General features: G+C 44.7%; 5 protein-coding genes across 11 annotated transcripts in view; 1 reads left to right on the top strand and 4 right to left on the bottom strand.

Annotated features, from left to right (window-relative positions):
• The window catches only part of LOC147992828 (F-box protein At5g49610-like), an 18,889-nt gene extending 3,689 nt beyond the window's left edge, over positions 1-15,200 (bottom strand). Inside the window, exons 1-3 of one of the 4 annotated variants that reach the window (XM_087541501.1) lie at positions 15,063-15,200; positions 14,203-14,901; positions 10,618-10,649 (exon numbers count right to left, since the gene is read on the bottom strand). In XM_087541501.1, the coding sequence (XP_087397627.1) occupies positions 10,618-10,649; positions 14,203-14,901; positions 15,063-15,200 (869 nt within the window). Of the gene's footprint in view, positions 1-4,712; positions 4,739-5,685; positions 5,707-9,923; positions 9,927-10,617; positions 10,650-14,198; positions 14,917-15,062 lie in introns of all 4 variants that reach the window. The other 3 variants (XM_087541497.1, XM_087541488.1, XM_087541494.1) reach the window with 3 other exon arrangements.
• A 7,412-nt stretch (positions 15,201-22,612) lies between these two features.
• LOC147992829 (F-box protein At5g49610-like) lies at positions 22,613-24,540 on the bottom strand. Its single transcript, XM_087531824.1, has 2 exons — positions 24,157-24,540; positions 22,613-24,028 (listed from the first exon to the last, which is right to left on the bottom strand). The coding sequence occupies exons 1-2, from the start codon at positions 24,292-24,294 to the stop codon at positions 22,937-22,939; spliced, it is 1,230 nt and encodes a 409-aa protein (XP_087387950.1). The 5' UTR covers positions 24,295-24,540; the 3' UTR covers positions 22,613-22,936.
• A 1,868-nt stretch (positions 24,541-26,408) lies between these two features.
• LOC125530674 (F-box protein At5g49610) lies at positions 26,409-28,212 on the bottom strand. The gene is made up of 2 exons (XM_048695070.2): positions 27,990-28,212; positions 26,409-27,871 (listed from the first exon to the last, which is right to left on the bottom strand). Exons 1-2 carry the CDS (start codon positions 28,101-28,103, stop codon positions 26,750-26,752), a joined length of 1,236 nt encoding a protein of 411 aa, XP_048551027.1. The 5' UTR covers positions 28,104-28,212; the 3' UTR covers positions 26,409-26,749.
• A 2,982-nt stretch (positions 28,213-31,194) lies between these two features.
• On the top strand, positions 31,195-33,834 carry LOC125530673 (short-chain dehydrogenase/reductase 1). Of its 4 annotated transcripts, none has more exons than XM_048695069.2 (6): positions 31,195-31,422; positions 32,187-32,267; positions 32,371-32,614; positions 32,727-32,792; positions 32,954-33,148; positions 33,251-33,834. In XM_048695069.2, exons 2-6 carry the CDS (start codon positions 32,233-32,235, stop codon positions 33,647-33,649), a joined length of 939 nt encoding a protein of 312 aa, XP_048551026.1. In that variant the 5' UTR covers positions 31,195-31,422; positions 32,187-32,232; the 3' UTR covers positions 33,650-33,834. The 4 variants fall into 4 exon arrangements, with proteins under 4 accessions (XP_048551026.1, XP_048551025.1, XP_048551024.1 ...); XM_048695068.2 differs by having other exon boundaries at positions 32,216-32,267; XM_048695067.2 differs by having other exon boundaries at positions 31,196-31,422; positions 32,152-32,267.
• A 518-nt stretch (positions 33,835-34,352) lies between these two features.
• On the bottom strand, positions 34,353-38,008 carry LOC125530675 (protease Do-like 1, chloroplastic). Its single transcript, XM_048695071.2, has 8 exons — positions 37,599-38,008; positions 37,357-37,479; positions 36,517-36,688; positions 35,750-35,787; positions 35,443-35,641; positions 35,189-35,341; positions 34,662-34,796; positions 34,353-34,580 (listed from the first exon to the last, which is right to left on the bottom strand). Exons 1-8 carry the CDS (start codon positions 37,991-37,993, stop codon positions 34,503-34,505), a joined length of 1,293 nt encoding a protein of 430 aa, XP_048551028.2. The 5' UTR covers positions 37,994-38,008; the 3' UTR covers positions 34,353-34,502.
• Between the last annotated feature and the right edge of the window lie 33,028 nt (positions 38,009-71,036).

Raw genomic sequence — 71,036 nt, forward strand, 5'->3', positions numbered from 1 at the left:
GAGAACCTCACCTGGCCTCACTGTGCAACCCACCTAGTCGGCCCAGCTGGCGGCCCAGCCAACTGGCCAGCCCACCGAGGGCAGGGGCGTCTTCTTCCTCCTGCCAGAAGGCAGAGGAGAAGACAGCCACGGCGCCGCGGCGTGCCACGCCGGCAGCTGCCTGCCTGGCTGCCCCCTCGTCGCCCTGGACTCCCTCTGCGACGCCACGCTACCCCCTTGGACCCCCTTGACGCTCTCGCTCTCTCCCTCGCTCTCTGCTCCCTCTCCCGAGCACACCCGAGTGGAGCTCGTCGTCGCTGACGCAATTTGCCGCGACCACCGCCGTCCCGACGATGCCCCGAGCTGTTCCCGAGCTCCTGCACCTCGTCGCCAACCTCCTCACCGACTCACGCCACCAGGAGAGCCCCGAAGCGACGGCCTCAACGTCATCTCCAACCACGGCCGACCGAGATCGCCGCCGTCAATTCGCCGTCGCAGAAGCTTCCCCGAGCCCGCTGAGTTTCTCTCCCGACCCCTTGTGAGCTCCTGCACCTTCCCTATGCTCGCCCCCTCTCCGTTTCTCTCCGCTAGCTCGATTCCGCTGGAGCCGAGAGCTCATCGCCGCCGTCCATGGTGCCGCCGTCGTTTTAGCCACCATAGCTCGTGCCTGATCGCGTCAACGCGTTCGGTGCCTTCCCAGGAGCACGCAGCTCCCACCAGCTCCTCCTCCCGAGCACCCTAACATCGAGCCCGCACCAACCCCGAACTCCGGCCGCTGCCTTTGAGCTCGTGGCCGTCGACTCCGGCCACCCCAGGCCCGGCTACTGCCACCAGGCGACGCGCTGCAACGCCAGCTACCCGTAGAGCCCAACCGCGGCCTGTACACGAAACCCGAGCAACTCCGGCGAGTTGCCGCCACGGTTTTGGTCGCCGGCGACTTAACTCCGGCCGTGCCGACGTGGCACCATCATTAGTGGCTAATGACGCCACTAAACTAACCCCTAGCTCACTGACGAATGGACCCCACACCTAATTAACCCCGGGTTTAGTTTCCTGTTTAGATTAGTGCTAACCCTATGGACCCCACATGTCAGCTTTGACTTTGGTCAAGTCAACGTTGGCCGGTCCCACTTGTCATCCACCCAAACCAGCCTGAGACACTGACGTGTGGGTCCCAGTCGTCAGGTTTGACCTGGGCTGACGCCTTTGACCTGCTGATGTCACGGTGATGTAATGTTGACGCAATAATTCATTTTCTGGAATTAGTTAATTCTAAATAATTCAGAAAATTCCAGAAAATTGCCTAAACTTCTAAAAATCATAGAAATTCAACCGTAACTCCAAATAAAATAAATTATATATGTAAAATTATCAGAAAAATTCAAGGAATCCATCTGTACCCTTTTCATGCATGTTTGAACAATGTTTGTCCTCTGTTTTGGACAAAACAAATACAGGGCACTTAAATAAACATATATGGAGTTGGAATTTGAATCTTGTATTCAAACCAACTTCATTTAAATCATAACTAGATGCATTAGCTCAAATCACAGCATATTGCCATGTCATGATCATGCATCATATTGTCGCATATGCATTGATTGTGTTCTTCTCTTTTGCCGGTGTTTGTCCCCCTTCAGTAGACGACGTTCCGACGATGTGTTCGATGACACCGATGAAAAGCTATTACTATGTTCAGAAGTGCCAGGCAAGCACAACCCCCTTGTTCATTCTGATACAAGCCCACTCTCTCGCTCCTGCTCTCTTTTACTGCATTAGGACAACAACGATCATCTGTTACTTGTTGCGGTAGTTGAACCCCTTATCCTCTGCATGACCTGTCATTGCCACAGTAAATAGATGAAACCCACTAGCATGAGTAGGAGTTGTTTGAGCCCTGATGTGCCTACTCATTCATGCTTGTTTGTCATGCCTGCTACTGCTTAGAGTTGGGTCAGGTCTGATTCATCGGGGATGAATCAGAGGTGTGTAAACATGTCCTACTGTGTGTGAGCTAAGTGTGTGAACACGTTTTGGTAAAGGTAGCGGTGAGAGGCCATGTAGGAGTACATGGTGGGTTGTCTCATTGAAACCATCCTCAGGAACTGAGTTCTGTGTCTGTGATCCATGAACAGCTACTACCACTCATTGGGATCCTTAATTGACCCTCTCGGCTTCTTAATCACCCTAGTACTCTGTCCAGGAGTTGCAACTAGTTTCTGGTGTTTGTAGGTTATGTGTTGGCGGCCGTGCGTAGCGCTGACCCTAGGGGTGGGCTATGATGCGGTAGATACACCGTGGCCGGGCATGCCGGGCGCCCGTTTGGTGTCTCGGAACCCTGTACACATCGTTCAGGGCCGTATGTGGAAACCTCGGCCGGACTCCCTGCGGATGGAACCTGGATAGGCGATAAACCTGGACTAGAGACTTGAGTGTTTAGGTAGGCCGTGGCCGACACCCTCGTTGGGCTTCCGCTTGAAGGTTGCCGAGTACATGTCATGTAAATGGCGGTAAGTGGTGAGAGCGTGTGTGAAGAAGTACACCCCTGCAGGGTTAACATCATCTATTCGAATAGTCGTGTCCGCGGTAATGGACTTCAGGGTTGCCTATAACAGTTCATAGACAAGTGAAAATAGATACTGCAAAACTCGCAAGATAAGTGTGAGTGCTATGGATGGCCTTCTCGTAGGGAGACGGGAGCGGATCCATAGTGGTGTATTGAATGGTGAATATGTGGACTCGTGTGCGCCACCTCAAAAGAGTTGCTTGCAGTCATAGTTCAGGTTAGCCACTGAGTCAAAGCTGGCTTGCTGCAGTTAAACTCCACCACCCCCTTTATTGATACCGATGCATATGTAGATAGTTCTGATGTAAGTCTTGCTGGGTACATTTGTACTCACGTTTGCCTATTTTATGTTTTGCAGAGAGACGTCAGTCTCGCTAGTTGTTCCGTGTGGACTTCGACATTAGCTTGATACCTCAGCTACGATCTTGTGCCCTCGACAGGATCTGGTAGATAGTCAAGCTTCTCAGCCTTTTTCATTTGTAGATGTCTGTACTCAGACATGTTAAGCTTCCGCTTGTGTTTTGACTTGTATGCTCTGAATGTTGGGCCATGAGACCCATGTTTGTAATATCTTGCTCCTCGGAGCCTGATGAGTAAATACTTGAGTCGTAGAGTCTTGTTGTGATGCCATGTTGTATTTACATATATCGATCATATTGTGTGTATGATTGAAATGCTTGGTATGTGTGGGATCCGACAATCTAGTTGTTTATCCTTGGCAGCCTCTCTTATGGGGAAATGTAGTCTAGTGCTTCCATGAGCCATAGTAGTCCGCTACAGCCCGGTTCGCTGGAGTCCTGCTAGCCCAGCACTACTGCTCAGGACACTTGACTGGCCGGCATGTGTTTCACTTCGTTCCTGTGTCTGTCCCTTTGGGGAAATGTCACGCGGTGACATCCGGAGTCCTGCCTAGCCTGCTACAGCCCGGGTTACCGGAGTCCTGTTAGCCCAGTGCTACAGCCCGGATTCACACGCTGCTGACCGACCTGCTCGATGTGATTCATGTATGTCTGTTCCCATAGGTTGGTGCCGCTTTGGGTTCACGACTAGCCATGTCGGCCCAGGTTCCCTGTCATATGGATGCTAGCGACACTATCATATACGTGAGCCAAAAGGCGCAAACGGTCCCGGCCATGGTAAGGTGACACCCGTGGGAATACCGTGTGTGAGGCCGTAAAGTGATATGAGGTGTTACCGGCTAGATCAATGTGACTTGGAATCGGGGTCCTGACAGCGTTGGTATCAGAGTCTGACTGCCTGTAGGATTACCAAGCCAAACTGGTCGAAGTCGAGTCTAGAAATGCTTTAGTTATGTAAGGGAATTGATTGTGGAAGGGAACGTAAGGTTCTTTTTACTCCTTTACCCTATGCCCTTCTGATCTGAGTCAACCTCTTCTTTTCTACGGGGATTAAGAATTAGGCCTTCTCATCTATCTATCAGGATGACGTGCTACTAATCCATAGACTTATAGAATTGATAGTTTCAAGCTTCAGTTCCGTTCCTACTACTTCCGTATGTTGACAGTTGATCTCAGAACCTTGATATTGTGTTGTTGAGTGGTTATGCCACCATTTTGCAGGATGTTTCAAATCATTTTGAGCATTTACAGCCGTTATGCTGTCCGAGTCATCCCAGGTTTCTAACTAGTCTGATGCATTTGCAAATTCCTTCTTCCGTTACCGACGTTCCTTTGGGCCAGTTTATCCACACTAATCGGTGAGTTGAGGTACTCTGTTACCTCGACATATATGTTGGAGCTATTATTATGACCCTAGGTGTTGTAGGGAGTCACCTAGTAATCTAGCCATGTTTTGTGTTCCCGGTGTCATAATTCTGGCCACCATTCTCGAAAGCATCCCGTGATGCCATGTAGTGGTAGGTATTCTATTCATGGGTTCTTGAACCTGAGATTCCTCCTACTTATCTCATGTTGATAGTGTTGCTAGTTCCTTTAGGATATTAGTAACCTTTGCGATAGTCCTCGAGGTCCGTGGTATTTCCTCCTTCCAAATACTATGAACCACTTATGGCAGAAGTTTGTTGGATCAAAAGATCACAACCAGAGTGCTCTTGATGTGTTCTCCATTATGCATTGTGAATCTGCCAGTCCTACCTTTCTGCATGGGTTATCCGGAAGAAATAACATGCTAATCCATGCATCCATACCTCAGAAAAATTATATGTTCCTTTGAGTTGTTCCTCTTTAGTTGTATTCTGAACCTCGTCCATCAATTGTTGGTCAAGAGTAGTTGTGCATTGGTGTTATCGATGCCTATTATTCATGTGATCCGTCAAGTCATTCCATTCCGGAATGACTAGGAGAAACAAACTCCAGTACCTCATCCATATCCAGGATTGGGTCAAAGCAGTTGTATTCCGCAGATCAAAGTGACAATCCAGCTTTTGATTCTGTTCAACCCTTAAGTATTGCCCACTTTATGTCAGGAATATCATAGGAATTGCACAACCTCCTATGAACTCTTGATACAGTGATACTTCTTGCCATCATTATTCATTCCTCGGTTCCGTGTTGTTGTAACCGGGATGCCGATAAGTGAATTGTGATGTGTGAAATCAATACTCCAAGCAACTCGTTGCTTTGTAGTAATGGACAATATTCTTATTCCTAGCGTGTTGGTTTTTGAGCTACCATTCTAAGATTGACCGTGCTACCTAGTCCATATCTCCGGGTGCACTCATCGACCAATGAGTTAGGATTGTGACAATCCCTCGCTCCTTGATCATATCGTCTTGCCCTGAAAAGCAAGATTGTTCTCGAGCTTAATAACATATCAGTGGTTCGTGATTTTCCGAATATTTTCTCGGAAGTATTACTAGGTTGTTCCCTGATCGCTATGTTGAGTTCGTGATCATGCTGGTTTTTCTCTAAACCATCCATTCTCCAAGAATCTGTGTTGGATACCCTCGAGCTAGATGGTTAAGCTAAACAACAACTTGGAGAGTTGGAAGATAAAAGGCTTTGCCGAATTTGGTTCTTTCTGAAGGGATATCTTTGTGTTGTGGGTGTGTTGAAGAAAGATGATATCTTCACCAATTGGTCCTCGTGGTCAGTTGTTGGATCTGTTGTCTTGTCAAAACTTTGACTTGAGTATGGGCTATTGTCGAGTCAAATCAGAACCAACGATGTTCGTAGTGTTGTCTTACTCGTGGTTGATCCCTCGAGAATACACCATTACATCTTTTGGTCTGACCAATGCTATCACCGTGTTCACATGATGGTGGAAGTCCAGTGATATGGAAATTCCGATGAGTTGTTATTGAGCCCATCAGCAACATTTTGTCTCCTCCATGATTCGTGTTGAACATCCAGCAGTGTTGGAAATTTTGTAAGCATTATCTTCGTGATCCGTTCATGAAGCCTATGCTTGGATGAAAGGAGTGACTTCCTTTGATTCACGTCCATTAGATGTAAGTTGTCGCCGTGAATTCAAGAAAGCTTGTTTTTGTTTCCTCTAGAATCATCCCAAATCAGTCATGCATACGTGCGAAGTATTCTATGGTTTGGTAGATTGATTACCTCCACTCCATATGTATTCCTAGCACACCAAGCCACTAATTGATTTTTTCAAGGAGAAGAAGTTCCTTCCTAAGAGCAAGACTTATGTAAGGACTTCGATATCCTTGATGATGGTTCCCCACCGAACTCGGTAGTGTTTTACTATAAGACTACTACGTGGTCATGCTTGTCTTGGACAACGGGTTCACAGGTTTGTAGCAGAACCAGCTCATGTTTTGGAGCTTACTATCGTAGTTCATTCCCCGAGAATCTCGCAACGTCGTCTCGTCGATTTGTGTTGCAAACCTTCATTTTCCTTTCTACACTCGATGAGTCTGGAATATCCTGTCACCAACCAGATCTGAATCTCAGGCAGATATGATGGTTGGAGCATTTCCCAAGAACTATAATATTGGTCCCTCGATAACCGGTAAAGTGGATGGCATGGGCAACACATCCAGCCGGAAGGCCTATTATTGTAGTATCTCGATTGAAGAAAGTTGGCCACCTCCCCATGAGGATTTCGTAGGATTTACCTCCGTAGTAATCCTTACGGATTCTTGTGCTCCCGAAGTCCGACCTTTACTTGATGTCCTAGATACCAAACCGTATCAATAAATGGGTTATCCTAGCACATCAAGGAGAACATTTGAAGCGGAGTGCTAAATGTCTATCGGTCGATCATCCAGATTTTGTTTCCTTGGCCTCGCTAAGGTGAAATCTGAGAAAGTGTTATCTTCCTTTGCATCTGCATTATCCATCAACATTCATCATGGTGGTATGTTGTGTTGCCAGGATCCTTGACATGGATATTGGTAAAACCTTGATGAATATGGAGATGCTCAAGTTCTTGAGAGCACGCGCAAGCACTAGGTTTTATCGTTGGCGTTAACTGGGATTTGCTTCATGTTTCCTCGGTTATGTTATAACCTTTTCAAATTTCAAACAGTGGACTCACTCTAGACTGTTGAGCTCTCCCAGTTACTAGAATCATTCCTAGCATTTGCATTTTGTTCCCAGCTTGCACCGCCATTGTGTCATCCTACTACGGACTACCCTTCTCAGTAATTACTGATCAGGATCAACTTCAAAGTGGTCCTACCACGGGTTCCATCCATCTCCGATGATAAGCAAAAATCATCCATTGCATTGTCTTCAACAAGGTAGTCCACATCATCCATCCTAGTCCAAGTATGCCATCTCTTCAAGCTACCTCAAACGATCAATTGTAAATTACCTTAAGCTGGTATGAAGAGTTTCAATGATCTCTGAATCAAAAGTAATTATTTTTGCCACTTAAGGGAATATTTCTGTGAGTCACTTTCCTTAAGATGTCTCGTTATGGTATCATGGCAATTTCCCTCGCTACTTTGAAACCCTCGTCAAATTGTTTCTTCTATCGCTCCTGAAGTTTTGCCTCTCATCTCCATAGATGTTCCTATGTCTCACTCCATGAGTTGATCCTGAGTTGTTCGATCTTCGAGAAGATCGATCCTTCTAGAGTTTTCCCTTTCCTCTCGTTGTCATGTTGGTTGGAGTTCTCAGAGCAAGACATCGAGACAATGATGGTGATCGAATCAACAACCTTATGAGATGCAACCTGGATCGTCAAGATTATGTTAGCTTGTGTTTTCCCCTTCATCTTACCTCACGTCTTGAATCTCGGGCCGAGATTCTTGTTTAGTGGGGATGAGTTGTCACATCCCTAGTTCTATTAATGCCTAGTGCTAGCATCTGGTGTTGCATCATGTTTAAATTTCAGTTAAACCTGAAATGGGGATTGCCTAAACCCTAGCACCAAATGAATTCAACTAGGTTCAATAAAAAAATATTTTCAATGATCCCAATTGCCCTTTAGAAAAGTTCATGATTTTTGTTAAAGGTGAAAACCTCTGCCAAAAGTCATGCACATATTTCTAGGCCATTCTGGATTTTTGAACTAAATCATATAGTATTTGAATTTGGGCATTTAAATACTATAAAATAATTAAAATGTTCAAATAATCCTAAATTGAAATGTTCCATGTTGGATATATTCCAAACAGTGGCCATGAGCAGTTTGGAGATTTTTGAGTGTGCCTAAGTATTTTTAATAAAGCCCAGAACAAAATAACAAAATAGAAAAGAGAAATAAAATAGAAATGGAGAGAGAGAACCTCACCTGGCCTCACTGTGCAACCCACCTAGTCGGCCCAGCTGGCGGCCCAGCCAACTGGCCAGCCCACCGAGGGCAGGGGCGTCTTCTTCCTCCTGCCAGAAGGCAGAGGAGAAGACAGCCACGGCGCCGCGGCGTGCCATGCCGGCAGCTGCCTGCCTGGCTGCCCCCTCGTCGCCCTGGACTCCCTCTGCGACGCCACGCTACCCCCCTGGACCCCCTTGACGCTCTCGCTCTCTCCCTCGCTCTCTGCTCCCTCTCCCGAGCACACCCGAGTGGAGCTCGTCGTCGCCGACGCAATTTGCCGCGACCACCGCCGTCCCGACGATGCCCCGAGCTGTTCCCGAGCTCCTGCACCTCGTCGCCAACCTCCTCACCGACTCACGCCACCAGGAGAGCCCCGAAGCGACGGCCTCAACGTCATCTCCAACCACGGCCGACCGAGATCGCCGCCGTCAATTCGCCGTCGCAGAAGCTTCCCCGAGCCCGCTGAGTTTCTCTCCCGACCCCTTGTGAGCTCCTGCACCTTCCCTATGCTCGCCCCCTCTCCGTTTCTCTCCGCTAGCTCGATTCCGCTGGAGCCGAGAGCTCATCGCCGCCGTCCATGGTGCCGCCGTCGTTGTAGCCACCATAGCTCGTGCCTGATCGCGTCAACGCGTTCGGTGCCTTCCCAGGAGCACGCAGCTCCCACCAGCTCCTCCTCCCGAGCACCCTAACACCGAGCCCGCACCAACCCCGAACTCCGGCCGCCGCCTTTGAGCTCGTGGCCGTCGACTCCGGCCACCCCAGGCCCGGCTACTGCCACCAGGCGACGCGCTGCAACGCCAGCTACCCGTAGAGCCCAACCGCGGCTCAAACCGCGGCCTGTACACGAAACCCGAGCAACTCCGGCGAGTTGCCGCCATGGTTTTGGTCGCCGGTGACTTAACTCCGGCCGTGCCGACGTGGCACCATCATTAGTGGCTAATGACGCCACTAAACTAACCCCTAGCTCACTGACGAATGGACCCCACACCTAATTAACCCCGGGTTTAGTTTCCTGTTTAGATTAGTGCTAACCCTATGGACCCCACGTGTCAGCTTTGACTTTGGTCAAGTCAACGTTGGCCGGTCCCACTTGTCATCCACCCAAACCAGCCTGAGACACTGACGTGTGGGTCCCAGTCGTTAGGTCTGACCTGGGCTGACGCCTTTGACCTGCTGATGTCACGGTGACGTAATGTTGACGCAATAATTCATTTTCTGGAATTAGTTAATTCTAAATAATTCAGAAAATTCCAGAAAATTGCCTAAACTTCTAAAAATCATAGAAATTCAACCGTAACTCCAAATAAAATAAATTATATATGTAAAATTATCAGAAAAATTCAAGGAATCCATCTGTACCCTTTTCATGCATGTTTGAACAATGTTTGTCCTCTGTTTTGGACAAAACAAATACAGGGCACTTAAATAAACATATATGGAGTTGGAATTTGAATCTTGTATTCAAACCAACTTCATTTAAATCATAACTAGATGCATTAGCTCAAATCACAGCATATTGCCATGTCATGATCATGCATCATATTGTCGCATATGCATTGATTGTGTTCTTCTCTTTTGCCGGTGTTTGTCCCCCTTCAGTAGACGACGTTCCGACGATGTGTTCGATGACACCGATGAAAAGCTATTACTATGTTCAGAAGTGCCAGGCAAGCACAACCCCCTTGTTCATTCTGATACAAGCCCACTCTCTCGCTCCTGCTCTCTTTTACTGCATTAGGACAACAACGATCATCTGTTACTTGTTGCGGTAGTTGAACCCCTTATCCTCTGCATGACCTGTCATTGCCACAGTAAATAGATGAAACCCACTAGCATGAGTAGGAGTTGTTTGAGCCCTGATGTGCCTACTCATTCATGCTTGTTTGTCATGCCTGCTACTGCTTAGAGTTGGGTCAGGTCTGATTCATCGGGGATGAATCGGAGGTGTGTAAACATGTCCTACTGTGTGAGCTAAGTGTGTGAACACGTTTTGGTAAAGGTAGCGGTGAGAGGCCATGTAGGAGTACATGGTGGGTTGTCTCATTGAAACTGTCCTCAGGAACTGAGATCTGTGTCTGTGATCCATGAACAGCTACTACCACTCATTGGGATCCTTGATCGACCCTCTCGGCTTCTTAATCACCCTAGTACTCTGTCCAGGAGTTGCAACTAGTTTCTGGTGTTTGCAGGTTATGTGTTGGCGGCCGTGCGTAGCGCTGACCCTAGGGGTGGGCTATGATGCAGTAGATACACCGTGGCCGGGCATGCCGGGCGCCCGTTTGGTGTCTCGGAACCCTGTACACATCGTTCGGGGCCGTATGTGGAAACCTCGGCCGGACTCCCTGTGGATGGAACCTGGATAGGCGATAAACCTGGACTGGAGACTTGAGTGTTTAGGTAGGCCGTGGCCGACACCCTCGTTGGGCTTCCGCTTGAAGGTTGCCGAGTACATGTCGTGTAAACGGCGGTAAGTGGTGAGAGCGTGTGTGAAGAAGTACACCCCTGCAGGGTTAACATCATCTATTCGAATAGCCGTGTCCGCGGTAATGGACTTCTGGGTTGCCTATAACAGTTCATAGACAAGTGAAAATGGATACTGTAAAACTCGCAAGATAAGTGTGAGTGCTATGGATGGCCTTCTCGTAGGGAGAGGGAGCGGATCCATAGTGGTGTATTGAATGGTGAATATGTGGACTCGTGTGCGCCACCTCAAAAGAGTTGCTTGCAGTCGTAGTTCAGGTTAGCCACTGAGTCAAAGCTGGCTTGCTGCAGTTAAACTCCACCACCCCTCTTTATTGATACCGATGCATATGTAGATAGTTCTGATGTAAGTCTTGCTGGGTAGATTTGTACTCACGTTTGCCTATTTTATGTTTTGCAGACAGACGTCAGTCTCGCTAGTAGTTCCGTGTGGACTTCGACGTTAGCCTTATACCTCAGCTTCGATCTTGTGCCCTCGGCAGGATCTGGTAGATAGTCAGGCTTCTCAGCCTTTTTCATTTGTAGATGTCTGTACTAAGACATGTTAAGCTTCCGCTTGTGTTTTGACTTGTATGCTCTGAATGTTGGGCCATGAGACCCATGTTTGTAATATCTCGCTCCTCGGAGCCTGATGAGTAAATACTTGAGTCGTAGAGTCTTGTTGTGATGCCATGTTGTATTTACACATATCGAGCATATTGTGTGTATGATTGAAATGCTTGGTATGTGTGGGATCCGACAATCTAGTTGTTTATCCTTGGCAGCCTCTCTTATGGGGAAATGTAGTCTAGTGCTTCCATGAGCCATAGTAGTCCGCTACAGCCCGGTTCGCCGGAGTCCTGCTAGCCCAGCACTACTGCTCAGGACACTTGACTAGCCGGCATGTGTTTCACTTCGTTCCTGTGTCTGTCCCTTTGGGGAAATGTCACGCGGTGACATCCGGAGTCCTGCCTAGCCTGCTACAGCCCGGGTTACCGGAGTCCTGTTAGCCCAGTGCTACAGCCCGGATTCACACGCTGCTGACCGACATGCTCGATGTGATTCATGTATGTCTGTTCCCATAGGTTGGTGCCGCTTTGGGTTCACGACTAGCCATGTCGGCCCAGGTTCCCTGTCATATGGATGCTAGCGACACTATCATATACGTGTGCCAAAAGGCGCAAACGGTCCCGGCCATGGTAAGGCGACACCCATGGGAATACCGTGCGTGAGGCCGCAAAGTGATATGAGGTGTTACCGGCTAGATCAATGTGACTTGGAATCGGGGTCCTGACACCCCAGGTGGGCTGGTGCGCCCCCCCCCCCCCCCACACGGGCCCAAGGCGCCTCCAAGAGGGAAAGGGGGCAAACCCTAGGGCAGATGGGCCCTAAGGCCCACCCCAGGTGCGCCTCCCCCTCTCCCCCTTGTGGCCGCCACCCAGATGGGATCTGGGGGCTGCCGCCACCCCTAGGGAGGGAACCCTAGGTGGGGGCGCAGCCCCTCCCCTTCCCCTATATATACTTGAGGTTTGGGCTTCCCAACACACATGAGTTTCTGACCTCTCCCTGGCGCAGCCCTACCTCTCTTTTTCCTCATATCTCGCGGTGCTTGGCGATGCCCTGCTGGAGTACCACGCTCCTCCACCACCACCACGCCGTTGTGCTGCTGCTGGATGGAGTCTTCCTCAACCTCTCCCTCTCTCCTTGCTGGATCAAGGCATGGGAGACGTCATCGGGCTGTACGTGTGTTGAACGCGGAGGTGCCGTCCGTTCGGCACTAGGATCTCCGGTGATTTCGATCACGACGAGTACGACTCCATCAACCCCGTTCTCTTGAACGCTTCCGCTTAGCGATCTACAAGGGTATGTAGATGCACTCTCCTTCCCCTCGTTGCTGGTTTCTCCATAGATAGATCTTGGTGACACGTAGGAAAATTTTGAATTTCTTCTACGTTCCCCAACAGTTTGGGGGTTAAAGACTTACACAGACAAAACATCAGTCTCCTCACCAAATGGTGGTGGAAGCTGGAAACCCAATAAGGCCTTTGGCAGGAGATTATCCGTGCTAAATACTTCAGAAATGACACGGTTCCCTCGGTGAAGAGTAAATTTGGGGATTCCCCCGTTTGGAAAGCTATTATGAAAGTAAAGGAAATTTATTTGGCAGGTAGAGAGGTGATTTTAAACTCTGGGAATATAGCCAGAGTCTGGAATGACCCCATTAGGGGTGCTGCTCCCTTGCGTGTTAAATTTCCGATCTTGTTCAGTATCTGTAATTATCAGGAGATTACTTTTGCTGAATTCAAAAAGTTTGAGGGGGGTGATCTTTTTAGAAGGAACTTGCATCCACCTCTTGTGGATCAGTGGAATGATCTAGTTAAGGTGGTGAACTCTTGGCAATTGTCCGATGAGACGGACTATATTAGCTGGAGATTGGGAAAAAAGAAAGGTAAATTCTCGACCAAATCGGTCTATACCTATTTGGAAAGAACCCTGGCGGGGTGTGATTTCAGATGGATATGGAAAGCAAAAATCCCTCTTAAGATTCAAATCTTTCTCTGGCAATTGTTCCAAGATGCGGTTTTGACTCGAGAAGTCATGAAAAAGAGAAAATGGGCAGGAAATCCCAAATGCTCGTTCTGCAATGAGGTGGAAACCTCACAGCATCTTTTCTTTACTTGTCCTGTTGCTCGGGTGGTTTGGAGGACGGTTGGGTGTGTGTTTGGCACATCGTTGTGTCCGAACAATCTTTGGCAGTTTTTCTCATGGTGTTACATTTTCCTTCCCGATGGGGCCAAGTTTTATACGTTTGGTTTGGCAGCTATTTGCTGGCAGTTTGGATCAGTCGCAATCAGGCTACCTTTGAACATAAAACTCTTAAAAGTCCTTTTAATGTGGTTTATGCTGCTTGTGGCTTTTTGACATACTGGGCAGGTTTGATGGCTGGTGAGGATCGAGAGTCCATGGAGCGCGGAGCCAAGATGCTGAGATCGAATGCCTCGACGATGATGAGGATTTGTGCACCTCCATCGACGACGAACTGATTCTACTCCACCAAGGCAAAAAAGCTTCGAGACTGTGTTTACCCGTTTGGTGGATCGCACTCCTGCGCGAGTGTCTTTTGCTCTCCTGTGTTTTGCCTACGAGCAGGGCGTTGTAATACTGTTATGATTCCTGTTGGAGTTTGCCTTGATCTGGTTAGGTCTAGTGGTTTGCGTGATGCTAGGTGTCACTGGGTTTTCGCCCCGCGATGGGCTGCTCGATGACGAGTGCTCATAGTGGGTTTCCCAGTGATGCTTCGATCTTGCCTTACCCCTTTCTTGCTTCCTTATGCTGTAGTCGTTTATGCTGGGTCTGTGTTCATTGAACTTTAAACTTTGTATTTCCGTTATGCAATTAATGGAAAGGGGTTATGGCCCGGGTCAAAAAAAATACAAGCGTCCTTGAGACTACCCAACATCACAGATTCGTCCTTGAGAGTGCCCAACATCACAGATGTTTGGCATTTGAATCTCCCTCCAAACTTTCCCCTCCACGTCGACTGTGGCTATTCTCTTATCAAGGGTAGGCAGATGGATAGTGCCATTCAGGAAGACCTGTGTGTATATACCATGATTCACGAGAGGATCTTTTGTCCACTTACTTTGCACATGAGTCCACCCTCCAGTTTCTGTCGAGTAGATTGACACTTTTCCGGAATCGTTCATACCAACCATCTGGCTCTCGGGGGCAAACACCACAAAGCGGGATGGAATAGCAGGGTCGAAACCTAGGAAAGGGATGGGATCGGGACCTGGAAATCCGACGGGAGGCAGCACAGTCCACTCTTGGGTAGAAGGATTGCAGACAACATAATAGGATTCGTCTCGCAGATTATCCGAGCAGCTGCAGAGGAGAAGGCCGCCGCAGACGTGTTGGACAGAAATGTGGCAGTACCTTTGGCGCAAGAAAGGGTGAGAGGGGTCGACAAGTGGCGGACCACTCCCATTCAAATTGCGGAAATTGAGGACACGGGCGTTCTTGTAGAAGAAGTCGGAGAGGGTCTGTGGCGACCTCTTGCGGATGTCCGGGGCGGAGCAGAGGGCGAGCCACGGCTTGGACACGCACTTGAAGCGGCAGAGCGACCTGTAGGGCACACGCGAAAGGATCTCGACGAGGGCGCCCTCGGGGAGGCTCGGCACAGTCTGCTGCTCTTGCTCCAGCTTCTGCACCTACTTCTTCTTCACATCCTGTAAATGATGGAGACGACGACTCGTTTAGGCTCCCGATCCCCTTTCTTGGATCGATGACAATTGACGGGGCCAGTCGAGGATCTTGTTCTAAAAGAGAAAGAACATTGCAGAAGCATGGAGCAAACCTCGGAAGCCACCGGGACAATGGCGGGGAGCGGCGGCGTAGAATGGGGCAGAGCGTCTTCGTCGCGACGGACGGTGGCCGGCGGGTGGCCCTGCACCGTGCAGCCATGCTCGCCCCCTCCTTCTCCTCCTGGCGGCATGACCTCCTCTCCAGCTGGCGCTAGGGTTCGTGAAATCGTGATGGGGCGTGACTGCGAGTGGAGTGGAGTGGCCCCGCTGATAATGGGCTCTCCGATTTTTTTTTCTTTATTAGCTGTGGTTCTAAAGGCGGCCCAATTGATTCTGATGATTTGTTGGCCCTCTCCAATGAATAGTCGAACAATTTTCTTGGTTGGTTTGTTAATTTACGAGCCGATGATAAAAAAAAGATTTGCATCAGCAGAATGTGCATGTACTAGATATGTTTTGAATTACAACTTGTTGGCACCTGTTAGTCTTGCCTAGCTTTGTAGAAGAAGATATCAATATTCATACTATGAAATCAATATTATTAGATGCATGATGAAATTAATTTTCATAATATATAACTTTAGTATTGTGATGTCGATATTTTTTTACTAAAAAGTTGGTCAAACTTTACAACGCTTGACTTTGACCAAATCTTATATGCAGACTAAAAAGAAACGGAGGGAGTAATTAAACTCATTAAGCTACGCGTGAAGGGCGACCAACCAGCTATGCCACGTGGCGCAAACTGGTTGGGCACGGTGAGAAATCTTTTGAATTTTTTTAGATGAAGATGTGGATTATTTTTTAAAATGTATTTTTTCTTTTTAGATGGAGGTGAGGAGCTCTGGTATTTTTTAAAAGGAGGGTTGTGCAAAGTGGCACTCGCTGGTTGGCTGCGGTGATATTTTTCCTTTTTACTTTTTTTAGATGAAGGTGAAGATTTTCTTTTGAGATGTTTTTTTAGACGGAGGCGATGACTCTATGTATATTTTGTTAAATGGAGACATGCGCATAGCTTTCTCTCAAGCGGCGTCACACCCCAACCACTAGTTTTACAATATAGTGCAACTACCTTCCGAGGGCGCACAAGGCAAAGACGCTTCTCTTGCCATTCGGCCCGCCTCCAGGCCCTCTCTCGCACTCAGTAGGGTGCTCTCCAGCTGGTAGCCACTTTTGACTGCTGGCCAAAGAGGACTTCGACGAGTCAGAGAGGGATGACTCATCGGCTAACTCAGGTACAAACCCGATGCCTTACTAATACTTAAGTGATTCGGTGCTATCTGATTATAGTAAGAGAGATTCTACTATTAAGGGGAAATTAAGAGAAAAATGAAGAGATGTAGACAAATTAACACATGGTCTCATGATTTTGAGGCTAGATGTGACGGGGAAATCCAAACTTCTTGAGTTATCTGATTAATAAACAGAAGCAGAGATTGTTGATTGGCCAGGAGGATATCAAAAGGAATGGGCACTACCCCCCCCCCATTTTGAACTATTTTGATGATAATTATGCTGATTTTGGGAAAATTACATTAATCTCCACCAGTGTTGTTGCCCTGAACAAAGGTGGAGGGGAACTGGAGAAATTGGGGGGGCATTAAAGAGGCTGACGAAAATGGATTTTGGGGGATCAGTAGGTAGGTTTTTAGATCATATTGAGGAGGAAGTGGAACTGGGATTTAGATGCTATGGGCCTCCAACTTTGGAAGCTGGCCTAGTAGTGGCCCAGAATTTATCCACTCCTGCTATATATATGCTGGAGAGGGCGAGCTTTTAGAAACAGACAACTTCTCTAGGGTTACCCTGACAACCGCCGCCTGACTCTGCCATGTCGGCGAACTATGGCAACTTTCGAGGTGGATGGAGATTCGGTAGGGGTGGTGGAAAAGGAAATTTCTAGTACCAACCGAAGGATTTTGTTAACAAAGATGATGTGAGTTTCGTAAGAGATCCAATCCCCCACCCACAAAATGATAATTCGGGTAGGGGTAGAGGACAGATCGACGCAACTGTGGGTGGTGATGGAAATCTGATGCCAAGAAGGTCTCAGACATTAGGTGGAAATACGTCCTGGAGAGGTATGGTGGGTGAAATTGAGATAGTTGGTTCTTCTAGTGATAATAACAAGTAAGAACCTGAGAAGAAGAGGGATTAGATCTGGATCCAGTAGTAGCATGGTTCTTAATTTGGCCGCATCCCAACAACAGTAGCCCTTGGGCGCGCTGCTTTCACAAATACCCAAGACCATGGCTATTGGAGAACTGGATATAAGTGACAGAAATGGTGTAGGCAACAAGGGGAAGGATCATGTAGGTGTTGGAAATGGTGGTGGGGAAAATCAAAGCAACAAAGGATCATCACCTGGCAGTGGAAACGTGGGAGAATCTGGAGACTTCAAACATGATCACGGGCTTGGTACTCTCTGTAAGGGAATGAGATGAATAAGAAGCAAGGGGGCAGATTTTGAAAGCAAGTTTATGGGAAATGTAAAGATCCCAGGCACTCTACCAGGGAATGCAAAGTGGGGCATTGTTTGATTTGTGGCAAGGATAATCACATCACAGAGGAGTGTAACTAGTTGCGACAGATGAAGCCCTTGCCAAAATACATTGGATATGCCGCCAAGGGTTTACGAGTGTTCTTGGTCCAAAGTGCTAAAGATATTTTGGTTGCTGATCATATTCATCCACTGGCTATTGTATCTTTGGAATCAATGTACTTGAATGAGACTGATTTTGTACAAGAATTTGGGGAGATGTTTAACTGGAGCTGGCAATGGAGAGCTAAAAGCTACGGCCAAATCTATTATCTAATGAGGTTTCCAAACAAAGCAAGGCTGGTGGAGTTGGCTAAATTCAAAACTTTTAACCTGTTAGGAACTGGGGTAATGATCAAAGTTCAAGGGTGGACACTGGATCATTAGGCCATTGGCAAATTACACACTGCTTGGGTAAAATTTGGTAGTGTGGCTGATTGTTTTAGGCACTTTTTTGGGATGTGTGAAGTAGCAGGGGCTATTGGGCCAGTGATGGAAATTGATAAGGATACCAACACACAAGAAAAAATTAAAGCAAAAAATTGGAGCAAGAGATGTGGAGAAAATCTCACCTTCCTTTGAAATCACTTCAAATGACGTGCTAATTTTTAGAGTGACTTCTGAATTGGACAATGTGGTGGAAATGGGTTTGTATAAAGAGTTTAAAAGAAGTGAATCTCCTGAAGATGATTTGATGGACATGTATGAAAAAGAAGATACTAGGAAAAAAGCAAGGTAGGGGAAAACACCAGAGTGCATTTGACATTGGGGAGCTTGTCTTTGGCCCAGCTTGAAGAGGTTAATAAGAAAATAATGCAATGAAAACCTCCATTGAAAATTATTTTGGCCCCATTCTTCATAACCTAGCAGAAGAATACAAACCGGCTCGAAAAGGATATAGATGTAGTACTGAGAAGAGTTCAATCTTTGGAAGAGGAAAAGACGAGGCAAGCTGCTTTGTGGGCAATTGAGGGGAAGAAAATGATTTATTTAGAAAAATATAAGAAGATGCTGGAAGCTGACTTTGCTCAATAGCAATAAATGACACAACAGCTGATACGAGAGGCTGAGAAAAGAGAGCAAATGGAATTGGAGCATGCTAATATGGATGATGAGGAAATTGAGGGGTATGTGCAAGATAAGAAAAAAGCAACTGAATTTGATAAATATGGGGAGAACAGTGATTATAATGCTTGCCAAGAATCTGCGGAAAACTTTGGACAGAAGATGGCCGACAAACATGGACCTGAAACTAGAGATTTGGAGATTGGCAAAGAAGAGGAATTGAGAACAAGCTTCAGTATGAAGGTGGAGGACTTGGCCAAGAACAGAGCTGAAGCAAGGGATAATTATGGTAATGAACCTGACTCCCCTCCTTCTATATCTCCTTTAATGCATATGACATCGTTCATAGGAAATGGTTTAGGATGCACTATTGATATGGTAGAGAAAAACATTGGGATTATCCAAAAATGGAGGCTGCTAGAAAAGAGTTTTATTGGCAAAATATACTAACCAGAGAGAAAAAGGAAAAGGTGAGACCCGCACTCCAATTCAGATTGATATTGGAGATGCTAATATGGCTGAACTCTGTTTTGATAAAGAACATTCAGACGCCAAGGTAGAAGAGAATTATCGTGATCAATTGAAAAAAATATTTGTTGGGGAATTTTTTCAAGAGGGATCACCAGCAATTAGCTGTGTGAAACACTCTGTTGCTATCAACTTCCTTGAAAAAAGGAGGAAGAAGACATAAAATTAGAGAGGCTAAATATTTGCCTCTTGTTTTTTGTGAAACTGTGTGTCTGTGGATATATAGATTTGGATAATAATAAACCATTTATATTGGAAAAATGAAAGGTTTTTTTGGAATGTTAGAGGATTGGGGCATGATCATAAAAATAGATATGTTAAGGATATGATTGTAGAACATAAACTTGACTTTGTGGGGCTGATGGAAACTATAAAAACTAGGTATTCCAAAACTGAACTCACTTTGTGTGTGGGGGGGTGGGGAGAAATTTTGAATGCACTTGAAATCCACCTAGTGGGAAATGTGGAGGTATTCTGGTGGGTTGGAATAAAGATATTTTTGACACTATTCATCTTGAACATGGTGAATATTTTGTCAGGGTACATGTTTTTGATAGACATGCAAGTTTGAATGGAATTTAATCACTATCAATGGTGATGCTCAAATTGAAAGAAAAGCTAGTTTTTTAGCTGAGCTGGCTAGAGTCTATCATGATATTGCCTTGTTTGGTGGGGGGGGGGGGGGTTTAATATCATTAGAAAGAGTGATGAGAAAAACAAACCTAATAATCCAGATCATTGGAGTTTTGTGTTTAATGTTATTATAGAACATGTTGGGCTTAGGGAGATGTCTCTAAATGGGATACAATACACTTGGGCTAATAATCTTCCTCATCCAACTTATGAGAAATTGGATAGGGTTCTATGTTGTCTAGATTAGGAGGAAAAATAACCCTTATCCATACTCCAGGCATTTGCTAGGGAGGCCTTTGATCATACTCCACTTTATATTTTGACACAAGAGCCCACACAAATACTGAACCAATTTTCATATCTAAAAATTCTTGAGTGCTTAGAGAGGGATTTAAGGATTTTGTGGTTAAAGTATGGAATGGGGAGTATAAAGTAGATAATTTGGATAGATGGTAAGAAAGATTCAGAAACTTGAGGAAAAAAACTAAAGGTTGGAATGAAAATGTGGATGCTTGGTATAGGAAGATAAAGAAAGAAATTATTGATAGACTTGATGATTTGGAATAAAATGCTGAAAATATGGGATTAACAGCTGCAAATAGAGATGAACAAAAAGAGCTAAGTGCTCAAGTATCTAGGCTTATGTAGTAAGAAGAACTTAAATGGCTTCGAAGATATAAAGATAAAGAGATTAAAGATGGATATGGAAACACTAGATACTACAATGCCAAAGTGAATGGAGAAGACGCATAAAATAAAATAATATCTTTAGAACAAGTAGAGGGGGTGATTGAGGGAGAGATTGTATTAATGGAGTATATTACTAACTTCTATAAGAGACTATTTGGACAGCCAGACGAGTGGAACATTATGCTGGGAGACCTAGATATGCCAAAAAATTCTGCTATAGAAGCCGTGGAGTTGACTGCACCTTTCTCTATGAAAGAAATTCATGAGGTGATTTTTGGTATGGAGAAAAACAAGAGCCTTGGTCCGGATGGATTTCCTGCTGATTTCTATCTGGAATTTTGGGATTTGATAAAATGGGATCTCAAGGACATGGTTGACGATTTCACTTCTGGCAAATTTGACATCACTAGGCTTAATTATGATACCCTAATCCCAAAAACCTCAGATGCTAAACAAATTTAGAAATTTAGACCATATGCCTCTTGAATGTCAGTTTTAAGATTATTACTAAGGTTTTGATGAATAGATTGAGTAAAGTGGTCTCTCATGTTATTTCTCCTACTCAAACTACTTTTGTTAAAGGGAGATTCATTATGGAAGGGGTTGTGGTACTTCATGGAGCTTTAAATACAGTACATTACAAAAAACAAAATGCTCTGATCATCAAAGTGGACTTTTGTTATCAAAATGTTGAAAATGAAAGGATTTTCTGATAAGGGTGTGATTGGATTATGCTAACTATGAGAAGGGGACATGTAGGAGTTAGGATTGATGATCAAATTGGGCCTTATTTCAAAACCTTTAAAGGCCTTAGACAAGGGGACTCTATGTCCCCCTTGTTGTTTGACCTTGCTGATTATGCTTTAGCTCTGATCGTGGATAAAGCAAAGAATGAGGGGGGTTGTTAAGGGGTTGCTTGGTACTCAGTGTAACATGGGGATAAACATGCTACAATATGATGATGACACTATTTTCTTACTTCAGGATGATCTTGATGATGCAAAAAAAATTGAAGTTCATTATTTGTGCTTTTGAGCAAATGTCTGGGCTTACTATTAATTTTCATAAAAGTGAACGGTTCCTTTTTGGAGAGGAAAATAATAAAAGACAGACATATCAGGAATTTTTCACTTGTGGCATGGGATCTCTCCCTATGAAGTATCTAGGGATGCCAGTGTCACACACTAGAATTAGAAAAAGACACTGGTCTGGGTAGTTGAAAAAAATGAGAAAAGATGTGAGTGATGGCAAGGTAGACTCCTAGGATCTATTGCTGGGAGAATAACCTTGGTGCAGGCCTGCTTGTCCAATATACCTCTTTTTTATGATGTCGTTTTACCCCATTCCTGCTGGGGTACTTAAGAAAGTAGACTCTTATAGAGCTAGATTGGTTTGGCAAGAAGACGAAGATAAGAAGAAATACCATTTGGTAAACTGGAAGACCTGTTGCAAACCCAAAGACTTGGGAGGTTTGGGTATTTTAAATTTAAACATTATGAATAAAGATTTACTTGTGAAATGGTTTCGGAATTTGGAAATGGAGGAAGGACTTTGGCAGCCAGTCCTCTGGGACAAATATGTAACTGATGGATGCTTATCCAGGACACAACATAAAAATGGAGATTCACAATTTTGGACTAATACTATTAAGGTCAAAGAGATATTTGACAGATTTTGTAGGAAAATTTTGGGGGATGGCAAAAACACAAGGTTCTGGGAAAGACATATCGGTAGATGATAAACCTCTGAAAGAGGCATATCCAAGGCTATATATGCTTAGTTTTGAACACAATATCAATGTGTCTGAAGCCTTGGAGAACGAGTGGAGATGATTTAAATTTAGAAGAACACTATATGAGGAAACCATGGAATTGTGGAAAAGCCTAGGAAGAAGATGTGAGGAGGTTAATATGGGAAGAGGTAGAGATCAGGTGGAGTGCATGCTAACTCCGGATAAACAATTTATTCTCAAGTCCTTATATAGACTAGAGATATTTTTAGAAGACCTTTTTATGCTAAAAAAACAGATGATCCACACATAATCATATCAAATCTTCAAAATGCATTAAAACGGAGCATCGATGGATAACAAACTATAGACTGGAGATATTTACTTGCATAAAACAAATGGAAATGAAGAGGTGAAAATAACGCAGATAATGTACTCTCAGTGACTTATATTAGCCACATCAGGCCCAAACGACTGGCCACAATAACTAGTGCTACATGACAGCAAACAGATGAAATGGCTAGGTGGATTCTTACAACTAACTAGTACACTCACCCTTACAAAGTTTGGCTAACAACATTGTTCAAAGCAACAAAGGCATATGCACCGAACTCAAGACTGTAGACATAGGAGTTGGGACTTCTCCACGCAATGCCAGGAAATTAGGAGAGTAGGCCCATGTCAACCACTAATTTCAGCAAAAGGTGTTGTCCCATGCTGAGCACGTAATGTAGCACTGGATCTCAGTGACCAGCTGAGGGCAATTCCGCAAAACAGGGAGTATAAGGCAAACCATTCATGCCTTTGGCGCAGATAACATGCACTTTTTGATTATCCATGTCATACGACAATGTCATGTTCTTCTTGTCGGTAAGAAAAATCACGTTGCAATCCGGATGAATTGCAAACATCGCATAAGAATCTCCATGTTTACGGCAATTCCTTCCAAACAACTCCAAAACCTTAAAAGTGTGCTTTAGGGTCCACTTTCCAGTATCATAATCCTCAAGGACCCAAATATAGAGTTGGCAATCATAAAAATTATCTGTCTTCCACGCATACAGGCGTCCTTGAGACTGCCCAACATCACATATGTTTGGCAAGTCATTTGGCATTTGAATCTCCCTCCAAACTTTCCCCTCCACGTCGACTGTGGCCATTATGTTATCAATGGAAGGCAGATGGATAGTGTCATTAAGGAAGACCTGTGTGTCTCTACCATGATCCACGAGAGGCTCTCTTGTCCACCTACTTTGCACATGAGTCCACCGTCCAGTTTCTGACGAGTAGATTGCCACTTCTCCGGAACCGTCCACACCAAACATATTGGGCTGGGGCGCAAACACCACAAAGCGGGATGGAACAGCAGGGTCAAAACCTAAGAAAGCGATTGGATCAGGACCTGGAAATCCGACAGGAGGCAGCACAGTCCACTCCTCGGTGGCAGGATTGCAGACAAGATAACAGGCTTCGCCTAGAAGATTATTCGAGCAGCTGCAGAGGAGGAGTCCGCCGCAGACCTGTTGGACAATAATGTAGAGGTACCTTTTGCTCAAGAAAGAGAGTGAAGGGTCGACCAGAGGCGGGCCTCTCCCATTCAAATTGCAGAAACTGAAACCTTCGCCTTCATCCTGGTAAAAGAAGCCGGAGAGGGTCTGTGGCGACCTCTTGCGGATGTCAGGGGCGGAGCAGAGGGCGAGCCACGGCTTGGACACGCACTTGAAGCGGCAGAGGGACCTGTAGGGCACTCGCGAAAGGATCTCCACGAGGCCGCCCTCGGGGAGGCTTGGCGCAGGCTGCTGCTCCTGCTCCCGCTCCAGCTTCTGCTTCTTCTCCTGTATAAATGATAACGGCTGGTTTAGGTTCCCGATTCCTTCTCTTGGATAACGGCTGCTTCTTCTCCTGCTCCAAGATTGGAAGGCCCTTGTTAAACAAAAGGAAGACTGGAGCAGCGCGAGCGAACCTCGGAAGCTACCGGAGCAATGTCGGGGAGCAGCAGCGTAGAATGAGACGGAGCGTCGTCGTCGCGGCGGACGGTCGCCGTCGGCTGACCCTGCAGCGCACAGCCATGCTCGCCTCCACCTCCTCCTCCTGGCGGCATCGCCTCCTCTTCGGCTCGCGGATCAGTGGCTCGAGGCAGTCGAATCGACCGTGGCGGCGCTGGCTGCCGCTGCTCGCCGGGGCTAGGGTTCGTGAGGGGGAATGGGGCGGCGGCTGTTATGGGAGCGTGCGTGAGTGCGAGTGCAGTGGTTGATTTGTTACTCTGCTGACAATAGACGGCCCAATGGACCCTGATAATTTGTTGGCCCACTCCGCTGAATAATAATCGAATAATTTCCTTGGTGCCTCTAAAAAAAAGAAGAACCCAAGCCACGCTGCTTGCTGCTCTGCTTCTTATTCTATCCTAGTGTTGCAATTTGTACTGAAATTAGTGTTGTGTTTTATGATATAGCCATTAGAAATATTTTGGTAGAGCAGTCTCTCAAGTGATTTGACAGAAAATGATGATTGTAAAGAGCATGGACTGAAAACATCGTGTGTCATGTCATGAGGTTCAGACTTGGGACTTCCAAGGGATATGCCTCTGATAAGCACTAAGCTGATTATATATTGTACTTATATCATGATTTGCATTGAAAGGGTAGAAAAAAAACATAAGATTGTATGGTTTCTTTCAGAAAACTGAAGCCATCATGTTGTACTGCTCAGAAATAAAACCTACACGACTAGAAGGCACAATGGAAGGAATTGAAGAAGCATCCGCGGCTCATCAGACAAAAGGTAAGCAGTTTTCTCTCCGAGTAAACATTTTTCTCTGGCTGCTTTCATCAAGGACAGGTTCGGCCAGCTTGACACACTGGTACCGGGTGGCTCAAATTTTCAAATGAAAATTTGAATATGCAATTAACTTATCGTACATAAGCCAATTCGAATGAAAATCATGATTTGAAGTGATGTGTGAGATCAACCTGAAGTGAAGTGATGTGTAAACAAGGAGCGCTATCCAACAACTGCTGGATGTATCACACACTGCACACTGGACTAAAATTTCAACGCCACACCAAGTGAAGATTGCTTGTGGAAAGCTAGTAAGCTAAAGGTAGTAACTGAACCCCATCTTAATGCCAGAACAGGCGCCTGTCATGCTGTAATTTCACAGATTCAGCGAGAACTAAACCTTCAACCAACAAAGCCATGATAGGAAAACCAACCTTATCTTCAGATTCACGCAACAAATATTTCTACTTACTAAAGAGTTTACAGGATCCGGTTTTGTGCGGTCCTCGTTTCCAACAGTCAATGCGACATGTTCCGGTGTACACTTGCAGCACTTGGCATGGGAAATAGCATCCAGAACAGGTGCCTGGAATGCTGTAATGCCATCCTATAGCAGCTACACAAAAGTTAGAGGCCTGTCAAATATTTCTACTTACAAAGACTCTGCAGAATATGGTCCGTGGTCCTCATTTCGGACAGTCAGTGCACCATGTTCAGTGTACAACACTTGAAAGGAGAAATAATAAATATCTGCTATATGTAACATATCCATTGTGGTGATTATTATAAAAAACATTGTCGTGCTCAGCTTCCCATAAAGAGCAGGCCTCTAAACCAATGTTAAGCAACCAAAAACTTCAACACTCTAGTCAGGTTTCAGGAGGAGAATGATGAACTATATTAGACAGCAAGAATTCAAAGCACACTGGGAAGCATATGTAAAAAAAAATGGATGGTGAACTTGTACCCATGTTACCCCAGTCTTGCAACAAAGATGGTAGTCTCAGACTATAAGTGACTGCTTCCCCACAAAAGGTCATATTCCCCTGAGCAAAAACATATGAAAGAACTGTCTTCCAGGCCAGTTTAGCTGCACAAATTTCTGGACACCACCAATGGAACATGGAAGTCCACGTGGGTTACATAAAAGAAACTAATATGTCTTTACCCTACAAGTATATGGTGCAATATAGAAGAGACAATCCACAGATAATCTTCTCAAATCTTACAAAATGCATAGAAACAGAGCTAGCACCGATTGATACATAAAAGTATATGGTGCAATATAGAAGAGACAATCCACAGATAATCTTCTCAAATCTTACAAAATGAATAGAAACAGAGCTAGCGCCGATGGATAACAAGCTATAGATTGCAGATATTCACTTGCATAGACAAGTGAAAATAAGGAGGTGAAAATGCAAACAATGTCAAACATAGATAATGTACTCTCACTGAGTGTCTTATATTATCATCCCACATCAACAGTTAACGAGTGGCCACAATAATTTAGTACTACATGAAAGCAAATAGATTAAAGGACTAGGTTCATTCATACAACTACTGATTACTCTTACAAAGTCTTGGCTAACAAAGATTGTTCAAAGCAACAAAGGCATGAACCTGAACACCAACAGATAGGATAGGAACACCACACTGTAGATATAGGAGTTTGTTCATCTCTACGCAATGGCACGAAATTAATTAGGAGAGTCGGTCCATGCAACCACTAATTTTCGCAAAAGGTGTTGTCTCATATGGTGATGCTGCAGTGAATCTCAATGACCAGCTGAGGGCAATTCCGCAAAACAGGGAGTATAAGGCAGACCCTTCATTCCTTCAGTGCAGATAACAGTCACTTTCCGATTATTTATGTCATACGACAATGTCATGTTCTTCTTGTCAGTAAGAAAGATCATGTTGCAATTCGGATGAACTGCAAACATCGCATAAGAATCCCCATCTTCGCGGTGATTCCTTCCGAACAGCTCCAAGACATTAATAGTGTGTTGTAGGGTCCACTTTCCAGTACCATAATCCTCAAGGACCCAAATATAGAGTTGGCAGTGATGAGAATTATCTATCTTCCATGCATACAAGCGTCCTTGAGACTGCCCAACATCACAGATTCCTGACGAGTCGCCTGGCATTGTAATGACCCTCCAAACTTTCCCCTCAGCGTCGACTGTGGCTATTTTATGACCAATGCTACGCAAATGGATAGTGTCATTCAGGAAGACCTGTGTGTACCTACTATGAATAATGAGAGGATCCGTTGACCAGCCACTTTGCAGATGAGCCCACCGTCCAGTTTCTGAGGAGTAGATTGCCACTTCTGCAGAACCGTCGACACTAAACGTATTGGGCCGGGGCGCAAACACCACAAAGCGGGATGGAACAGCAGCATCGAAACCTAGGAAAGGGACTGGATCGCCGTCTGGGTATCCAACAGGAGGCAGCACAGTCCACTCCTCTGTGGCAGGATTGCAGACAACATAACAGCTTTCGTCTCGCGAAGAATCCCAGTTCCAGAAGCTTTGGTCTCGCGAAGAATTGGAGCAGCTGCAGAGGAGAAGGCCGGCGCAGACCTGTCGGACAGAAATGTGGCGGTACGTTTTGCGCAAGAAAGGGAGAGATGGGTCGACCAGAGGCGGACCTCTCCCACTCAAGTTGCGGAAACTGAGAGCATCGCCTTCATCATGGTAGAAGAAGCCGGAGAGGGTCTGTGGCGACCTCTTGAGGATGTCCCGGGCGGAGCAGAGGGCGAGCCACGGCTTGGACACGCACTTGAAGCGGCAGAGCGAGCTGTAGGGCAGCCGGGAAAGGATCTCAACGATGGCGCCCTCCGGGAGGCTCGGCGCGGTCTGCTGCTCCTCCACCCGCTGCTTCTTCTTTGCATCCTGCAAATGACAGAAACGACGGCTGGTTCAGGCTCCCGGTCCCCTTTCTTTCTTGGATCGACGACGGGGCCAATCGAAGATCTTGTTCTAAAAGAAAAGAAAGAAGCTTGGAGCAAACCTCGGAAGCCACCGGGACGATGGCAGGGAGCGGCGGCGTAGAATCAGACGGAGCGTCGTCGTCGCGGCGGACGGTAGAGCCATGCTCGCCTCCACCTCCTCCTCCTGGCGGCATCGGCTCCTCTCCGGCTGGCGGCGCCGGGTGCTGCTGCTCTCCGGCGCTAGGGTTTGTGAGGGGGAATGGGGAGCGTGCGTGACTGCGAGTGGAGTGGAGGCTGGGATCCCGTGCGCCCAGTGTGTGTCACTCTGCTCACAATTGACGGCCCACTCTACTCTGGTTCTAAAGGCGGCCCAATGGACCCTGATAATTTGTTGGCCCACTCCACTTTTTGAATAATAAAATCGAATAATCTCCTTGGTTGGTTTGTTAATTTATTTATTGCGCGCCGGTGACAGAATTAGCTTGTCTTCGCATCAGCAACATGGTAACAATGATCCATGCCGGAATAATCAACAACACTTGTCTCCCTGCCAAAATTGTTCTCCCCCGTTTTCCCCTTCTACATTGCAAATCAAATCCAATTTAAACTCCTTCCGCAAAAAAAAAATCCAATTTAAACTCAGTCCTGCAACCTGCGACCTTCCTTTAGCTGCGACTTAAAAGATCGATCAAAATAATTTTTTGAGGGGGGAGAAAATTTTGAAGCATAGAAATATTCTATCTCTAAATAGCTAGCTAGCCCCCAGTAGCCTATTTATCTCGACATGAAAGCATGTCACCTCATCATAAAATAAATGCTCACTTCAACATGCAACCATGCATAGGAAAAGCCCCACCTCAATATGCAAGCATGAATAACATTTTTCATTCTATTATGCTATTTATATCTACTGAATTTTTTACAACTATACAATTGTCGAACACAATAAACCAAACATATTTTCCGTTTTATTTCTCATATTATTATTTCAAATATTCATGTCACATACAATCAAATATCTTTGAAATGTATTGTAAAATATTCCCGCAACAATGTGCGGGGCATCATCTAGTACTATGTATCTCTGAAAAGTATTTCCGGACGGAGGGAGTACAACTGTACAAGTTAAGGAACAATCCTTCTATACGGTTATGTGCATATTTCAGCGAGAAAGAGATTTCCGATAGCCTGTTTCAGAGGGGCCTTGGAAAGCAGCAGCAAAGGATAGTTTTCCCACCATATTTAAGAATTGGTCTGTCATAAAAGAAGAAATTATCAAGGCGGTTCAGAGATTTTTTAGAACGGGACACCTCCCTGGCGGTGTTAATGGAACAATAATTGTCCTTGTTGTAAAAATACTTGACCCGATGCGGCTCACTAACTTTAGGATTATAAGTATGTGCAATGTTATTTACAAGGTAGTTGCAAAATGTTTGGTGAACATACTTTGAGCACTGCTTGATGAGATCATGGCAGTGGCACCATATCAAAGTGTCTTTGTCCCATGGCACTTAATCACTGATAATGCTTTGCTCACAATTGAATGACTTTGATCACTTTTATTCAACATGAGAAGAATTCGGAGAATAGCTTTTGCGCCTATAAGCTAGACTTTTCAAATGCTTATGACAAGGTGGACTGGGGTTTCTTGAAGTAGACAATGACAAATTTAGGCTTCGCTCGCTAGTGGGTACGATGGATAATGACATGGGTTATCTCGGTAAGAAATTATGTTAAATTCAATGGCAATCTTGAATTCATTTGCACCGTCGTGTGGGCTTCGACAAGGTGAACCCGTGTCCCTGATTTATTTTTGTTTTTGTTGCCGAGGAGCTCTATGCGCTGCTTCAACAAGGAGTGGAGACACATGATGTTCAACATGTAAAAATATGTAGTGAAGACTCTGCTCTCACTCCATCCTCGGGGCACCGGGGCTCTGGTGGATCGGGCAGACCTCCCAAGAAGACGGCGGGCAGGAAACCTGCAACTAAGGCGGGTGCGGTGATGGCGGCAGAGCCGAACCGGAGTGATCTGGGCGCGACGCTGGCGTCAGTGGGTGCGGGTGCTAAGGCCAAGCGCTCCAAGGCGACTCTCGTGGCACTGCGAGCCCCCAGCGTGCGTGCCAAGGCCAAGCTGGGCGAGCTGTCTTCTCTGGAGAGCGCCAAGCTTCGTACCGCAGACAAGAACCTGGAGGTCTCAGACCTGAACACAATTGGAGAAACCGCGTGATGAGGAGCGCATGACCGAGACGATGGAGCGGATCCGGAACACTCAGGTGGAAGTTCGACAAGTGGTGGCTCAAGACTGATCTCATTTTGAATCTCGTTTCATTGCCTAATGCTTGCCGATGACTTGCTTCCAGCCTGCGTGCTGATGATGGTGGACCTTTGTTTATTTTGGCTGGTACTGGAATGCTTATGCCGATTGCCGTCCTGGATGTCTTCAGACTCTGTGTACGCCGATTGCCGTCCTGGATGTCTTCAGACTCTGTGTACGCTGCCTTGCTGAGTTTGACATCTTCGTTTAAAAAAATTGTAGTGAGGCGTCAGGAGTATCACAACTACTATTTGTTGATGACAATATCCTTTTTTCAGAGCTAATTTAGCCTAGGCATAGTATGTTAAGGGTGTCATTCATTGATATAGAAGAGCAATAGACCAGCTAATAAACCCACAAAAATGTTATATACAGTTTCGGTACAACTGCCTTATGGAGACATAGATTGTGGTTAACAGGGAGTTGCAAGTTCAAAATTCTGAATTTGAAACGGAATTAGCTTGGTTTACCAACCCTGGATGATCGTATGAACAAAGAGAAGTTCCAGATGTTGCAGGCAACCCTAACTAATTGCTCGGCGGCTCGTCCGCGAGGCTGTGAAGGAGGCTTATAAATGAATTGTTGAATTATATTTTGGGTTGTGTTGAATTGTTAAACCGTACTTTAATTTTGGTTGTGCTGAATCATTGAATTGGTGATGATTTGGACATTTGATTTTGTATGCTATATAATCTAGCGTGCATGAGTTTGCATGAAAATGAGAGTTTGAATATGAAAGGTGTGGTTGTTCGGGCGAACAATGAGAAGCAGGTCGACGGTGTCGACACGTCCGCGGACATTTAGGGAGCCGGATTTGCCCACTCCGATTATAGACGCTCTACAAACATTTTTTATTCCGAGTTCAGCTGTCGCAAGATTGATCCCATCGCACGACCATTTCTTGTCACACGATCCACGCCAGCACTTAAGTAAGCCTCAGTGGCACTGCGACGACCTAGCTAGCTCGTCCATGTTCTTGCAGCCTCCGACATTGACCGAGTATGAGTTGAGCAGCTCCTGTCTCAGCATGGCCCAGCGATAAAAATAGTGGAGAAAGTAAGCAAGATCGGCCATCTTTTCCAAGCGCAGAGGCAAAGTTGTGCACGAGGAGGGCGTGCGGCATCGACCAACTGCAGCGCAGCGGCGCCGGCGCATCTTCTCTCCCCACGCCGTCCCGGAGTCCTCCGTCCGTGGCAGGTTGATCCCTTCTTCCTCCCTCCAGTCCTAGGCCCTAGCTCGACGGCGGGTTGGTTAGTAGGGGAGTGGGAGGAGGTGGTGGGTGAGGAGCGAGGAGGAGAGCTCGACGGCGTGTCCTCTCTGAGATGGCACACCCTCGCCGACGCCGGTGAGGTAGGGCCGGCCGATGGGGGGAGGCGCCGGTCGAGCGAGAGAGCTGGGACGCTGCTTGCTGCTCTGCTCTGCTTCTTGTTCTGGTTGCTGCCGCTGCTTGTTGCTCTGCTTCTTATTCTGGTTGCTGCTGCTTGCTGCTCTGCTTCTTATCCTATCCTAGTTTTGCAATCTGTACTGAGATTATTGTTGTGTATGTTGTGTTGTACCGTATAGCCATTAGAAATATTTTGGTAGAGCAGTCCCTCAAGTGATTTGACAGAAGAAAAAACTTGATAGAAAATGAAAATTGTGAAGATCATGGACTGAGAACATCTAGTGTCACGAGGTTCGGACTTCCAAGGGATATGCATCTGATAAACTCTAAACTGTAGTTGCTATTGCAGATTATATATGGAACCACTTTGACAAGAAGTTTTATACAGTTCAGACAGTGCCTAAAACAGTTCAGGGTCAGCTGTCTAAAATGTCTTATAAAAAAAACAACGGAGGGAGTAGTAGATAATTTCTGGCATATAATCATTTGAATCAAAAGTGTATAACAGAGCATAAGACTGAAAGTCTTTTTCTTTCAAACAGATCAAAAGCCATAATGCAAGTTCCTTCTACTGTAGTACTCATAAGTCATAAGCAAAACCTACAGGACTAGAAGAAGCCACAATGGAAGGAAGCATCAACGGCCCATCAAAGAAAAGGTAAGCAGTTTTCTGTCTGAGTAATAGCAGAGTGATGCCTCATTCAGAGACAGGCACCTGCCTATTGATTAGTTGCGCTCTCATCGTTACATTTTTCTCTTAGGGTCGCCGTGGTGACCGGAGGGAACCGGGGGATGGGGCTGGAGATATGCCGGCAGCTTGCGGCGCACGGGCTCACCGTCGTCTTGACGGCGAGGGACGAGAAGAGGGGCGCAGAGGCAGCCGAAAAGCTCCGGGAGGAGGGGCTACCGGATGTCGTGTTTCATCAGTTGGAGATCAGCGAGCCCACCAGTGCCGCTCGTCTGGCTGCTTTCATAAAGGACAAGTTCGGCAAGCTTGACATATTGGTACAGCTGCTTAAATTTTCAAATGAAGTTTTGAACTTGCAATGGATTTGTGATACATAAGGCAATTTCAACAAAATTGATGATCATCGCACTCACGCACGCCGCACCGCAGGTCAACAATGCCGGAGTGCTCGGGGTGACCACTGACGTCGGCGACCCGGCAACCCTCCAGGAGACGGTAAATTTGTCTCCGATATATATAATATGCCGCATTCCCTTAAAATTCACTTGTGGAGTACATTAAGATTGCATTTAGATACTGCTTTACTTTGGACCGCTTGGAGCTAAGTTAGTTACTGAAGCTGTTTGGTTGCATCCATGTCCATCACTTGATAACAGCTTGCAGGCATGGATGGGATGGAGAGAGCCGAATGGCTGAGGCAGCGGACGACGCAGACCACCCAGGATGCAGAGGACTGCCTGAGGATCAACTACCACGGCAGCAAGACCGTCACGGAAGCCCTCCTCCCGCTCCTCCGGTCATCCTCCGACGGCAGAATCGTCAACGTAACCTCTGCCTGGGGCTTGCTCAGGGTACACACCTCTCATCTCCATGTAGCGTACGTAGTATTTCGCAACAAGTTGAAACAAATTTCCTCACATCATACCTTGGCTGTGCATTTTGCAAAAATGCAGTATTTCAGCGGCGACGAGCTCCGGCGGGAGCTGGACGACGTCGACAACCTCACGGTGCAGCGGCTCGACGAGATGTCAGCCCTGTTCCTCGAGGACCTGGGCAAGGGCAATGGCGCGCTGGAGCGCCGCGGGTGGCCGGCTGATCCGGTGTACGCGGCCTACATGGCGTCCAAGGCGCTGGTGTGCGCCTACACCAGGGTCCTCGCCAGAGAGGAGGGCACCGCGCTGCGGGTCAACTGCGTGCACCCCGGCTACGTCCTCACCGGGATGAACGACTACACCGGCGTCCTCACGGCCGCGGAGGGCGCCGCCGCCGCGGTCGCTGTGGCGCTGGCGGAGAAGGGGGGCGTCACCGGCGCCTACTTCGACCGCACTGAACTGGGAGCGTCCTTCGTGTGATTTCTCCGTGGAGCAGTTGTTAGCTGGATGTCCTTTTCAATAAAGTGCGATCTACTTAATATTACTTGATCTTTGCAATAACACAATGTCATGAGTTGGTCCAGATATCTAGAATTATGTTTTGTTCATTTTCTCTCTCTCAGAACTACTCCCTCTGTTCACTATTATAACATATTTAACTTTTAGTCTGTTTGTTCACTCATTTCATTCTGTATGTAATCTATATTAAAATATCCAAAACATTTATGATAGTGAATGGAGGGAGTACAATATTTCCAGTGTGAAGGTAAATCCCTTGAAACTACTAGCAAGCACGTCAGCAAATATAGGTGTTGCATTCTCACCATTTTATTTCCTTCCATGCGAAGAATATAGGGCCCAACTCTCTAAAATCCCGATTCTTCTAACTTTAGAATCAGATTCTTAGAACAGGAGAAAGATGCTTCTAGAATACTATGGATGATAGAATGCAGGTGCAGGTTCAATTAAAAGATCACGAGTCAGAATCCTCTAAGATGAAAAGTTTATCCAATGGATGATACTCTTCAGACTTGTCAACTCTCAACCATTGGATGGAGCATATCTAATGGCTGACATTTGAAGTTATTGTCACACTATATTGGTATATATAGGTTTATAGACTAGTAGCATATCTGCATATGTAAGCAGATAGGTCATGTACTGGAACGGCACACATAAGGCATGAACGATGAACCAAATTGATATTTTTCTTTCCTTTCTTTTTACAGCAGACAATTTACAAACATCAATTATGTACAAGGAGCTCCGTGGTAGGCGAACATGCTAATACCTTGTACCTACGTGAGAATACACCCGAGAAGGACACCACTCACTATGTTTCGTCGAGCTTCGGTTCAAGGACCACAGCGATCTTCTCCTTCTTATCTCCGCGCAATACTTCCACGGTCACCTTTAAAAGAACAGAAGCGAGTACCTTAGCAGCCATCAAGGGCAAAAAAAATGTTGCTGTTGAACACGGGTGAAAGCTTACCGTCTCTCCGACTTTGCACTGATCCAAGATACGGTACAGGTCGCTTCCATTCGCAACCTTAGTACCATTAACAGAAGTAATTATGTCCCCAAGGATAAGTCGTCCGTAGGCATCCCGTTTCGTTGATTGCAGACCCTGCATATGACATAGCAAGCAGAAATATTTAGCTGCACAAGTCCTGTACCGCAGAAACGTGTCTAACAAATGCATTTTACAATTATATGGAAGGAGCAGGAAAGACGAGTTTATTCTACACATAAGTTTGGTTCTTATCAAATGAATTACTGCTCTGTTTCTTAAGCTATTCTAAGTTCCGACAATCAGAGAAGGCACATGAGAACATTGTTCAACAGATGCTATAATGTACTGGAGTGACAGTACAAGGTTTTCTCATGCTAGGTGTGAAAAGATTGTTAACTGAAACTGAAACAAAATAAGAATTTGACTGCTGTAAAAATATTTCATGGTTTCCAATCAAGTTCCAATGAATTTGCATCAAACATGTGTATAATATAGATGGACAGTACCGCTTTGCCAGCTGGTCCATTTGGGGGAGCATCCAAGACAAGCACTCCACTCAATCCAAGCTGCTCCACAGATTGGTCAGGGGCAAATTTTATCCCCAAAATAGGTCTCGTCACTTTCCCAAATTGTATAAGCTGATCCACAATACCACCAACCTGAATATGGTCGAAATACATGCTTTGTTATAAGCAAGAAATTTATAAGAAAAGAAGACCTAGAACAAATCCAAAATTATGAATTAAGCTGAGTGACATACTGTATCAACTGGAATGGAGAAGCCAACCCCAGATGATGCTCCTGAAGGTGAGTATATAGCAGTATTTACACCTATCAGGTTTCCAGAACTATCAAGAAGTGGGCCTCCACTGTTACCAGGGTTGATAGCAGCATCAGTCTGTATTACATCCTGTATAGGACGTCCAGTTGCAGCTGAACTAATTTCTCTTCGCAATCCACTGGGAGAAGTCAGCAGAGAGCAAAAGAAAAGTGTCTCAATTTACCAAAAAATCAAGCAAAAGAATCAGCCAACGAGGAGTCAATTTAACCAATCAATAATACTACACCTGATAACGCCTGTTGTAAGAGTGTGGTCAAGGCCAAACTGCAAATATATAAATTAAAAATGTTAAGACACCAATCATTAGTTGCTTAAAGTAATATGCACATAATCGAAAGAGGCCAAATAACTGAAGTATTTAAATCAACTCTTCCCATCCATGAACTATACTGAAAATTTACAAAAAATATCTATGCCATACTTAGTTGCTTAGCATAGAATCTGTTTCGCATACCGGTGATTAGACACTTGGTCATGGTTAATTGTGTTATTATTTGTTTGTGATGCTGTGTAGTGTATTTTCATACCGGTGATTAGACAATTGTGTCAACATAATCAGGGAGGAAATATCAGGTGCTCCCATCCTTGGGGTGCTCCCATCCTTGGGGTGCTCCCTATACTCCAACTTCAATTTTTTTTGAATGTTTCAAAAAATTCTGAATGTTTACAAGAAATGTAACTACAAGTCCTGAAAATTTCAGATCTAAACTCTAAATGAAAATTGAGAAACCAAAATGTGAATTCTAGCATGAATAGTGTCATAAAAGACAAAAGCAACATTTGACACTATTCACATCTGAAATTTTCTTTTTTGTTTCTCAATGTACATTTCGAGTTTTGACCTGAAATTTGTAGGTGTTGTAGTCACATTCCTTGTGAGCATTCACATTTTTTTCTGAAAATTTTGAAAACACTGAACGACTGGTGCCAAACTTGTACATCAGCCGACATATATATATAAATCATAGAACAATTGGTGTAAGAAGCACTCACTGGGTTTCCTATGGCATAAACTTTCTGACCAACCAGTAGGTCTGCTGACACACCAACTGGTAAAGGTCTTAGTTTATCCTTTGGTGCTTCGATACTCAAAACAGCAACATCCTTGTCCTGGTCAAATCCCACAACTTGGGCTTCATACACCGACTGATCAGCAAGCGTGACCCTACATAAAACTAAAACGGTAATTTCACTTCGCCATGATACAATTCAAGACAACCATATCATAAATACTCAACAAGATGGTACGCTGGTAGCATACTATCTGCAGATCTGAGTAAACTGACATCATGTGACATTAGCAAGGAAGCAAACAAAGCATGACTAACAGGTACACGGGGTTTAGACGAGACAAAAGTGCATAGGTCATTCTTAGCATTTTGCATTAAAGTCTCAGATGTAGCATCAAGTACTGGATGAAATTATGAAAAATGGGATGCAAAATATAGTCACTCTAAAGCTTCAAACATGTGTCAGGCTAAACATCTACTGTAACTAACCTACAGCCTACAACCTATGGACATATTTGCTATGCACAATAAATCCAAATGATAACGAGTCATTAGCAGCGAGCGTTAACGGTTCACTGTGCTCTGCTATTAAAACTAAGCAGCGACGTCCACATTGCCCATGCTTATCAACATCAATTGCAGTTCTGCAACTCTCGATTCCCCTGTTTATTCGTTCGTTCGAGTTCTTAGCTGTTTACAGGTCCACAGCAACTACACCCTTCTATGAACCTTCGATAAACGTAAAATTAGCAGAATTGGCATGCTGATTTGAATTTTTCTGAAGAATATCGGTAGCGGGTGGCTCTGTTAAGTGTTAACCAACCTGAGGTCAGACGCGCCACGGATGACATGGAAGTTGGTGACAATGTGGCCGAGCTTGTCCCAGACGAAGCCGGAGCCGGAGCCCTGCGGCACCTCGAGCACGTCCAGCGTGAAGGCGTCCTGCCTACACACCAAACCAAAACGGAGGCCCCAAGAGCTTCTGGTCAGGCGCCAAGTCCAGACGAACGGAGACACAAGGGAACGGGAATGGGCGGGTGAGAGAGAGGATCGTCCCAGGCGTACCTGACGGCGAGGTTGGTGATGTAGACGACGGAGGGGGTGTTGTCCTTGAAGAGGCGCACGGTGGCGAGCTCGTCCGCCTGCAGCTTCCGCGGCGTGGCGACGACGAACGCGGAGGCGCCTCCCGCGTCCCCGAGGACCAGCGCGGCGGAGGCGAGCGCCACGACCAGGGGTCCCGCGGCGGCCGCCAGCGCCCGCCGCGCGGCCTCGGCGACGGGGCCCGGCACCAGGTCGCGCAGCGGCCTCCGCAACGAGGCCCGGAGCGCGAGGGGGCCGGCCGGGGGCCTGGCGGCCGCGGCGGGCGCGAGGCGCCTGAGGGAATGGCGCGGGCGGGCGAGCGGGGAGGGGGCGGAGAGGAAGCAGGCGGCGGCCGCGGCGGAGGAGGAGGCGGCGGCCATTTGGGAGTGGGGGGAGAGCGGGGAGAGCAGCAGCAGCCGCGGGCTGGAGCTCCCGTGGAATCGGGATGGGTGGACGCGCTGCGCTCTCGTTGGTCGTGTGCCGCGCTTATTGTCAAACTTTTTTTTTTTGTTGACTAGCGAGTGTATGTACTGCCACTGGCGTCTTCGTTTTGGTTCGGGTTGCTTCCGATCCGTTCTCCCCCTCCTCCGTGTGTTTTGTTTTGTTTCGTTTCGACTGTGGCCCAGGCCCACGGGGATGACTCTCGACGGTTCATGTATCTGCATAGAACCAGTGGCGAATCTAGAAAAAAAATGAAGGACGGGCTGGACTGCCTGGGTCATGCAAATATGTGTTGGATTGGGCCTGCAAGTAGTTGGGCTGGACCTTAAAACTAGTAGTAGAAACAAATTTTGCAGTGCTGGAGGAGGGGCTTGAGCCTGTTAAAGCCCCCCATCGCCCCTGCATAGAACCATGCAAGGTTCTCTCATACCACTCAAAAAAAAAATGCAAGGTTCTCTCATTCTAATGCTTTGCTAGATTTTTCTAAGAAAAAAAATTCCTCCGCCCCACAATATAAGACATTTTTTGCAAGCTAAAAATAGCATGAAAAAGGGTCTTATATTGTGGGACGGAGGGAGTACTTTGCTAGATTCGGCCAGGTCATAAACGGGAACTGATTCGTGCACAAGCTCTCTGGCATGAGTACTTTGCGAGCACACTAGCAATGGAAGTGTATGCAATCCGCGAGACGCCGCCAGACTAGCGTTGGACCTTCGTATCGAAAAGGTTTTCACCCCCATTGTTTGTATAGAGCAACATCAAGCAATATACATAGATAGAGTACACACCAGCCCTCCTGGGATACCAGTTATAGAAGAGAAGCTCGAAACAGCTAAGCGGGGGACCCAAAAACACAGGGACTAACCGAAGCTAAGCAAGCACGGGAACTAAAGGAGTTCGCTTGGTCCTGGCAATCAGCACCAGTCTTCCTGGAGTGCCTCGAGGCATCTCCCCAAGCAGGCCACCGCTCACAAGGCACACACCTGGCGACGGGCCATGCGGAACTAGATAGCAATAGTTTGAAGGAGGAGAGGGGCACGATAAACGATGCCTCCAAGGAGGAGAATGGCGTCTGCGGTCGGCGATGGCGGTGGCTAGACCATGCTCTAGCAAGGCATTTGCCGGCATCCCACCCTCTAGCCTCGGATACCATCGTAGACAACCCCTGATCACACCCACTGGTCTTTGGCAGATGGATACCCCTGGCGGCCTTCCGACATGAAGCCAATCGCAACATACCTCTTGGTCTCGAGATGACCTCACATACCAACATGCCAGACGTTAAAAATAAGCAAATTGAGGTACACCATTGATGAGTGTATTTTTACACTCAGTTCCATTGTTGTTTAAATCGGATATTCCAAGAGAATCACTTCGATATTGTTACTAATCTACTAGATGTAAATAGGACACCCCCACTACCTGATTTCTTAACATGCAAGCTATTCACGTCAACAATTGCCATGTCAGCATGCTGCTGCGGCCTCGTGGGGTGTAGTCGATATGTTTTCCCAGCTGAGTTTCTTCCACCTGGGTCATGTGTTGTATGATGCCAACAACCTGGGTTGGATAGCTGGCTTTGTCGGTCATTTGTGGAAGCCCATCTGACTAACGCAGCCCTGTATGGCTTGGTTATCTTCTCCGCTCCGACCCTTGCTCTCTCTGTCTTCTGCTAGCCGCAACTCTCTCTCTCTCTCTCTCTCTCCCTCTCTTCTGCCTCCACAACCGGTGTGCTTTCTTGGCCAAAAATCATGAATGCATATGAAATGACAGAAGCGCCTCTTCACCTTCCACCTTCCTTTCAGTTTCCATTCCCCCTTCTAATATACCCAAACCTCATCCTCCCCATCACGGTAGAACTCCACTCCTGATCTCACCACATTACCACATCGTCGCATCCCCTTACATTTTCTTGCTTAAATTCGCCCAAAGGCCAAAGAAGCAGGCGCCCTCCGATCATGTTCTTCAAGCCACCAGCATATGTTACATTCCTCCTCATTGTTTACCAATTTGAAAAGCCTCCGCTCCAGCTATATTATTTGTATGGGTATGATTTGTATGCCAGGATCGGAGTTTAGTTAGTTGTTTCAACAGGGCCTAAAAACGTGGGAGTTTCCCATCCGAGTGCCACATGTCATGGAATCGATCTTAATTACTCAGCCCATGATTTCATGAAGCAGCGTGGGTACTAAGCATGGCACAACTGAATGTACGATTCCGATTTGAAAGCACATTTGCTCCCTTGGTAGTTTTGGTAATCAATGACAACACACATATTGTTGGACTAATACTTTTATCTAGTATGTTTCAGACAAGTTCAACGGTGGCATGACAAGGACATGAGGATGTGGACCCCTTCAAAATACAAAGGATAAAGATTGGCACAACTTCAAGACTCTAACTTTTTGGTTAAGTGATCCAAAATCACATTGAGTCCATAGGAAAGCAAATACTATTAAAAGGGGATGAGGTTTTGATCATGACTCAATTGCTCAAGTGCTTAGATCACATTGTATGGCTTGCTCCAAAACCCTCAAATATTTATCCACTTCCATCTTATCCAATACCCTAAAGTTGATCTCAGTCGCCCCGAAAAGCTCTCATCCGGACCCACCGAGATTACCATATGCACTGCCATATGCGAAACCCTAATACTTTGGTGTAACCGAAATGGATCTCGGTCTCACCAAGATGGCCTGGCCAAGTTTCTATGATGAAGTTGCTTCATTCAGGAGTCACCAATATGAACCGATCGGAATTTCTGAAATGAGGTCTTGCCCTAGCCATTGCACTTTGGTCCCACCGAGCTGGTATGATTGGTCTCACCGAAAAGCCTAACGGTAAAGTCATTTGCACTAGTCGGTCTCACCGAGATTTTCTTATCGATGTCACTGAGTGGGGTCAAAGACTTGTAATGGTTCGATTTTTGGTGCTGCCTATTTATACCCCTCCACCACCACCTACTCTCTAAGGCGTTGTTTGGGTAGCGACGGGATTATATAGAACTGGTCTTTAGCCAATTTTTAGTAAAATTGGTTTTATCAATTGTTATATGTGTAACCAGTTTATAAAAAAAGATGTTTGGACTAGAAAAAACTTAGGACCAATTTGTCACGCTCCTTGTTTGGTTTGGATAGGCTTTTCGCCCACACGCATCAACGAGTTTGTTGAGGAAAAGACGGGCGTAGAGAAAAAGTTAGCAATCGAGTATATGCAGATCGCGTTTTCAGAAAAATAACTAATCCTCTTTTTTTCATATACCCGAAATCCTGGATTATGGAAAACCAGATTTTCTATATTCATGGATTAGCTAGAGTTGCCAAACATGATCTTAGTTTGTTACATTGTTTTCCTGATTTGTGGAGATCCAGTTTTGTATATATCATGTATCCAAACAACGCCTAAGATTTTTACTAGACACTATTACCGGAGGAAATTTCTTGAGTAGCCACCCTTTGGGTGCTTTCAATGCTATGGGAAATTTAGTGGGATCACCACCTATCACTATTAATGAAACATCATTGACTTTGGAGCACGTTATGCAAAGGTTAGAGGTTCTTGAAAATAAAATGCCTACCGTAGAGCATGTTGAAAATTTCGATAAAAATATTCATAATCATATTACTCAATTTGTATCAAAGGTATGAACCACCTTAAAATTGCTAAAGGAAAAGGAACCAATAAGTAATGAGAGGATGGAGCAAAGTCTCGCTAGGATTGATAAGTTGAAGAAATTATTAATAATTTGGGTTCCGCTTTTTCTTCCGCTAAAACTATTGAAAGGAATCCTCCTAGCAAGAGTTGCAAGTTTATGTATGTTCCTAAAAACAAGGGTGCTACATCTAGTAATGGAAATGAAGATCTTAAAATGATTAGTGTTCACCCTGATTTTGTTGACTTGATAAAGGAACCAATCAGTGAGAATTAATTCCTCAACTTTGTTCCTAGGAGTGCTATTGTAGGAAATAAGAATGCTAGAATTCCTAGGAAATATGAATGTGTGATTGAGGAGTTGGAAACTAAAGACGACAACACTTGAAACTATGCATTACGCCTAGCTAGGGGCGTAAAATAATAACACTTGTTAGGAGGCAACCCAATGGTTAATATTATTTTTCTTGTTTCTTTTCCTGTTTTTTGGTGTGCACACAATTATGCTACTTTATGGTTGTGTTTTTGTGTTTTAATTAGTGCCTGTGACTAGTAAAGCCTTTGGTATGATTTGGATGATAGTTGCTTTGATTTTGTGAAAAAACAGAAACTATTTCGGCTAGTAATAGAATTATTTACATTCGCTGCAACATGATAAAAATATGAATTGTTTACATATTATTGATATACAAGTTTCCCACGTTTTCCTAATTTTTAATAATGTTTGGAGTTACAGAAGTATAGTCATTCTTCATATTAGTACAGACTGTTATGTTTTTTATAGATTCTGTTTTCGTTGCATTGTTTGCTTATTTTAATGAATCTATGGATTGTATCAGGGGATATATGCCATTGTGAAGTTAAAATACAGTTGGTATTATGCAATAATGAAATATTAAATGGCTTACAATAGTACCTCAAGTTTGTGATTTGGTTGTTATACTAATGGATCTCACGAAGGTTTTTGTTGAGTTTTGTGTGCTGAAGTTTTCAAGTTTTGAATGAGATCGCGATGGATGAAGGAATAAGGAGTGGCAAGACCCTAAGCTTGGGGATGCCCACGGCACCCCAAGATAATATCTAAGGACGCCCAAGCATCTAAGCTTGGGGATGCTCCGGATGACATGCCCTCTTTCGTCTACCGACCATCGATATATTACTTGGAGCTATATTTTTATTCATCACATGATATGAGTTTTGCTTGGAGCGTCGTGTATTATATGAGTCTTTGCTTTGTTCGCTTTTTAGTTTGCATAATCATCTTTGCCGGACACACTTTTTTGAGAGGGACACACATTATTCGTGATTTGTTAGAATACTCTATGTGCTTCATTTATGTCTTTTGAGCTAGGCAGTTGCTTTAGTACTTCACTTATATCTTTTAGAGCATGGCGGTGGTTATATTTTAAAGAAATAGTTGCACTCTGATGCTTCACTTATATTATTTTGAGAGTTTGATAAATAGTAATGGCAATATGCACAGGTTATGAATTTGGACCTAATATGATAGGTATTCAAGAGGGATATAATAAAAAAATTCATGTAGATCACCGAATATGATAAGTTTGATTCCTTGCAATAGTTTTGTGATATAAAGGTGGTAATATGTGGGTTGTGCTAGTGAGTAATTATGGTTTAGTAAGAATATTGGTGTTAAGGTTTATAACTCCCGAAGCATGCACGTATAGTCTCCCGTTATGCTTAGAAGTTGGAGCATGATTTATTATTGATTGTCTTCCTTATGAGTGGCGGTCGGGGACGAGCGATGGTCTTTTCCTATCAATCTATCTCCCTGGGGGCATGCGTACACTACTGGAGGAATGCCTAATAGTGGCGGGTGCAAAAAGCCTAGTAGTGGCGGGCAAGGCTCTCAAGGGCACCCACCACTGACCTCCTGCCACTGCTAACACGACATCAGTGGCGGGCGCCCGCCCACTAGCGGTACATAGCTAGCAGTGGCGAGCATGTCGTAGGGCCTGCCACTAGTTATGACCACTAACGGCACTGATGGAGCACACTCTTAGTGGCGAGCATTTCTCAATGCCCGCCACTGCTAAAAATTGAAGGAACTGAGAAAAATACACAGACTATACTATGAATATGTGACATCACAGTACAGGTCATGTAATACAAGGTGTTCATATATACATACACATCATATAAGAATTATAATATATTCATACATCATGGTTGCGATTTACAATTTTGCATAGCCTAGGGCGACGAGTGCACACAAAGATAACTAATGTTCAAATCGAATAAGAAAGAAAACCATGACACATGATAAGTTAAACAACAGTAGATAATTCTTATCATCCAAGGTAAATAACTCGTCATTATTCTAGCACATGACAAGCACTAGCTATGACCTACTCCTCTCTCATAGGTAAAATTGTATAAAACAGATAAATCCCTCCATCTCTGCAATGGAGAATAGAGATCCACCTGTCTCCAAAACGTGGCCTGTGCACATCCATGTTGTCTCCAATTGGATGTATGTGCGTGTTCATTATTTTGGACCGTCCTTTGATGTTCATGCGTACATCTGTTGAAGAAATTGAGTATGCACTAGATAAAGACACTGGCGGACTTGCACTAGTAGAAAAAGGGCCTAATGTGAAGCACATTAGTCCCGGTTTGTAACTGAACTGGCACTAATGTGCTCATTAGTGCCGGTTCCAACGGCTAGGCGGGCGGCGATCATTAGTACCAGTTCATGGCGAACCTTTAGTACTAGTTCGTGCCACGAACCGATAGTAAAGACGTGGTGGCAAGCTTGTGTCAGGCTGGGGCCCCACCAGCACCTTTAGTACCGGTTGGTTATATGAATTGGGACTCGAGATGCACCTTTAGTCCCGGTTCGTATAACCAACCGGGACTAAAGATCATTCTATATAAACCCCTTCGTTGAGCCCGAGCGCTCTGTTCTTCCCCTTTCCCCTCTCATCTGTTTTCTTCCTCTTCCTCTCGAGCTCACACTCCATTTTTTCCAAATTTTTTGAAGATTTGAAGGCACCCCATCCATCCAAGTGATCACAAAGGTTAGCAACTTTGTCCTTTCATCTCTCATTGCTAGATTAGCTCTTGCAATGCTCTATAAGTATAGTGATTTGTGGGTTTTATTTTGGGAGAGGAATTATATGTGGTAGTATTTGATTTATATGCAATCTGAGGTCAAAATAACTCTTAGTTTGCATATGTAGGTGTGGTTTAGTTAGTGCCTTCCCGTCTCCATCCTAACCACCGTCGATCGCCTGCACCGTCCCGTCGCGGGCATCACCTTGTGGTGAGCCTTTTGTTCTTATCTTTTTTTATATAAAAAAAATCATGTTTGTGTGATTTAGATATATAGTTACTCGTATAATTATCTTACCCGTACGTTGTTTGTTATATATAGTGCCATGGTTTTGATATCCGTTCCCGTCGGCCCTCGTCCGGATTATGATTCGGATGTGGTATATTCTCTTTTATAACTATTTGTTGCATTTCTTGTTTATGACAAATTATGCCCATCAAGTTGACATAGATATTTTTATCTAGGAGGTATGTGAACCGGAAGTTCCAACCGACCCTATTGTCGAGAGGTTAAATTTAGTTGAAAGAGAAAATGAGTATTTGAAAGAAAAATTGAAAAGAATTGAGGGGGAGAAGATGGAATTGGAGTTGCATGTTGCCGATGTCGTCGATGATCACAAGATCAAGATGGAGAAAATGCGCTTGAAGATTAGAAAGATTAGAAAATATGCCATTGATAGTGAGGCTTGGTATCATTAGGCTATTGGAACAATTGTTACCTTAGTTGCGATCTTGATCACATTTGTTGTTGCATTTAAATGCTTTAGCTAGAGAGTTATTTGTATGTTGCATTTAAGTGTTGTATGAACTTGTATTAATTTGGTCTTTTCGGTGTTGTGTAATGTAGATGAGCCGGCAATGGATGTACGATGACCGATGCTCTCCCCAATTCAGTAATGGCGTGCATACTTTTCTGCTTGCGGCTGAGGCAAACAAGCGGGTAGATGGTTTTATGCCTTGTCCATGTGCTGGCTGTAAGAATGATCGGAATTACTCTAAGTTAAAAACCATTCACGTCCACCTTTTTGAGTCCGGTTTCATGCCCCACTATAATGTTTGGACCAAGCATGGAGAAATAGGGGTTATGATGGAAGACAACGAAGAAGAAGAGGATGATGACAACTATGTGCCCCCTGAATATGGTGATGCTGCAACGGGGGAAGCTGAAGATCAAGAGGAACCAGACGATGTGCCCGATGATGATCTTCGCCGGGTCATTGTTGATGCAAAGAGATAGTGTGGAAGTGAAAAGGAGAAGCTGAAGTTCGATCGCATGTTAGAGGATCACAAAAAAGGGTTGTACCCCAATTGCGAAGATGGCAACACAAAGCTCGGTACCATACTAGAATTGCTTCAGTGGAAGGCAACGAATGGTGTACCTGACAAAGGATTTGAGAAGCTACTGAAAATATTGAAGAAGAAGCTTCCAGAGGATAACGAATTTCCCAGCAGTACGTACGCAGCAAAGAAGGTTGTATGCCCTCTAGGATTGGAGGTGTAGAAGATACATGCATGCCCTAATGACTGCATCCTCTACCCCGGTGCGTACGAGGATTTGAACGCATGCCCGGTATGTGGTGCATTGCGGTATAAGATCAGACGAGATAACCCTGGTGATGTTGACGGCGAGCACCCCAGGAAGAGGGTTCCTGCCAAGGTGATGTGGTATGCTCCTATAATACCATGGTTGAAACATTTGTTCCAAAACAAAGAGCATGCCAAGGCGATAGCAGCAGAGAAGACCGTAAGAAAGACGGGAAGTTGAGAGTACCCGCTGACAGGTCGCAGTGGAGAAAAATTGAGAGAAAGTACATGGAGGAGTTTGCAGGTGACGCAAGGAACGTATGGTTTGGTCTAAGCGCAGATAACATTAATCCTTTTGGGGAGCAGAGTAGCAACCATATATAGCACCTGGCCTATGACTCTATGTATGTATAACCTTCCTCCTTGGTTGTGCATGAAGTGGAAGTTCATTATGATGCCAGTGCTCATCGTACCTAAGGCCATTAGTTGAAGAACTCTTATAGCCGTGGAATGGAAAAGGTGTACTTGCATGGGATGAGCACAAACAGGAAGAATTTGACCTAAAGGCGTTGCTGTTCGTGACCATCAATGATTGGCCTACTCTCAGTAACATTTCAGGACAGACAAACAAGGGATACCGCGCATGCGCGCACTGTTTGGATGATACTGACAGTATATATTTGGATAATTGTAGGAAGAATGTGTACCTGGGACATCGTCGATTTCTTCCGAGCAGGCATCCCGTAAGAAAGAAAGGCAAGCATTTCAAAGGTGAGGCGGATCACCGGACGAAGCCTCGCCACCGTACTGGTGATGATGTACATGATATGGTCAAGGATTTGAAGGTAATCTTTGGAAAGGGTCCTGGTGGACAATCTATTCCGAATGACGCTGACGGACGCACACCCATGTGGAAGAAGAAATCTATATTTTGGGACCTGCCCTATTGGAAAGACCTAGAGGTCCGCTCCGCAATCGACATGATGCACGTGACGAAGAATCTTTGCTTGACCCTGCTTGGCTTCTTGGGCGTGTATGGAAAGACAAAAGATACACCGGAGGCACGGGACGTCCATCAACGTATGCACGGAAAAGACGGCATACATCAGGGTCATGCCAGCTACGCTCTTACCAAAGAAGAGAAGGAAATCTTCTTTGAATGCCTGCTCAGTATGAAGGTACCGTCAGGCTTCTTGTTGAATATAAAGGGAATAATAAATATGGCAGAGAAAAAGTTCCAGAACCTAAAGTCTCATGACTGCCACGTGATTATGACGCAACTGCTTCTGGTTGCATTGAGGGGGCTTCTACCGGAAAACGTTCGATTAGCTATTGTGAAGCTATGTGCATTCCTCAATGCAATCTCTCAAAAGGTAATCGATCCAGAAATCATACCAAGGTTAGAGAATGATTTGGTGCAATTTCTTGTCAGTTTCGAGTTGGTGTTCCCACAATCCTTATTCAACATCATGACGCACGTCCTAGTTCACCTACACGAAGAGATTAACGTTCTGGGTCCTGTATTTCTACACAATATGTTCCCCTTTGAGAGGTTCATGGGAGTCTTAAAGAAATATGTTCATAACCGTGCTAGGCCAGAAGGAAGCATCTCCAAGGGCCATGAAAATGAGGAGGTCATTGAGTTTTGTATTGACTTTATTCCTGACCTTAAGCCAATTGGTGTTCCTGAATCGCGGCATAAGGGCAGACTAGGTGGAAATGGCACGCTAGGATCGGATCAAATAATATGCATGGACGGGCATTCTCTCACTCAAGCACACTACACAGTTCTACAAAATTCCGCCTTGGTGGCTCCGTATATGGAGGAACCCAAGAATTTTCTACGCTCCAAACACCCGGAGCTGTCTGACGACTGAATTACACGTGAACAAACGGGGACTTTCTATTGGGGAACGTAGTAATTTCAAAAAAATTCCTACGCACACGCAAGATCATGGTGATGCATAGCAATGAGAGGGGAGAGTGTTGTCAATGTACCCTCGTAGACCGTAAGCGGAAGCGTTATAACAACGCGATTGATGTAGTCGTATGTCTTCACGATCGACCGATCCTCAACATCGAACGTACGGCACCTCCGCGTTCAGCACACGTTCAGCTCGGTGATGTCCCGCGAACTCACGATCCAGTAGAGCTTCCGGGAAGAGCTTCGTCAGCACGACGGCATGGTGACAGTGATGATGATGCTATGGACGCAGGCTTCGCCTAAGCACCGCTATGATATTACCGAGGTGGATTATGGTGGAGGGGGGCACCGCACACGGCTAAGAGATTAATGATCAATTGTTGTGTCTTGGGGTGGCCCCCTGCCCCCGTATATAAAGGATCTAGGGGGGAGGCGGGCGGCCAAGGAGGAGGGCGCGCCAAGGGGGGAGTCCTACTCCTACCGGGAGTAGGACTCCTTCTTTCCTAGTAGGAGTAGGAGAAGGGGGAAGGGAAGGAGAGAGGAGGAAGGAAAGGGGGGCGCCGCCCCCCTCCTTGTCCAATTCGGACTAGAGGGGGAGGGGGCGCGCGGCCTGCCCTGGCCGCCCCTCCTCTTCTCCACTAAGGCCCAATAGGCCCATTATACTCCCCGGGGGGTTCCGGTAACCCCCCGGTACTCCGGTCTATGTTCGAAACCTCCCGAAACACTTCCGTGTCCGAACATAGTTATCCAATGTATCAATCTTTACGTCTCGACCATTTCGAGACTCCTCATCATGTCCATGATCATATCCGGGACTCCAAACTACCTTCGGTACATCAAAACACAAAAACTCATAATACCGATCGTCACAGAACTTTAAGCGTGCGGACCCTACGGGTTCGGGAACTATGTAGACATGACCGAGACATGTCTCCGGTCAATAACCAATAGCGGAACCTAGATGCTCATATTGGTTCCTACATGTTCTACGAAGATCTTTATCGGTCAAACCGCATAACAACATACGTTGTTCCCTTTGTCATTGGTACGTTACTTGCCCGAGATTCGATCGTCGGTATCTCAATACCTAGCTCAATCTCGTTACTGGCAAGTCTCTTTACTCGTTCCATAATGCATCATCCCGCAACTAACTCATTAGTCACATTGCTTGCAAGGCTTATAGTGATGTGCATTCCCGAGAGGGCCCAAAGATACCTCTACGACGATTGGAGTGACAAATCCTAATCTTGATCTATGCCAACTCAACAAGTACCATCGGAGACACCTTTAGAGCACCTTTATAATCACCCATTTATGTTGTGACGTTTGGTAGCACACAAAGCGTTCCTCCGGTATTTGGGAGTTGCATAATCTCATAGTCATAGGAACATGTATAAGTCATGGAGAACGCAATAGCAGTAAACTAAACGATCAAGTGCTAAGCTAACAAAATGGGTCAAGTGAATCACATCATTCTCCTAATGATGTGATCCCGTTAATCAAATGACAACTCATGTCCATGGCTAGGAAACTCAACCATCTTTGATTAACGAGCTAGTCAAGTAGAGGCATACTAGTGACACTATGTTTGTCTATGTATTCACACATGTATTATGTTTCCGGTTAATACAATTCTAGCATGAATAATAAACATTTATCATGATATGAGGAAATAAATAATAACTTTATTATTGCCTCTAGGGCATATTTCCTTCACTTTCGCTGGTTGGTTGCAGACACGTGCCATGCATGACGCCGCTGTTGAAGATGACCTGTACTTGCTGTCCCGGTTACCATCTTCGAATATAATGACTTTCAAAGGGTACGAGATAAATGGGAATACATTTTACACGATCGCCCAAGATAAGAAGAGCCCCAACCAAAACAGTGGTGTCCGCTTTGATGCAGCAACCAAGAGTGGAAATGACACATATTATGGTTACATAGAGGACATATGGGAACTTGACTATGGACGTGGTTTGAAGGTCCCTTTGTTTTGGTGCAAATGGGTCAGTATGACAGAAGGCGGGGTAAAGGAAGACCCGTAGTACGGAGTGACAACAGTGGATCTCAACAATCTTGCGTACGCAGACGAACCATTCGTCCTAGCCAATGATGTGGCGCAGGTTTTCTATGTGAAGGACATGTCTACCAAGCCAAGAAAAAGAAAAGATAAGGAAGAGAATATGAGCCAAAGCGCCACATAGTTCTTTCAGGGAAAGGAAACATCATGGGAGTGGATGACAAGACAGACATGTCAGAAGATTATGAAAAGTTTGATGAAATTGCTCCAGTCAGAGTGAATATTGACCCGAGCATCCAGTTAAATGATGAATATTGTCCATGGTTATGGTGCAAAGGGACACACGCGAAGAAAAAGTTTCACACCCAAAGATCCGACTCTGGGATGTGATCGGCTTCACTGTCATCACTTTCTTCTCAAGTGAGTTTTCGGACTTGTATATCTGGAAAGTCCCACTTTGGACAAACCCTAGAAAATCTTTGTAATAGTTAGGGTGCTTATGTGTTTTGGCACTTGAAATGTGTACTTTTGTGCTTCAGACAAACGTGTACCTTTCTGACATCATTTGCTATTTTTCATGCATTTACTGCTTTTTTGAGCTAAATGACCCTGAAATTGAAAAGCACTACAAATGAACTCTGAAAAGGTTGAAAGTTGGCATGGTATCATCATTTCACCCACATAGCATGTGCCAAAAAGTTGAGAGGGTTACCGCAAAAACTGGATGCACTTCGTGTACAAAATGGACAATCTCTTTCGAAGTATCAGGGTTTCGGACGAAAACTCATCTGTTACAAAGGCATTTTATTTTTTTAAACTTATTTTAACTCCAGACTTTTTGTGCGTTCAGTATGCACCATTCAAAGCCACGTCATCAAATTTTAACCCTTTCTGACATCATTTGCTATTTTCATGCATTTACTGATTTTTTTGAGCTAAATGACCCTGAAATTGAAAAGCAGTACAAATGAACTCTGAAATGGTTGAAAGTTGGCATGGTATCATCATTTCACCCACATAGCATGTGCAAAAAAGTTGAGAGGGTTACAGCAAAAACTGAATGCACTTTGTTTACAAAATGGACGATCTCTTTCGAAATATCAGGGTTTCAGACGAAAACTCATCTGTTACAAAGGCATTTCATTTTTTAAATAACCTAAGTATTACCAAATTGAATATAATGATAAAACACACTAATATTAAACATAAGAAAAAAGAATCACTGAAAAATCTATTTTTAAAGTTAACTTATTCACAAACTAGTGATTGACACAAATTTCAAATAATTCAAATTTAAAATATTCAAATTTGAAAACTACTGGCACTAACAGAAAGTTTGTAATTTTTTGTACCTAAAGCAAAAATATTCACAAAGAAACTCTAAATACAGCAAAAAACAACTCAGAAATAAATAAAAGAAATTAAATAAAGTAGAACTGAAAAAAACTAAATAAAAAAGCCTGCATACTGGGCCACAACGGCCTGCATACGACTAGAAACCAAACCTGTAGTTGGGCCCGGATGCAGGCCCGCAAGGCCCAGTAGGCCCACAGGGCAGTGGGGCAGAGTTAGGCCCAGAAGCCTACTATAGAGAGGAGCTTGAGAGAGCTACTGCACTGGGGCTTATAAACCAGTGCGGACGCCCCTCGGCTAGCGAGGTGGGACTAAACTTGCCGCACCGCACCTGCGCCAGCGCACCCCTTTAGTACCGGGTCATGGCTCCAACCGGTACTAAAGGGGGGGGGGGTCTTTAGTACCGGTTGGTGCCACCACCCGGTACTAAAGGGGTGCGCTTCCCGTCGCTTGGCCTGGCCAAAACAGACCTTTAGTACCGGGTCGTGGCTCCAACCGGTACTAAAGGTCAATCCTATATATGCAGCACTTGAAAATATTTTAGTTTCACTCTTTTCTTTCTCTGTTTCTTCCTCTCCGCACCCGACGCGCCGCCTACCCCGATCGACGCCGTCGCCGCACCCGACGCGCCCCGTCGCACCGCCCGCCGCCCCCGACGCGCCTCCCACCGCCCCCACCGTGCGCCACCCCTCCCTCGAGCTCGCACGCCGTCGTCGTCGTCGCCGTCACCGCCCCCGATGCCCCGCTGTGAGCCCCTGCCGCCATGGCCACCCTCCCATAGCTAGATCAAGCCCGCACACACATGCATTTTAGTTTTTTATAGTTTTAGTTATAGAAATGTTAGATGAATTTTACATATAGAAATGTTAGTTAGTTATAGAAATGTTAGATGAATTTTCTGTTTTTATAGTTTTTGTAGTTTTAGTTATAGAAATGTTAGATGAATTTTAGACATAGAAATGTTAGATGAATTTTCTGTTTTTTTAGTTTTTTATAGTTTTAGTTATAGAAATGTTAGATGAATTTTAGATATAGAAATGTTAGTTAGATGAAAAGTTAAGGAATTTGATACTTTTAGTCATATATATATAAATGTTAGATGCATGTTTTTTTAGTTTTTTATACTTTTAGTTATAGAAATGTTAGATGAATTTTAGATATATAAATGTTAATTAGATATATAAGTGTTAATTAGAAATTTTATATTTTTAGTTTTTTATACGTGAATGATGCCCGGCCCGCATCCTCGCCGTCGACCCATTCGCGACGACGTCCTGCTTCAGAGGAGCCATGTCCGGGACTGGACTCCGCCGGGCTGGCACTGGGAGGTGCTACCTTTAGGGTCGCGCCGCTTGGTGAGGAACCTGACCCCGGGTCCCGTAGTCGACCCTGAGCTCCTTTGGTGGCATTCGCGTGGGCCACTTTCGGTGCGGAGGGAGATGGCCCCGCCGGAGGTGGTATGTCGCCGTGTTAGGGAGGACGAGCACGTCCCTCGCTACATGTCTACTATAGACGTCAGGTTCTCCAATACCTGGCAGGTTCTTTGGGGATCTCACCAGAGCTATGATCCTGTGATGGTTCCTTCTCTTTGGGTGTCCACCGCCTGCGCCGAACCGCGAGTGAACTAGATTATTCTGTAGTATTCAATCTATATTAGCTAGCTAGATAGTGATGCATTCGATAATATTCGAGAAGATGTATTCGAGATTATATATTTTATTCGATCATATTCGAGATGATGTATTCAAGGTTATATATATTATTCGATAATATTCGAGACAATGTATTCGAGATTATATTCGATGATGCATATTATGTACTATGATTCAGTTTTTCCTTATTGATTGCATGCATGCATTGTAATTTGAATACTAAATTGTTTTATATTTCTTCTGGATTAGTTAAATAAAAGCTATGGCGGACAATACCGGCAGAGAAGGAGAAGAGGCCCTGTTCGAGATCATACGCTCCCCTCGCCGGACAAATGATCAGAATGAAGAAGATGACGACTCCCAATATCTGAACAATACCGGGGAGGGTGATATGATATTCGATCAAGACGACCGAATTGATGAAGTTCAGAACTATGATTATGATGACGAAGAAAATGTTGATCTTGAAATAACAAAGACCGGCGAGGTATATTTATATAAGCAGGCATATGGCGATCATCACATGTTTTAAATGATTTATATATATATATATATTAATGAATCGATCTTTCTTCTTTCAGCCCTCCGGATCAAGCAAATCTTCTACAGGCAGCAAGACAGTGTGAAGCCCAGCCAAAAAGTTGAAGGAGGGCGTAAAGTACAACATCGATGCCTTCAAACCTAATGGTGAACCAAGCGAGCCTAAGAACATTGCGAACAAGTTTGTTCATCAGTGCGGGGTTCTTGTGAATGACCAACTCCCGATCCCCATTCAAGAATGGAAAGAGCCAACAAAGCCATGTCCAGATCTTACTTTTGTCAACCAAAGAGCAAAAGATTGGCTTTGGGAATCTCTCATGGAACATTTCACCCTACCAGATCATTTCACAGATGCAGATGTGCAGAAAGTCAAGGACGCTGCTCTTAGGAAAATGGCAATTGCATTCAACACCCACAAGAAAACTATATGGGCCAAGTACGTCGAAGGAGAAAAGAAGACTCCAGAATTCACGGGAACACTTGAGAAGCAAAGATATCACTGGCCCACTTTCGTGAAATTCAAGGAATTAGAATTATCTAAGGAATGGTCGAGAATAAACAAGGCCAATGCCGCAAAAAAGGAGCATTTCCATAGGCTGGGGCTAGGTGGCTACGCGGTGGCCCGACCTAAGTGGGATAAGTCTGAGCAACATATGGTGGATGCAACGGTCATTCCAGTTACATTGAGCTGGCCCCCCAGGTGCAGGACTTGGTTCTATGCGCATAGGGGGGCGTTAGACCCGAAGACATGCCATGTTCCGAAGAAGGCAAGTCTTAAAGGAGCTGAAGACAAGTTACTTGTTGCAATTGAAGAGGCTCGAACGGGGGTGTTCACGCCCAACAGAGAGAACGATGAGCTTACGCGCGCCCTGGGAAATCCTGAACACCCGGGAAGAACACTAGGCAAAGGCGTTGTTCCGTGGTATGAGGGGTTTGCAGACGGGAACGCCGACTACAGAAGCCGTATGAGAAAGAAGATGGAGGAGGAGAAGAAGAGGAAGCTGGAGGAGGAGCAGAGGAAGCAGGAAGCAGAACGCCTTAAAGGCCTAGAATCAGCGCACGCGGGGTTGGCACTCCAATTCCAGTGGCAGGAGTAGAAGATCGACTCACTTAGCCAAGAAAGGGGGTCTCAGTAGCGGCAGCAGCTAGTGGATGATCCAGCATTGGATAGCACCACACTAGTAGAAAATGGAGCTTTAGCGCCGGTTCGTAAGGGCCTTTAGTGCCGGTTCCATAACCGACACTAGGGGGTGGGCACTAAAGGCCCCCCCTTTAGTACCGGTTCGGCACGAATCGGCGCTAAAGTGCCACCACATGGCGTGAGCTCGCGCCCTGGTATGGGGGACCTTTAGTACCGGTTGGTGTTACCAACCGGTACTAAAGGTTTTTTGTTTTTGAATTTTTTTTTGAAAATTTTGGAAAAAATTTTGATTTTTTTGATTTTTATTTTTTCGGAATTATTTGATGATTTAGTCTCTAATCACGTCTCTTAACTGCTCAAGTGTGGATCACTCATTCCAAATCGCCTGACTTCCTGGCCGGTCACCCATCCTCTCACTCCCCCAGCCTGAGCGCGCTTAACTTCGGAGTTCTATTCCCCCTACATTCCAAGTCTGCACATGTTGTTTTCCTGACAAATGTAAGCTGTCAATCCTATTAACCCTCAGTAGTTTAGCTTGAGCATGAAGTCACACGTTTCACCGTTTGAGTTTGAAACTATTATTCTAAAAAACAGTAATTATGTATTAACACTAATATTTCTTGAATAAGTAGTTTGACCATAGTTTGACCACAGTTTGACCAGATTTTGCCAAAATTCAAAAAAACTGAGATACTTATTTAGTAACACTAATAGTATTGCATAATTATTTAGTAACACTCTATATTTCTTGAATCAGTTGTTTGACCGATTTGACAAGATTTAACCAAAATTCAAAAAAAACATAAATTAGAGCATATCTTTTTTTTCCTTTTACAATTTTGTCATTTCAAAAATTGTCCTAAACCCTAAACCCAGGACTTAAAACGTCGGAAACTCTATGCTAAACAGTAAAAACTAAGGGTTTAAACCATAAAACCTAACCCTAAACTCTGAAATCTAAACCCTAGCACTAAACGCTAAAAACGTCTAAAACGCCCAAAAACTCTATTTTCCCTTTGGAATTTTATGATTTTAAAAAATTGTCGAAACGGAAAACTGGTTGTTTCAGCGGATCAATCATTTTGTTCTGCAAATTTTGATATATTATATGTATTTTTCTGAATTACGATGATTTAATTATGATTTTTTCAAGTTTGAAAATTGCCCTATAGTCCCGGTTTGTGTCTCCAACCGGGACTATAGCTTAGACCCCTTTAGTGCCGGTTTGTCGCATGAACTGGTACTAAAGGTTGGCCCTTTAGTACTGGTTTGTGCCACAAACCGGGACTAAAGAGGCTCGTGGGGCCCCGGCCTGACGCCAGCCTGCCACCACCCCTTTAGTACCGGTTCATGGCACGAACCGGTACTAAAGGTTCAACACGAACCGGCATTAATGCAAATCCGTTTGAACCGGCACTAATGGTACCATTAGTACCGGGCCAAAATCAAACCGCCACTAATGTGCTTCACGTTTGACCCTTTTTCTACTAGTGCCATCCCATCCATGCCGAGAAGCAGCGTAGGTTCCGCCCCGGGTGACGCACTGCTGGATACATACCCTGTGGATGGCATCATGGAGAACACTAATTGTAAGCTACACTTCAAAATGAAGAACATATCCATGAAGGTGGCGGACGCCGTTGCTTATACAAATCCCCCCGAAGCAACCTTCCATTGCAACCCAATTCCAGCTGGCTATGCTCGTGTCGTGGTTGATGAAGTGGTGGCAAAATATACGGGTTTAGAGATTGACATTCCTAGAGGTGAAGACGAGCACACACTGGGAGAGGCCATACATCGTATCATCCTATGGAGAAAGGATTGCATCATCTTTCCAAGGCCACCGACACCGCGTCAGCCGACTCCTCCTCGAAGTCCGCCACCGCGTCAGTAGAGTCCCGCTCCTCCAAGTCATCAGCCACCGCCTCAGCAGAGTCCTGCTCCTTCAAGTCCGCCAATGCATCAGGCCACTCCTCCTGCTCCAAGTCCGACACCGCGTCAGCCCACTCCTCCTGCTCCAAGTCCGGCACCGTGTCAGCCCACTCCTCCTCCTCCAAGTCAGCCATCTCCGCCGCCTCAGCAACAGCGGAAGAGAGCCACCGCAGCTATGGTGCGTAGCAGTACAAGTAAAGGTACATGAGGTACAGGAGGCAAGCGATTTCAATATGGTCCTCCAAGCCTCGCACCTCTTCCGAAGAGGCCTTACGACATGACCGAGGCAGAAAACGAAGCCGAAGTGAGGGCCCAATTGGACACCCATTTTGGACTAAAACCACCACCGCCACCAAAGAAGAAAGTGCGTGATAAAGTCGTTGACCACTTTATTCGTATGGCTGAAGCACCAGCTCCCAAGCCTATTGACTCAGACTATGAGCGCCAAATCAGGAAGGCACATCGAGCACAACAAAAGAAGGAGTCGATCTCGAGCTTGAGCCAAGCAGCTGCCAAAAAAGCGGGAAAACCGTTCCACAGCTGGGAGAACAGGCTGTGCAATCGACCCCCCCCCCCCCCGCTCATTGTACCAACACATGCGAGTATCGGCACCGATCAGCTGGTAATAACTGACGAGCATAGAAGGCAGGCTGCAGAGCTCTGTATCACTGTCTATCAACTCCTAGAGATGGAGCCCATGGATACGCTTAGAGAGGAGGACATAAAATGGAAATATGTCCACGACGAACCTTTGGTCAAGCCTGAGGAGGTCAAGAAGCTCTCAACGAGAATGTATGAATTGCATGAATGGTACATGAAAATTACCTAGACTACCAATCGAGAGTCCCTCATGGTGAAAGTCAAGGCAGAGCATTACTTCAATGAGCTAGCTCTGTTCGTTGAGTATACATAATTGTTTCAGTTATTCAATCAAGACGCACTCGACAAATCTATCATCAATTGCTATTGTTTGTAAGTGATTTCTTTCTATAATTTAAGTCTCAAGCTAGCTGTACTACTCGTTGATCATTACCTATAATTATCCTCACTATATTCTTTTCTGTGGAGTTATGCAGGATGAAGATGTAGAAATGAAAAAAGCTGGATGCTATGGCATTGGGTTCATTGACCCAAATACCACTAATGAAGAGACATGGACATATAAATGGTATCAGGCAGACGTAGAGAAAAACATGCCAGAGTTCTTGAAGCGCCTCAATACCAATCGAGATATACTACTTCCTTGCAACTTCAGGTGAGTCACACTGTCTTGTACTACAAATTCTGTTTTTGCTTACTAGCTAGATGTTAATAAGTGTATAGGGTTTAGGGTAGTTGATGAGTGTTATGCACATGCCCGCTTAATTTATACATGCAAACGTGTGCGCATGCAGTTACCACTGGATCTTGTTAGTCATTCAAGTTGAAGAAGGAACAGTTGAAGTACTGGACTCACTACTTAAAGAGGCTAGTGACTACTCAATCGTGAAGGGGATAGTCAACAGGTAACTTCAATCATTATTGAACTATATGTCGGCCTCTTTAGTTTGTAATTTCCTGATATCAACTATTTAATAACTCATTTATTCATTTTCTTTGCCGGCAGGTAGGGCTTGGCAAAAGTTCATCATAGAGGTTCCAGGCACATGGGAACAAAAGCTGTATTGGTATCGACCCATGGTAAGTAATTAAGTAGTACTAGCTAGCTACCATCTCTTTAATTCTAGTTTCAATACCATTAATTATCATGCTCGATTAATTATTATCTGACTGAATTTCTATTCTCGTAAAGGCCATGAAGCAGGCGTCGGGGACTGATTTATGTGCATACTACGTTTGCGAGAACATTCGCATGATGGCGTCCGAAAGGAGCACATCATCTAGACAGCAATGGGTACGTTTGCCAGAACACTATTCACAATTTTTACATCATTATCGATATCTAATCACACCACTAATACATACATATTGATCTCCTTCTTAAAAGTTCAAAGAGGTGCGGGATAAGCTCCTATCGGCGGATCGCGTACGAGCAATTCAAGTGGAAATAGCGGGATTTTTGGTCGACCAGGTCATAGATCCCAAAGGAGAATACTATTACCGCTACCAGAGTAATGCCTCCATGTAGGAGAAATTGTATATACCAAATTGTATATATACATGTGAATGTGTGAATGGTGGTGCAAGACATTCGATGATATATATATATATATATGATCGGTTCTACGAGAAATTCTATTTATATATATGCATAACGTGTACAATATGTAGTATCGTAAAATACCAGCAAATGAAAAAGAATTAAATGGAAAACACAAAATTAAAGGAAAAAGAAATCATAAACCCAAAACCCACTAAACATATTAGTACCGGTTGGTGTTACCAACCGGTACTAAAGGTCTCCCCGCCCCCGGCGCTGGCTCGTACCACGTGGTGACCCTTTAGTGGCGGTCCGTGTTGAACCGGTACTAAAGGGGGGGCCTTTAGTCCCTACCATTTATGCTTTTATATTGATATTTATTGCATTATGGGCTGTTATTACACATTATGGTACAATACTTATGCCTTTTCTTTGTTATTTTTTAAGATTTACATGAAGAGGGAGAATGCCGACAGCTGGAATTTTGGACCGAAAAGGAGCAAATCTGAGAGACCTATTATGCACAACTCCAAAATTCCTGAAAATTTACAGAGAACTATTTTGGAATATAAAAAAATTGGGCAAATAAATACTAGATGGGGACCCACCAGGCGGTCACAAGCCTGGGGGCGCGCCCCTAGGGCTTGTGGGCCCCCTAGCAGGTCCCAGGTATCCATCTTCTGCTATATGAGGGGGTTTTACCTGGAAAAAAAAATAAGAAGGAACCTTTCGGGATGAAGCGCCGCCGTCTTGAGGCGGAACCTGGGCAGAAGCAATCTAGGGATACGACCATTTGACTTGGAACTTTCGCTCACATATGAGTATATAATGTAGTTCTTTCAGATGACTTGGAACTTTTCGCTCACATTTCCTGCAGCAACGCGCGGGGCATCTTCTAGTGACTACAAAATATAGCAAAAATCCTTCTGTTTATTTTCTACATGCGGGAAACGACCATTTTGAGGGACGGAATCGAAGAATATATGGAAATATGAAGTTAGGCGATCAACCCGAAGCAAAAAATGGAGGTCCTAGAACACAACCAGGAGAGAACACACCTGGTACCAGTGCGCCAGCTTGTACCAACCAGCTTTTGTACCAACTAGCTCTGCCACCGTGACATCAACACAAGTCAACTTCATAAAGTGGTCGAGCCCTCATTCATAAAAAACACAGAGATGATAGCGCATTCTAAAAAGAACACCCAGAAACCCTAAACCGCCATCCATCTCCATAGCGGCCACCATTCCCATTCCCATGTGCATAGAAATCATTCCCTAGCTATAGCCATCAATTGTAATCTAAATACATCGCATACAGGGATATTATAAGACTATTATCAATCATTCATCTTTAAGTTCGATCTACAATGCCTTTATTTTGTGATTCGTTTGTGATGTGTGAGTAGTTCACTTAGGCTATGGGCCAAGGCATGGCCTTGCAGCCCCCATGTACTCGTGCATGACATTGTTGGTATTGACTTTAAGGCAAAATGTAATATGTATATCACAATGGACTTGTGTGTTGTCTCTTTCTCGTTCTTAGGCCCGTGGGTACTTGGGGTCCTGAGGATTGATCAAGAAGGAGGTAAAGTGTAGGGATGAGTGAAAGGCAATGCTGAAAGTTGGTGACAGTAAGGATGAGTATGGTAGCTGAAAGCAATTCCCTAGGAAAATGCGAGGTGCAGTCAATAAATGCCGAATGCTTTCGGTCTGGAGAAATCCTTCATAACTAAGATAACCCCACGTGACAATAAGGGCCTTGGTATGACAATAGAATCACTTTTGGTGTAGTGTGGTGGTTTGGCTATGTTCTTGAAGAAGGGTGTTTCGATTTCTCTACATTTCAAGTTGGAAAATTGTATGACGTGGTTATGGTTGTGGGCAAGAAAATTTTAGTGGCTCACTAGAATGTATAGGGATCCTAGGTTGGAGAATAACCACTTAACTTGGCAACAAATGTGGGATCTCCATGCATCATGTAGGGTCACGTGGCTTGGGATTGGCGATTTAAATGAAGTAATGTAAACTTTGGAGAAGGAGGGAGCTAACCCAAGGAATCAACAACTTACGCAAGCATTTAGGGGCCATGCAGGATTGCAATCTGTCAGATTTTGGTTATGTGGGTGACAAGTTTAGTTGGAAGAGAGGTGGAATAAGAGACAAACTAGATCATGTCGTAAGAATGATGAATGGAACTTAAATTCCCAAATATTGTATTGGAGAACTTGGAATTTAGCCGGTCAGATCACATACCTTGATCATGTGCTTGGAGATGCAGCAGGACCATGACCCACATGGGCCGGCAATTCTTTTCTTTGAGTCACGGTGGCTGAAACATGAGTGATTCGAGGATATTGAGGCTGAGGCCTCAGACTCCGTTGGGACTCAATTTAAAATTGGAATCTAGCGGGAAGGCTGGCTATGGTACATGCCCATTTATATCGATGGGATAAAACAATTTTGAAAAGTGCAAAAAATGTTACGCCATGCACAACATCATCTCGAGAAGGTAACCAGGGAAGATATGATAGATATAAATAATTAAAGATAATAACAACTAGAAATGAAGATTGAGAAACTCTTAGAACAAGAAAAAACCCATAGGGCTCATATATTGGAGTGGGAGTTCTTGAAAAAGATGTTCATTCAACTGGGTCTTCACTTAGATTTTGTTGATTTCTAACGGCCTGTGTTCGTTCACAAGAGTATAAGGTACATAAATGATCAGGAGAAACAAAGATTTACTCCTAGATGGGCGCTCAGACAGGGGGTCCCTTGTCTCCCTACTTATTCCTGATATGTGCAAAAGAGTTTTCAAGTCTTTTGTCTCACAAGGAGGAAGTTTGTGGCATTGAAGGGGCAAGGGTGTGTAGGATTGCACCATTAGTCATTTATTATTCGATGATGATTCCCTCGATTAATGCAATCTTGTTGATACAAGCACTTCACGAATACTACACAAATTCAAGACAACTTGTTAGTGAAGCTAAACACAATATATTTTTTAGTCCCAATGTGAATGGTGTAAACTAGAACCGAGGTGGTTACTGAACTAAGCATTGTGAAAGAAGCTCCGTCTGATAGATATTTGGGATTGCCACCTGTAGTAGGGACTAACAGAAGTGATAGTTCTATACATTTGTTCAAAAGAATTACAAACATGCTTAAAGGATGTGCGGAGAAATATGTGTTCATGGGAGGACATGAGATCTTACTAAATGTAGCAATTCAGTATATCCCAAATGATTGCCATGTATGTGTTTGAACTTCCAAAGAAATTATGTATTGAGATAGCAAATGGAATGCCATGATTCTGGTTGGGTGATACCGAGGACAAAAAGATTCGGGGCAAGAATGTGGTTCAGTGATCTGCATGCACTTAATCTCGCCATTCTTGCAAAATAGTCATGGCGCCTTATTACGAACCCTAATTCCCTATGCACTTGTGTCACACAGGCTAAATACTTTCCAGTTGGGAACTTGTTGAAAGAAGTTCCAAAGAAGGGGTAATCTTTTGCCTGGCAAATCCTTGTTGGCCTTCGGACTTTCAAGATAGGTCATATATGGATAGTAGGAAATGGATTAAAGATTAATATTTGGGAATATCATTGGGTTCCGAGTAGTCCATTACGGTTGAAAGAGGGAACGTCCTATTGCACATTGTGCACGAGAAAATTAATTCTGACTCGGGAAGGTGGGATGAGGTACTAGTAAGAGACATCTTTAACCTAGTTGATGCTGATTTTGTGCGTGTATTCCTTTGAGTGATAACATGAATGATGACTTTATTGTGTGGCACAAAACTAGGTCATTCATGTTTTTTTGTTAGATTGGGTTATTACACTGAATGGGAGAGTCAATATGGAAATCGAACAAGACATGCAGATATACAAGGTTCGTCCGAATTGAACCCTGTTTGCGATATTCTTTGGAAGTTGCAGGTTCCTAGCAAAGTTAAAATATTCCCCTGGGGTGGTTGCTCTACATGTCGTAATTCCTGGTTTGGGAGTAGTAGAAAACAGGGCTTTGGTCCACGCCCGGCCAGCTCATTAGTCCCGGTTTAGTCATGAACCAGGACCCATGGGGGCAACGGTCCCGGTTCATGAGGCTAGGGGGCCGGCCGGGCCTCGTGGGGCATTGGTCCCGGTTCGTCTAGACCCTTTGGTCCCGGTTCCAAACACGAACCGGGACCAATGTGCCTCGCTCCTGGCCCACAACCATTGGTCCCAGTTCGTGGCTGGAACCGGGACAAAAGGGGGTCCTTCAGTCCCAGTTCCAGCCACGAACCGGGACCAATGAGATGCCTATATATACCCCACGGCCGCGAGCAGAGCACTCCATTGCTCTGTTTTTCTGGCCGGCCGTTGGAGAGCCTTGTGGTGCTCTAGCTCACCTCCTATGCACATGAGGTGTTCGATGAAATGCCCGAGCAACACTTAAGCTTTCTCCTCTCGAAGCTCCTTGTCCAATCTCCATTTTCTTCGAGATTTGTCTAGGTTTTGCGCTCCGTGATCCTGTCCCGTCCCCGTCCTCACCGCCGTCGATCTCCCGCGCCGATCTCGTCGCCAGCACCACCGTGGTGAGCCTCTTGATCTTATCTTCTCTCTAAAATAAAAAGTTCTTACTTGTATGATTTAGATAGGTACTTGTGTAATTTTCTTACTTTTCTTATTGTTTGTTATTATATAGTGCGATGGTTTTGGTATCCGCCTCCGTCGGCCCTCGTCCTGTCTATGATTCGGATGTGGTATATATTACCTTTTATAACTATTTGGTTCATTTATTGTTTATCACAATTATCCCGACCAACGTGACATAGATTTTTTTATCTAGGAGGTATGTGAACTGGAAATTCCAACCGACCCTATTGTCAAGAGGTTAAATTTAGTTGAAGAAGAAAACAATTACTTGAAGGAAAAATTAAAAAAAATGAGGAGGAGAAGATGATATTGGAGTTGAATGTTGCGGAGGTCGTCGATGATCACAAGATCAAGATGGATGCAATGCGCTTGAAGATTAGAATGATTAGAAAATATGCCATTCATACCGAGGCTTGGTATCATTATGCCGTTGGATCAATTGTTACCTTGGTTGCGATTATGATTGCATTTGTTGTTGCATTGAAATTTTTTGTATAGTTTCAATGTATGGTTTAATTAGATGCTCTGGAGAACTATGTATGTACTTTGGTTTTAATGTGACGATGAACTTCTATTAATTTGGTCACTTATCTATTCATGATGTTCTGTAATGGTTTTTGACACACTTAATTATATATAATGCACGCAGATCAACCGGCAATGGATGTACGGTAACAGACGCACCTCCGAGTATATTGAGGGCCTGCATAATTTTCTCGCAGTGGCTGAGGCAAACAAGCAGAATGGTTTTATGTGTTGTCCATGCCCTAGCTGTGGGAATACGAGGTCTTACTGTGACTAGAAAACCCTTCACACCCACCTGCTTTATAAGAGTTTCATGCCACACTATAATGTTTGGACCAAGCACGGAGAAATAGGGGTTATGATGGAAGACAACGAAGAAGAAGAGGATGATGACAACTATGTGCCCCCTGAATATGGTGATGCTGCAACGGGGAAGCTGAAGATCAAGAGGAACCAGACGATGTGCCCGATGATGATCTTCGCCGGGTCATTGTTGATGCAAAGAGATAGTGTGGAAGTGAAAAGGAGAAGCTGAAGTTCGATCGCATGTTAGAGGATCACAAAAAAGGGTTGTACCCCAATTGCGAAGATGGCAACACAAAGCTCGGTACCATACTAGAATTGCTGCAGTGGAAGGCAGCGAATGGTGTACCTGACAAAGGATTTGAGAAGCTACTGAAAATATTGAAGAAGAAGCTTCCAGAGGATAACGAATTTCCCAGCAGTACGTATGCAGCAAAGAAGGTTGTATGGCCTCTAGGATTGGAGGTGCAGAAGATACATGCATGACCTAATGACTGCATCCTCTACCCCGGTGCGTACGAGGATTTGAACGCATGCGCGGCATGCGGTGCATTGCGGTATAAGATCAGACGAGATGACCCTAGTGATGTTGACGGCGAGCACCCCGGGAATAGGGTTCCTGCCATGGTGATGTGGTATGCTCCTATAATACCACGGTTGAAACGTCTATTTAGAAACAAAGAGCATGCCAAGTTGATGCGATGGCACAGAGAGGACCGTAAGAAAGATGGGAAGTTGAGAGCACCGGCTGATGGGTCGAAGTGGAGAAAAATCAAGAGAAAGTACTGGGAGGAGTTTGCAGGTGACGCAAGGAACGTATGGTTTGGTTTAAGCATGGATGGCAATAATACTTTTGGGGAGCATAGCAGCAATCACAGCACCTGGCCCATGACTCTATGTATCTATAAGCTTCCTCCTTGGCTGTGCATGAAGTGGAAGTTCATTATGATGCCAGTTCTCATCCAAGGCCCTAAGCAACCTGATAACGACATTGATGTGTACCTAAGGCCATTAGCTGAAGAACTTTTACAGCTGTGGAATGGAAACGGTGTACGTGTGTGGGATGAGCACAAACATGAGGAATTTGACTTACATGCATTGCTGTTTGTAACCATCAATGATTGGCCTGCTCTCAGTAACCTTTCACGACAGACAAAAAAGGGATACCACACATGCACGCACTGTTTAGATGACACCGAAAGTATATACCTGGACAATTGCAGGAAGAATGTGTACCTGGGGCATCGTCGATTTCTTCCGACCAACCATCAATGTTGAAAGAAAGGAAAGCATTTCAAAGGTGAGACAGGTCACCGGAAGAAGCCCGGCATCCGTACCGGTGATCACATACTTGCTATGGTCAATGATTTACAAGTAATCTTTGGAAAGGGTCCCGACGGACTATCTGTTCCGAATGACGCTGAGGGACGTGCACCCATGTGGAAGAAGAAACCTATATTTTGGGACCTACCCTACTGAAAAGACCTAGAGATCCGCTCTTCAATCGACGTGATGCACGTGACGAAGAATCTTTGCGTGAACCTGCTAGGCTTCTTTGGCGTGTATGGGAAGCCAAACATACACCGGAGGCACGGGAGGACCAGCAACGTGCGCATGAAAAAGACGGCATGCCTCCAAAGTAGTATGGAAGGTCCTGCCAGCTACGCTCTTACCAAAGAAGAGAAGGAAATCATCTTTGAATGCCTCCTCAATAAGAAGGTCCCATCTGGCTTCTCGTCGAATATAAAGAGAATAATAAATATTGTTGTGTAACGTAGTAATTTCAAAGAAGGGCCATTTGCATTTCTGCCCCTAACTCGAACCACCTACTCAGATTTGCCCCTAATTTCAAAGCATGCTCAAATTTGCCCCTCTGCCGTTAAGTCACTACTCAGAAATGCCCTTCCGTCCAGTCAAAGGCCTTTGACCGTCAAAGGCCCATGTGTACTGTAGCAGACAGAAAGTGCTACAGTATTGGACGGAAAGTGCTACAGTACTGTACGGAAGGGCATTTCTGAGTAGTGACTTAACGGCGGAGGGGCAAATTTGAGCATGCTTCAAAATTAGGGGCAAATATGAGTAGTGGGTTCGAGTTAGGGGCACAGATGTAAATGTCCCAAAAAAATCCTACGCACACGCAAGATCATGGTGATGCATAGCAACGAGAGGGGAGAGTGTTGTCCATGTACCCTCGTAGACCGAGAGCGGAAGCGTTAGAACAACGCGGTTGATGTAGTCGTACGTCTTCACGATCCGACTGATCCAAGTACCGAACGCACGACACCTCCGAGTTCAGCACACGTTCAGCTCGATGACGTCCCACGAACTCCGATCCAGCATAGCTTCGAGGGAGAGTTCCGTTAGCACAACGGCGTGATGACGGTAATGATGATGCTACCGACGTAGGGCTTCGCCTAAACACCGCTACGATATGACCGAGGTGGACTATGGTGGAGGAGGGCACCGCACACGGCTAAAAGATCAATGATCAATTGTTGTCTCTATGGGGTGCCCCCTGGCCACGTATATAAAGGAGTGGAGGAGAGGGGAGGGCCGGCCTAGCTATGGTGCGTCCTGGAGGAGTCTTACTCCCACCGGGAGTAGGATTCCCCCCCCCCTTCCATGTAGTAGGAGTAGGAGAGAAGGAAAGGGAAAATAAAAGAGAAGGAAGGAGGGGGCACCGCCCCTCCCCCTAGTACAATTCAGACTAAGCCTTGGGGGGGCGCGTAGCCTCCCCTCTCTCTTTCCTCTAAAGCCCAATAATGCCCATATACTCCCCCGTGAATTCCCGTAACTCTCCGGTACTCCAGAAAATACCCCAATCACTCGAACCTTTCTGATGTCCGAATATAGTCGTCCAATATATCGATCTTTAAGTCTCGACCATTTCGAGACTCCTCGTCATGTCCCTGATCTCATCCGGGACTCCAAACTACATTCGGTACATCAAAACACATAAACTCATATTACTGATCGGCACCGAACGTTAAGCGTGCGGACCCTACGGGTTCGTGAACTATGTAGACATGACCGAGACTCATCTCCGGTCAATAACCAATAGCGGAACCTGGATGCTCATATTGGCTCCTACATATTCTACGAAGATCTTTATCGGTCAAACCGCATAACAACATACGTTGTTCCCTTTGTCATCGGTATGTTACTTGCCCGAGATTCGATCGTCGATATCTCAATACCTAGTTCAATCTCGTTACCGGCAAGTCTCTTTACTCGTTCTGTAATACATCATCCCACAACTAACTTATTAGTTGCATTGCTTGCAAGGCTTAAAGTGAAGTGCATTACCGAGAGGGCCCAGAGATACCTCTCTGACAATCGGAGTGACAAATCCTAATCTTGATCTATGCCAACTCAACAAGTACCATCGAAGACACCTGTAGAGCACCTTTATAATCACCCAGTTACGTCGTGATGTTTGGTAGCACACAAACTGTTCCTCCGGTATTCGGGAGTTGCATAATCTCATAGTCATAGGAACATGTATAAGTCATGAAGAAAGCAATAGCAATATACTAAACGATCGAATGCTAAGATAATGGAATGGGTCAAGTCAATCACATCATTCTCTAATGATGTGATCCCGTTAATCAAATGACAACTCATGTCTATGGCTAGGAAACTTAACCATCTTTGATTCAACGAGCTAGTCAAGTATAGGCATACTAGCGATACTCTGTTTGTCTATATATTCACACATGTACTAAGTTTCCGGTTAATAAAATTCTAGCATGAATCATAAACATTTATCATGATATAAGGAAATATAAATAACGACTTTATTATTGCCTCTAGGGCATATTTCCTTCAGTCTCCCACTTGCACTAGAGTCAATAATCTAGTTCACATCATCATGTGATTTAACACCAATAGTTCACATCTTTATGTGATTAGTTCACATCTCTATGTGAATAATACCCAAAGGGTTTACTAGAGTCAATAATCTAGTTCACATCGCTATGTGATTAACACCCAAAGAGTACTAAGGTGTGATTATGTTTTGCTTGTGAGAGAAGTTTAGTCAACGGGTCTGTCTAATTCAGATCTGTATGTATTTTGCAAATTTCTATGTCAACAATGCTTTGCACGGAGCTACTCTAGCTAATTGCTCCCACTTTCGATTTGTATCCAGATTGAGACTTAGAGTCATCTGGATCAGTGTCAAAACTTGCATCGACGTAACCCTTTATGATGAACCTTTTTTCATCTCCATAATCGAGAAAGATATCCTTATTCCACTAAGGATAATTTTGACCGCTGTCCAGTGATCTACTCCTAGATCACTATTGTACTCCCTTGCCAAACTCAGTGTAGGGTATACAATAGGTCTGCTACATAGCATGGCATACTTTATAGAACCTATGGCTGAGCCATAGGGAATGACTTTCATTCTCTCTCTATCTTCTGCCGTGGTCGGGCTCTGAGTCTTATTCAACTTCACACCTTGCAGCACAGACAAGAACTCCTTCTTTGACTGTTCCATTTCGAACTACTTCAAAATTTTGTCAAGGTATGTACTCATTGAAAAAACTTATCAAGCATCTTGATCTATCTCTATAGATCTTGATGCTCAATATGTAAGTAGCTTCACCGAGGTCTTTCTTTGAAAAACTCTTTCAAATAGTCCTTTATGCTTTCCAGAAAATTCTACATTATTTTCGATCAACAATATGTCATTCACATATACTTATCAGAAATGTTGTAGTGCTCCCACTCACTTTCTTGTAAATACAAGCTTCACCGCAAGTCTGTATAAAACTATATGCTTTGATCAACTCATCAAAGCGTATATTCCAACTCCGAGATGCTTGCACCAGTCCATAGATGGATCGCTAGAGCTTGCACATTTTGTTAGCACCTTTAGGATCGACAAAACCTTCTGGTTGCATCATATACAACTCTTCTTTAATAAATCCATTAAGGAATGTAGTTTTGACATCAATTTGCCAGATTTCATAAAATGTGGCAATTTGCTAACATGATTCGGATAGACTTTAAGCATCGCTACGAGTGAGAAAATCTCATCGTAGTCAACACCTTGAACTTTGTCAAAAACCTTTTTTTTCAACAAGTCTAGCTTTGTAGATAGTAACACTACTATCAGCGTCCGTCTTCCTCTTGAAGATCCATTTATTTTCTATGGCTTGCCGATCATCGGGCAACTCAACTAAAGTCCACACTTTGTTCTCATACATGGATCCCATCTCAGATTTCATGGTCTCAAGCCATTTCACGGAATCTAGGCTCATCATCGCTTCCTCATATTTCATAGGTTCGTCATGGTCAAGTAACATGACCTCCAGAACAAGATTACCGTACCACTCTGGTGCGGATCTCACTCTGGTTGACCTACGAGGTTCGGTAGTAACTTGATCTGAAGTTACATGATCATCATCATTAGCTTCCTCACTAATTGGTGTAGGAGTCACAGGAACAGATTTCTGTGATAAACTACTTTCCAATAAGGGAGCAGGTACAGTTACCTCATCAAGTTCTACTTTCCTCCCACTCACTTCTTTCGAGAGAAAACTCCTTCTCTAGAAAGGATCCATTCTTAGCAACAAAGGTCTTGCCTTCGGATCTGTGATAGAAGGTGTACCCAACTGTCTCCTTTGGGTATCCTATGAAGACACATTTCTCCGATTTGGGTTTGAGCTTATCAGGATGAAACTTTTTCACATAAGCATCGCAACCCCAAACTTTAAGAAACGACAAATTGGGTTTCTTGCCAAACCACAGTTCATAAGGTGTCATCTGAACGGATTTAGATGGTGCCCTATTTATCGTGAATGCAGCTGTCTCTAATGCATAACCCCAAAACGATAGTGGTAAATCGGTAAGAGACATCATAGATCGCACCATATCTAATAAAGTACGGTTATGACGTTCGGACACACCATTATGTTGTGGTGTTCCAGGTGGCGTGAGTTTGTGAAACTATTCCACATTGTTTTAATTGAAGGTCAAACTCGTAACTCAAATATTTGCCTCTACGATCAGATCGTAGAAACTTTATTTTCTTGTTATGATGATTCTCTACTTCACTCTGAAAATCTTTGAACTTTTCAAGTGTTTCAGACTTTGTGTTTCATCAAGTAGATATACACATATCTGCTCAAATCATCTGTGAAGATCAGAAAATAACGATACCCGCCGTGAGCCTCAACACTCATTGGACTGCATACATCGGTATGTATTATTTCCAATAAGTCAGTTGCTCGCTCCATTGTTCCGGAGAACGGAGTCTCAGTCATCTTGCCCATGAGGCATGGTTCGCAAGCATCAAGTGATTCATAATCAAGAGATTCCAAAACCCATCAGCATGGAGTTTCTTCATGCGCTTTACAGCGATATGACCTAAACGGCAGTGCCACAAATAAGTTGCACTATCATTATTAACTTTGCATCTTTTGGCTTCAATATTATGTATATGTGTATCACTACGATCGAGATCCAACAAACCATTTTCATTGGGTGTATGACCATAGAAGGTTTTATTCATGTAAATAGAACAACAATTATTCTCTAACTTAAATGAA

This window comes from Triticum urartu, chromosome 1A, assembly GCF_056163025.1.
Source record: "Triticum urartu cultivar PI428250 chromosome 1A, HENAU_Tu73, whole genome shotgun sequence".
NCBI lineage: Eukaryota > Viridiplantae > Streptophyta > Magnoliopsida > Poales > Poaceae > Triticum > Triticum urartu.

Coding starts and splice junctions, on each gene's coding strand:
- LOC147992829 (XM_087531824.1), bottom strand. CDS start 24,294: ATGCCGCCAGGAGGAGGAGGTGGAGGCGAGCATGGCTGTGCGCTGCAG. Junction 24,029..24,156: donor TTGCTCCGGTAGCTTCCGAG/GTTCGCTCGCGC, acceptor TCATTTATACAG/GAGAAGAAGCAGAAGCTGGA.
- LOC125530674 (XM_048695070.2), bottom strand. CDS start 28,103: ATGCCGCCAGGAGGAGGAGGTGGAGGCGAGCATGGCTCTACCGTCCGC. Junction 27,872..27,989: donor TCGTCCCGGTGGCTTCCGAG/GTTTGCTCCAAG, acceptor TGTCATTTGCAG/GATGCAAAGAAGAAGCAGCG.
- LOC125530673 (XM_087531841.1), top strand. CDS start 31,589: ATGGGGGGAGGCGCCGGTCGAGCGAGAGAGCTGGGACGCTGCTTGCTG. Junction 31,659..32,215: donor CTGCTCTGCTTCTTGTTCTG/GTTGCTGCCGCT, acceptor CAAAACCTACAG/GACTAGAAGAAGCCACAATG. Junction 32,615..32,726: donor TCGGCAAGCTTGACATATTG/GTACAGCTGCTT, acceptor GCCGCACCGCAG/GTCAACAATGCCGGAGTGCT.
- LOC125530675 (XM_048695071.2), bottom strand. CDS start 37,993: ATGGCCGCCGCCTCCTCCTCCGCCGCGGCCGCCGCCTGCTTCCTCTCC. Junction 35,342..35,442: donor TCTCCATTCCAGTTGATACA/GTATGTCACTCA, acceptor GACCATATTCAG/GTTGGTGGTATTGTGGATCA. Junction 34,581..34,661: donor AGTGCAAAGTCGGAGAGACG/GTAAGCTTTCAC, acceptor GTTCTTTTAAAG/GTGACCGTGGAAGTATTGCG.